The 60,948-nt window shown below is 39.2% G+C and overlaps 1 protein-coding gene and 2 pseudogenes across 1 annotated transcript; 1 reads left to right on the plus strand and 2 right to left on the minus strand.

The window, feature by feature from the left end:
- Positions 1-9,606: 9,606 nt before the first annotated feature.
- LOC101595684 lies at positions 9,607-12,738 on the minus strand (annotated as a pseudogene).
- Positions 12,739-15,882: 3,144 nt separating this feature from the next.
- On the plus strand, positions 15,883-52,138 carry LOC123456483 (vomeronasal type-2 receptor 116-like). Its single transcript, XM_045139808.1, has 5 exons — positions 15,883-15,992; positions 45,574-45,736; positions 47,463-47,690; positions 48,041-48,164; positions 51,219-52,138. Exons 2-5 carry the CDS (start codon positions 45,725-45,727, stop codon positions 52,136-52,138), a joined length of 1,284 nt encoding a protein of 427 aa, XP_044995743.1. The 5' UTR covers positions 15,883-15,992; positions 45,574-45,724.
- Positions 52,139-54,259: 2,121 nt separating this feature from the next.
- On the minus strand, positions 54,260-55,142 carry LOC101596177 (annotated as a pseudogene).
- Between the last annotated feature and the right edge of the window lie 5,806 nt (positions 55,143-60,948).

Here is a 60,948-nt window from a genome sequence, read left to right on the forward strand (position 1 = left end):
AATACTAAGTAGAGAAAAACTTGAAGCTTTTCCACTAAATCAGGAATAAGACAAGGGTTCCACTGTCTGTACTTTTATTTACTATATTTCTGAAAGTCTTAGCATAGCAATAAGGCAAGAGACACACATAAAAGAGATACAAATTGGAAAGGAAGAGTTCAAGTTACCATTGTTGGCAAATGATATAAGTATATACATAAAGTACCCTAAAGACTCTTCCAGGGCTGGAGAGATGGCTTAGTGGTTAAGCGCTTGCCTGTGAAGCCTAAGGACCCTGGTTCGAGGCTCGGTTCCCCAGGCCCCACGTTAGCCAGATGCACAAGGGGGCGCATGTGTCTGGAGTTCGTTTGCAGAGGCTGGAAGTCCTGGCGCGCCCATTCTCTCTCCCTCTATCTGTCTTTCTCTCTGTGTCTGTCGCTCTCAAATAAATAAACTAAAAAAAAAATTTAAAAAAAGACTCTTCCAGCAGACTGTTAGGGCTGATAAATACTTATAGCAATGTAGCAGAATACAAAAATAAACACACAGAAATTAGTAGCCTTACTATATGCTGACAAAAACATGCAAAGGATGAAATCAGGAAATCACTCATATTCTAAGTGGAAATCACTCATATTCGCAATTTCATTAAAGAAAAAATAAAGTACCTTGGAGTAAACCTAACCAATGAAGTAAAGGATCTCTGCAATGAAAACTTTCAAAAACTCAAGACAGAAATTGCAGATGATGCAAAGAAATGGAAACACATCCCATATTCTTGGATTGGAAGAATCAATATTGTGAAAATGTCAATCATACCAACAGTAATCTACATATTTAATGCAATACCCATCAAAATTCCAATGTCATTCTTCACTGAACTAGAAAAAATAATCCTAAGGGCTAATCAAAATGTAAGATAATATAACTAAATCATGTGGAAACCTGTTTTCTTTGGCCAGTGCAACACCCAGAAACCATAGATAATTACTAGAAAAATTTCAGTGCCAGGGATGGGATACCTCCCAGTGAGTTGTTGGCCAGGGAGGTTCCTGATGCCCCCAAAACATTACAGACTATTGTGGAGGCTCTTGGTTTCCCACCAGGAATAGATGGTAAGACCCTATTACTAAAGACTCCTCATACTTGGGCTGCAAGATCACTGAGAAACCTGCTGGAGCTGAAAGCTGGAGAAAACTACACTGCATGCACTTCAATGGGAGAGAGAGAAGTTACCAGTAGAGATACTCAACAGTGGATACTGCAAGCCTTAAATTTGGCCAGCTAGGCCAAATAAGCAAATTGGGTGCAATAGTAACATGTCTGTTATGGGGGAAACCAATTGTTCTCTATTGAAATGGAGGCCTGCTCCACAGGAGGGAGTACATCCCTGATACTGAAAACCTACAGCTGGTGTAGTCATGAACCCTAGGGGAGTAATGTCTGCTGGTATCTGGCTAAATGTTTATACTGTGCTCACCAAACTGCCCAGCACTTCTGTTAATGTTCATACCCATATATTAATACTACTCTCACTTTTGGTTAGAAAAACTTCTCTTTTCAGATGGCGGTGATGTTGGGATGACTCAGAAGGCACCATGGTGCTAAGAAGTGATGAGGGAGTGCTTAGCCCTGAAACATCTCTATCACATTTTCCAAGGTCAGGGTCCATTGTGGAAGAGGTGGTAGAAAGAATGTAAGAGACAAAGGAAGGGTAGGACTCCTTACAACATGCTCTTCCAGACACAAAATGGCCTGGATATCCATGACCTCACAATGCCTGACACTACCTACACAAGACTATCATAATAGAAGGAAAAGGTGATGACATCGAAATAAAAGAGTCTGATTGAGAAGGGAAAGGAGTATGATGGAGAGAAGTGTTGAAAAGAGGAAAGTCAGGGGGGAATTACCATGGTTTATTGTCTATGATTATGGAAGTTGCCAAAAAAAGTTTTTTTAAAGTTTTTAACTGTTGAGTCATGCCCCAGCCCCTCTCTGGGAAATTCTAGACAAACACTCTACAGAAATATTAAGGTGTAAAAATCAGCCCAGCCAACCTAAGCTCATCCTGCAGCATATGGGAGGCCAGGTCTTGATCTCAGAGGCCAGTCAGTGACAGGCTGAGGGTGACCACACTACCTACCTCCCAGTATAGGCACAGTCCAGTATAGTCCTTTCTTTCAATCACAGAACTCTCAAACTTGGATATTACTATTCAGAGGATGCCCCAGAGTTAGGAGAGAAAGGGGACAGTGTTGGCCCCATCCTCTATCTCCAGACCAGATACTGAGTCCCAGGACAGTGTAGTGGCTCCATTCCAGTTCTTTTCCTGGGGCACCTTGAAACAAGTATCATAGCCTCTCTGACCATCCTGATTTTATGGGTGAACACAGCTCTCTGATCCTTTTCCTAGGACTGTGGTGACTTTGGAATTGGACAAGGAGAGTAACCTGTCTGGCAAAGAGTTTCAGAAACCCTTTCTTCCATAGCATTTCTCTGCCTATGAGTCACCATCAGCAGGGGGAGAAAAGCAAATGAAGCAAAAAGGGGGAAATGAGTCAGTCATGATGGCTCATATCTTTAATCCTAGCACTAGGAGGCAGAGGTCGGAGGATCACTGTGATTTCAAGGCCAGACTGAGACTACATAATGAATTCCAGGTCAGCCTGGGCTACAGTGAGACCTTACCTCAAAAAGGGGGGGGGGGAGATGGTAATAGGAGGGTAAAAGGTGCTATCTTGATTGTGGGCAATGAGCTTACAAACTAAGTGGCTTCCACTATGTTCACAGAGGTAGAAACTGAGGCAGGGTCTGGGATGGTGCATGCATCCAGAGCATGGTGTCTGTTGGGGACACCATGTTCTCAACTGTGGTTATGTAAACACTGGAGCCATGTAGGGACATGTGTCTACTCCCTAGCCCCTCTCCAGCCCCCTGAGAGACTCACTCACCCTTAAGTTTCTCCCTAAACATGGTCTGGAAGACTATAGTTGATGGGCCCTTGGTCCTTCTTCACCATGGCATCCAACTCCTCATTCTTGACACTGATTCAACCTGCAGGAGGGAAGTGGGGCAGGACTTAGCTCATAAGCCCATCAATCAATGCCCCTACTGGGTTCCTAATTGTAGGTGTAGACAACATTAATGTCATTTGTAACTTACAGGACAAACATGGGCAGCAAGTAGCAAAGTTGGAATATTTCTGAAGCTCTTTGAATTTGCACAGGTGAGATTGTGTGATATAAAGAGTTTAAATCCTGTCCCCTTTATTACCATTCTCGTGTGCTTAGGGGTATTTCAAGTAAGAGACTTGATTTTGTGCACGTATTGTCAAATGCATTTCAAAGAGATAATGATCAGTGGGGTATCAACACTTCATCTTGAAGAAATGACAGGAAGAAGTAGGAAACACAAACAGATTTCCTACAACACTTATATTGCTACAAAAATTTCCTGAAGCTTATGGATAGTGTAAAATGACTAATAACAGGGTGACAGTCATCCTTTCCACTGTTCTTCCTAATAATGAATACAATTCATATCTTAGATTGAGTTTTCTTCCAATTCCCTTCCTTGTGTTGATTTCTATGGTCTGTGTCCTTTAGATGCATTATGGCCCATTTTAATCTTTCCTGATTGACCTACAAGAACACAAGGCTGGATTTTGCCATAGTCTCCTTAATGCTTCATTTCAACTGGACCTGGGTGGATTTGGTCATCCCTAATGATGACCAAGGTATTCACGTTCTCTCAGACCTTAGAGAGAAGATGCAAGAAAGGTTTAGCTTTTGTGGATGTTATCTCATTAAACATGGAGTTATACATTAAAAGGACTGAGATATATTATAACCAAATTGTGACATCATTGGCAAATGTTGTAATCATTTATGATGAAATGAAATCTATATTAAAAGTGAGTTTTAGAAGATGGGCATATTTAGGCATCTGGAGGATCTGGGTCATTACTTTACAGTGGGATGTCATCTCAACTATGAGAAGAGACTTCATTCTTGCCTCATTCCATGGGACTTTCATTTTTTCTAACCACTATCACCAGATTCCCAATTTTAAAAAATTATTCAGACAATGAACACTTCCAAATATCCAATAGACATTTCTCTGATGAGGTCATAATGGATGTACTTTAACTGTTGAATCTAAATGTAGAACACAGAATAAGTGTTCACCCAACACCTCATTAGGATGGTATGCAGGTCAAGGATTTGATATGGCCATGAATGATAAGAATTGCAACCTATACAATGCTGTGTATGCTTTGGCATATGCCCACTATAATTCTTTTTTTGTAGTTAGATATTCAGCCAATGATATGTCAACACCTTGTTGACTGCACAAAGGTATGTAGTGTCATCAATGATAACTTCTAAGCTGTTCCAAGCATTTTAAAAATTTATTTATTTATTTATATATTTTTATTTATTTATTTGAGAGCGACAGACACAGAGAGAAAGACAGATAGAGGGAGAGAGAGAGTGGGTGCGCCAGGGCTTCCAGCCTCTGCAAACGAACTCCAGACGCGTGCGCCCCCTTGTGCATCTGGCTAACATGGATCCTGGGGAACCGAGCCTCGAACCGGGGTCCTTAGGCTTCACAGGCAAGCGCTTAACCGCTAAGCCATCTCTCCAGCCCTCAAGCATTTTTTTAAACCCTGGAGCTGAGGAGTACTTTTCTCAATTATGGATATGTCTATGTTGTTTCACTTCCTAGGAAGTAAATCTAGATGTGAGATTATTAGTTACTTTTTGGGGGAAAATTCCTGATAGAAGTAACTGAATGGGGAATGTTTTCATTCTAGTTCATAGGTCAAGGGTAGAGTCCATCGGGATGGTGACAATATGGAAGCAGGGGTATGACAAAAACTGTGTCCATTGCAGACACAGTCTGTAAGCATAGAGTGATGAATATATGAAGTCAGTTAGCTTTCCCTGGTTATAAACTCTTGACCCATGGAATAGTACCACATGTATGCAGTGTGGGTTGTCCCAGTTAAATTACTTAACCTAGAAATTCCTTAGAGTCATGTCCATAGATTTGTTTCCATGGTAATTCTAACTTGAGTCAAGAAGGCAACCATGACAGACCTGCATGTATACATGAAAAAGAAGGTAGTGAAATTAATGACATCAGTTTTGAGGGAGTGAATTATGTTTGATGTGACAGATCATCCTGATATTATTCCCAACTGTTTTAAGAATTTGATATATAATCTCAGATATTTTATCATGAAGTACTTGAATATCTAGATGTGATCTGGCTTTTCCCATGCCATAGTATCCTGATCAGTTTGATTTACAGGACATATAAGTTGTTAAAATAATTTTGCATCACTATAAGTACTGAAGATCTGAATATTTTAGTTAATTTTCTTTTGATTTTCATAAATACAATGGGTTTAAAGGCTAATCCCACTAGCCTTACATAATATTTGGTGATAATTTTAGCAGTTTCTCCAAAAAGAAACTTATAAAATATAGTAATTTTAATTTATCTGTAGAATCGCATTGATTTTGCACTACTGAGTACATACAATAAAGTTTTCTGCTGAGGGATGAATTGCAAAAGCAAGGTATAACCCACAACACATATTATGTCTTTATGCATTTACATACTTAATTGCAAAATGATGCATCTCTTTTAGTTTTACCACTCACTGAAGAACATGCAATTCATTAATCCTGTTGGGGACCTAGTAACTACTAATGAGAAAACAAAATTTGATGCAGACTATGATATTCTCCATGTTTGGAATTCTCCACAAGGTCTTGGAATAAAGGTGAAACAGGACAGTTTTCTCCATATCTGCCCCTTGGTCAGCAATTGTATTTGTCTGATGAGACCATAGAGTGGGCCACTGGGAATAGACAGGTACTGTGTACCAAACTGTAATGCTTTACTCTAGACATACAATGCAAAAATCATGTGGGGCCATGTGTGCCCCTCATTATTTGGTCAAGTGCAACATATTTATAGGATCCTTTTTCTAGAGTCCTGGATTTTCTTTCTGTTTTGAAAAATATTTGGAAACAATAAAATGTTTTACCAAAATCCCCGAATGTCTGACAACGTACAATGTACTAAATGGAGTGTGACCCTTCAATTATACTGTAGGTGTGGAAAATAAGTTTCTTAATGATGCATTATTTTAACATATACTTGTGAATGGAGTAGATAAAATCCCTACCAGTTAAAAGCACATTTCTGGTTTTTCTCAGATTCCCTCCTCTATGTGCAGTGAGACTTGCAGGCCTGGTTTCAGGAAGTTTAGACAGGAGTGAAAAACAGCCTGCTTCTTTGATTGTTCCCCTGCCCAGAAAATTAGATTGGTAACAAAACAGGTAAGTTGATGGTTAAGGTAGAAATTGCCCAGTTTGATTGTTTTCTACACTCATACTGGGAATTGGTATGGGCCTGGGGGGGACCTGAAGAGTCAGATAATATATCTTCCTTGCCTAATGTAATTACTTGGTTGAAATGATAAATACTCTTGACCATGAAAATAATACCCACTTTTCTCCATAAACCTCATTTTTATTACCTAGATACATTGTAGATACTAATTCCTCCACACGCACAAAAAAAACCTGTTTGAGATCTAATAATCAGTGAATATATTATCCCTTTCAGGGAATGTCACACCTGATATTTTCTTCACATACACATAATCTTCTTTTAATCTACAAAAGGTGAAGATTAGAAGGAGGAATCTTCTATATCCTTGTCTTCCCAGTACCTAGTAGGTTATTGACAGAGAAGATATGCTCATAAATGTCATGTTTTTTTTTTTTGCTTTTGACATATGAAATTTTGCAAATACTTTCAAGGTAAGAATAACATTTAGTGAGTATATACAAAATAATTCAGAAATAAAAGTTAATTTTAAGACTATAGACAATAGCATATCACAAACATGAAAAGCCTGTTTCAACAAACCTAAATATTCTGATTAAAATGTCACAGGTGTTGTTTCACATGTATACTTAAGCATTTAATGAGGTAACGGGAAGTGTTTAGAGATAAAAAATAAGAATAAAAATAAATATGTATTTCTGGGATGTCAATACTACTATGTTGAACATAGAATGGATGAGTGGGTGCTATTTTATGTTACCCTCTATTTCACAGGTGAGAAGGGAAAACAACATATGGAGGTGGGATGTTGGAGTAGTACCTAAAGGGTATAATAAATATAATTAAAGACATTTAAATAATAGTATAATTATTAATACCTTAATATTTTCATCTTAGAGCCTGCAACATGCTGTCATACCCAGAGCTCATATCAATATGTATTTTTAGGGGGAATGTTGCTACATGAAGTACAAAAGAAAAAGAATAAGACTGACACATTTTTAATGTGTACCCATTTGTTAATGTCATAAAAGGGAATTAAACTATTTTTGCTAGAAAGGAAATAAAAACTGTGTTTATTCAGATAATATCATAATATGCAATTCAAACTGATTATTTAAATACAAACTTTAGTAGTGATAGATAAATTTAGTATTAACACAGAATGTTTTTTTTTTTATGATTTTTTTTTTTTTTTTTTTAATTTGAGAGCGACAGACACAGAGAGAAAGACAGATAGAGGGAGAGAGAGAGAATGGGCGCGCCAGGGCTTCCAACCACTGCAAACGAACTCCAGACGCATGAGCCCCCTTGTGCATCTGGCTAACGTGGGACCTGGGGAACCGAGCCTCGAACTGGGGTCCTTAGGCTTCACAGGCAAGCGCTTAACCGCTAAGCCATCTCTCCAGCCCGGTTTTTTTTTTTCTTCACTTATGCATGCTAGCCATATGATGTGTTGCAAATAAAGTGGAATTTATGGCCTTGACATGCCTACACAGTTCCTAAAATTTATATGCACATAAATTTAGAAAACATGATTAGGAAAAGTAAGATAAGAGTTATAAATGGAAAAAAAAATCCACATTGATGGAAATACTCTTTATGATATGTCACATAATTCTATTTAATCCTATTTTATGATTCAGTGTCATCACAATCAAAATTATAAAATGCTATGTTGGAAAATACAACTTAAAGGTGGGATGAATTTTTCTGAGTTCACTACTATGTATCTGTTAATTATTTTCAAAGTTAAAAAATTATCATGTTCATAACCCTTTCTCAATAATTTCTTGACAAAATTCTGCTAAAACATAGGCCAAGGATTTTTTTTTTTTTTTTTTTTTTTGTTTTTCAAGGTAGGGTCTCACTCTGGCTCAGGCTGACCTGGAATTCACTATGTAGTCTCAGGGTGGCCTCGAACTCACGGCGATCCTCCTACCTCTGCCTCCCAAGTGCTGGGATTAAAGGCGTGCGCCACCACGCCCGGCTAGGCCAAGGATTATTGAGACATACTATGAAGATACAGGACAATGTTATGTCCTTTCAAAATCAGTACATTGATATGTACTCCAAGGAAATGGATTTAAGCAATAGTGATATTAGTGTTAATTATATCTAAGGGTCTCCAATTCCATTATTGTTTCTTAAAAATAAGTTTTGAAACAATTATATGAACCTACTTCCATCTAAGAACAAAGCCTTAGGGCATCAACTTCATATAGACAGATAGACTTCATAAGACAGAACTATAGTGTGAGGGAACCAACATACTTCATTGTTTAATATGGCCATTGTCAAAAATAGTTTTTTTGGTTGTTGTTCAGGTCTTTTTTGTTGTTCATTTTTATTTATTTAGTTGAGAGTGACAGAGAGAGAAAAAGGCAGATAGAAAGAGAAAGGAGCCATTGCAAATGAACTCCAGATGCGTGCACCCCCTTGTGCATGAGGCTAACGTGGGTCCTGGGGAATCGAGCCTTGAATGGGGTCCTTAGGCTTCACAGGCAAGTGCTTAACCGCTAAACCATCTCTCCAGCCCAAGGTCTTTTATTAAGTAGGCCATACTGTAGCTGGTTTCTAAGTTGCAAAACAACATCAATGTAACAATAACACAGCCAGTTAGATTGTGACAAGCTTTTCCTTTTCTTAAAGAAAAAGAAAAACAAATACTTAAAACATACAATGGAGGGTTAAATAAATAAGATAGAAGAAGAAAAGAAAAACCTATTAAAACATGCTCATGTTTACTTCTGGCAACTGTGTGCCAACAGGAAATGTGATTTTTTCCACATGATGAAGGCAAAATGACATGTCCCAGCAAGTCTCCTTCCCAAATAATACTGAGAAGAAAAAAATAAAATGTGGGCTGACCGCTCAGTGCTTGCTAAAAATCTCTTTGACTAGAGCATGGGACTGACTTCCTACTCAGCAAACCTGTGTGGCCCTAGAAAGCCAAAGACCCAGAATAATGTAAATATAGAAAACATTAGTTTAAAAACAATGTGGAATGGCCTCAGTGACATGATGGGGCAGGACGGGGGACAGGCTCAGTCTGGGAGGCCACAGGCTCCCAGCACATGGCCATGCGAGGGAGGCACAAGCTTCAAAATAAGCCCCCACTCTCTCTCCCATCACTTTCACATGGAAGTGTGTCAAAAGAAAATCAGCAAATAAACTCTAAAATAGATTATTTTTTTCTCCAAAAGCCCTCTCATTTTCCTTTTATAGTAAGTGTACAGACTTGCTGAGGTACCTTTAGGAGGCAGAGGCCGAGCTGAAGGCAGTCTTTCTGGCCTTGCTGCTGGTGGTACCGGGATGGCAGATGGCAGATGTCCCTCCCATAACCAGGGCAGTCTCCAGCGTGATGCTGAACTCCTGCAGCGTCTGCAGCACACAGACCAGAGAATTGACGAGTGTGTGGTCTTTGATCAGGGCCACATCCTTGTACACGTGAATGGTGGTGGGCAGTCAGCCAGCAGAGCACTCCAGTGGTGAGAATGTGTCTCTGGCTTCCAAGCATACCAGCATCGGAAACTTGCTATCCTTGCTGATGCTGCGGGGATTGTTGTTGATTACAGTGACAAACCAATAGAAATTCTGGGCCCTCATATGCCAGTTTTCCTCGGGGACTACATGGTTCTGCTCAATGTCTCATAGTAGGTTTGTGCTTTTTCCAGGACATCCCAGAGGAAGACATTTTTGAAGAGTCAGGTTGATTTAAACCCATGCTGGAAAGCTTGTTCCAGGGCTCAGATTAGACCACACTGTCCACAAAGCAACAGGGTCAGACTGCCCCGGTCTTTCTCAGCTTGTGGAAGTGCTTCACAATGCCATTTGCTGCCTCCCCATGGACTCCTGATCTGCCCGGTGTTCAGACTGGGCTTATGTTGGGTGAGATGGTTGGATGGCACTGGGGACTGCTGCAGTGACGGGTCCGGCATGGCCTCTCGTCTACCTCAGGTAGGGATGTGAGCAGCTCTCCAACAAGAACCCACTCGAGACTTTCATCGTCCATGCCTGTCCCCAGCCATCAGCCACACAGGAGCTTGTAGGTGTGTCCTGTGCTCTCATTTCTGACCATCACATACTCCACCAGCCAGTTGGCATACAGCCCAGAATTATCATGGCCCATCTGAACAGTGGTGAGCTTCCCCAGGTTCTGGCACTCAGAGGTCATCTCTAGCACATTTCTGGAGATCTGCAGGATCTGTGTTTCCTCAGTTCTCTTGAGGTACAGATCCATGGGTTGGCAGTGAATATGGAGTCCCCCACCTTCTTGCTCAAGACAAACAAAATGTGGTAGGGGATCAGGATTGTTGTGAGGACACTGGTGAAGCAGTATTCGACAGCATTGAAGGAGAGCAGGTGGCAGGCGCACTGCTCCTTCTCGTCATCGCAGCAGGAAGGCATCACACTTGTACAACTTTCTGGTGAGCTCAGGGCCTGAAATTGCTTCAGATGTCTGGAGAGTAACCTTTTTTTTTAATTTTTTTTGTTTGTTTTTATTTATTTATTTGAGAGTGACAGACACAGAGAGGAAGAGGCAGATAGAGACAGAGAGAATGGGCGCACCAGGGCTTCCAGCCACTGCAAACGAACTCCAGATGCGTGTGCCCCCTTGTGCATCTGCCTAATGTGGGTCCTGGGGAATCGAGCCTCAAACCAGGGTCCTTAGGTTTCACAGGCAAGTGCTTAACCGCTAAGCCATCTCTCCAGCCCAGGAGAGTAACCTTTTATCCACGGACAGCCATACACATGCTCTGGTTTTTCCCACATTGGTCTTGGTTTCCCTGATATTCTAGATGTGCATCATGCCCTGAATCAGGGAGATCCTCAGAGGAGACATGACTGCACTGGCATCAGATTCAGGAAGTATTCCTGAGGTACTGAGGCTCCCTGATGTGAGCTTTCTCTGCCGGTTTTCCTGATAATGTAACAGATGAGACCCAAGGCTGATTTCCCCTGTTTGGCTTGGAGCCCATGGCTCCAGATCTTTTCCAGGACGTCACAGAGTGTTATCTTCCACACCAGTGATGTTCACCTTCCCGTGCCCAAGCCCCATGGCCTTGCAGCCCACTTTGTCACCAGCATCCTCTTGGGTCTTGCTGTGGCATTCCTTTAGCCGGCCCTTGACAAACTTCCAGTTCATTTGGGCAATGACTGAGGAGAGAGGCTGGGCAGTCTGGGCTGGGGATGGCGCTGCCCATATTGCTAGCTTCTCAGGTGTACTTCTGTCTCTGGTCATCATGTACGTGCAGGTGTTCCATGTGCCGCTTCTGCCAATCCTTCCACTTCCATGGGCAGGGGCGCTCCCTTTTGTCCACTTGCTGCTGGCTGGTCCAGTGGAAAGTACATCAGATTGCAGCTTAGGGAAAAAGCCCGGCTCATACTTCCCTTGCCCAATCTTCATGTCAAGTAAGTGTGGGTGAACTGCAGTATGGTCAATTAAAATTATTTATTTATTTATTTGAGAGCAACTGACAGAGAAAGAGGCAGATAGATCGAGAATGGGTGTGCTAGGACCCCCAGCCACTGCAAATGAACTCCAGATGCATGCACCCCCTTGTGCATCTGGTTTATGTGGGACCTGGAGAATCGAGCCTCGAACCATAGTCCTTAGACTTCACAGGCAAGCACTTAACTGCTAAGCCATCTCTCCAGCCCCAGTATCATCAGGTTTTGCCAGACGCAGTTTAATTGTTTTCTCTGCTTCACCCACCATGGCGCACTTCTGGTACATGGATGTGGAGAGCAGGAGTCGGAATGTTCAACAACCTGCTCTTGTCTACCTGGGTCTTTGTTGTCCTCATCATGGCACATGATTTTGTTGCCAATGAAAGAAGCCAACATCTGTGTCTCCGGGAATCATGAGAGAAGGGCAGGTAGGGCACAGGCTGATGTGACAGGAAGGATGCCTTATCAAGGTTTTGCATCTGCTCTCTGTTGGTAAACCAGGATTCCTTATCCTGGCTGGGCTGAATGACAAACACGTCACAATCTGCAAATGTCTGAGTAAAGCGACTGGAAAAAACTTCCCCGATCTGAATGTTTAGCTGGTAAATCCTGAGTTCGTCATCACACTGAACTTTGAGATCTTTATTGCTGCTGGGGTCCTCATGCACTTCCAGTTCTTCCAAACTCACTCCAGTCCAACTGGACAATGGTTTCATTCTCTTTGAGGAGATTGTAGGAGTGCAAAGGGGCACCAGCAATGGAGCCTCTCCGCTTGGAGGCACTCTCGCTGCAGTGCTGGGCAGTGCAGGTTTCCTTCCCGGGAAATGCCAATGCCATGAGGCTCTCAGAGACTTCCTGGACAAACTCCAGCTTGTTGGGAAATTGAGGCAAGCCCTCTGGCAGCTCAACGAAGTGGTTGTCAATGTCCACAAAGCAGAAGTTAGTTTATTTCCTGAGCAGTTGGGGTTATATTCAGAAAGTCTTTGCCAAGACCAATATGTTGAAGGGCTTCCCCTACTTTTTCCTCTAAAAGTTTCAGTTTCAGGTCTGATAGTATGGTCTTTAAACCATTTGGACCTAATTCTTGTGCATGGAGAGAGATAAGGACATATTTTCATACTTCTACAGATGCATATCCAGTTTTCCCAGCACCATTTGCTGAAGAGGCTGTCTTTTCTCCAATGAGTATTTTTGGATTTGTTGTTGTTGTTGTTGTTGTTGAAGATCAGGTGGCTATAGCTACCCGGACTTACATCTGGGTCCTCTATTCTGTTCCATTGATCTACATGTCTGTTTTTGTGCCAATACTGTGCTGTTTTTGTTACTATGACTCTGTAATATATGTTAAAATCACCACCAGCCTTATTTTTGTTGCTCAAAATTTTTTTAGATATTTGAGACTTTTTGTGCTTCCATTCCAAATAAATTTTTGGATTTTTTTTCTATTTCTGTGAAGAATGTCATTGGAATTTTTTTTTAATTTTATTTATTTATTTGAGAGTGACAGACAGAGAGAGAAAGAGGCAGATAGATAGATAGATAGATAGATAGATAGATAGATAGATAGATAGATAGAGAATGGGCCTCCAGCCACTGCAAATGAACTCCAGATGTGTGCACCCCCTTGTGCATCTGGCTAATGTGGGTCCTGGGGAATCAAGCCTCGAACCGGGGTCCTTAGCTTCATAGGCAAGTGCTTAACCGCTAAGCCATCTCTCCAGCCCGTCATTGGAATTTTGATGGGGATTGCATTAAATGTGTAGATTGCTTTCAGTAAGATTGCCATTTTCACAATATTGATTCTTCAAATCTAAGAACAAAGGATGTCTTTCCATTTCCTAGTGTCTTCTGCAATTTCTTGCTTGAGTGTTTTAAAGTTTTTATTGTAGAGATCCTTCTCTTCCTTGGTTAGGTTTATTCCAAGGTAATTTATTTATGAATTGAGAGTGATTCTCTGATTTTATCCTCTGTGTGTTTGTTGTTAGCATATAAGAAGGCTACTGATTTCTGTGTATTTATTTTGTATCCTGGTACACACATATGATCATGCACAGTGGAATTTTATTAAGACATAAAAAACAATCTTGACATTAGAGAAGTAGATGAAGCAGAGGGTTGTCATGTTAAGGAAAATAAATTAGATTCAGAACAAAATATATTTTCTCTCATATTTATATTTTAAATTTTATGTATATACTAATGATAATAAAAACATAGCTATTTGGGGGAAGGAATTAGTCTAAAAGGAGCTGGGAGAGGGAAAATATCATGGAAATGAGTGAATAAAAACAAAATGGCAAATATATTTACTCTCATATGCAAAATCATGTGTGAGCTGAAACACAAAGGGAATATTTGGGGTAAGGAAGGGATAAGGTGAGAATTGGGTGAGGGACCAACAAAGGTGATGGAAGAGCACTATGCTCAAAATTCAATGCCATACATTAATATTCCATATAGAAGTGCATCATGTTGCATGTTAACTAAAAATAAAAGAAAGAAATACTGATATTAAAAAATAATGACAACATACTCAACGCTGTACACAGATATTTTATTTTCCTTTCTCAATGATGCATTTTCTCCGGCTTCCAAGGATGATTCTCCATATTGTCTCTGCATCTTCCAGGAGCACTATTCCCACATTTAGCATAAGTGAATAATGATATTAAATATTTATCAGATTTGAAATAAGGAAATAAATCAGTATCTCTGAGCCTTATTTCAAGCCCCAACCTCTATCTTACCTCAGATAAAATGTTACCCTAAATTTGTGTAACTTTCTATGCCGTCCATATTAACACATGCAGACTCTTCATCTGACACTCATTTATTAACTTTCCAACTGGCAAGGCATAATGTGAAAGCAACAATAAATTAATTCCTTATTCAGGTGATGGAAGTGCCGAGTTTACACATAAGATATAAGGTTAAATACCAAGTAATAATAGCAAAATGGACAAAACTGGAATGTTGTAATAAGAAAATAATAAACAATGGGAAAAATAACGTTAAAGATAAAAAAAGCCGGGCTGAAGAGATGGATTAGTGGTTAAGGAGTTTGTCTGTGAACCCTAAGAATGCTTGTTCAGATCTTCGGGTGCCCCTGTAGCCAGATGTAATAGTGACACAAGCGTGCAATGTTGCGTATGGACACAAGCAGGTGCACATGTCTGGAGTTCGTTCACAGCATCTGAAAGGCACTGTTGGGCCCTTCCCCTCTCTTTCTCTAAAAACAAACAAGCAAACACCAACAACAAAAAAAACCTTAGGTCCTCACAGGGTATTGGTCTATGGGAGCTGAGGAACATATAGAACAAATGTATGAAGCTTAGTGTCTTAGAGACTGACTGTGAATTGCTGGACGTGCCATGATTATTTTCCCTATTGTTTACTCGGACAATGAGAAACATGGAGTTGTGGCATATTACAGGAATGAAACTGCTATTGAGTAGTGCATGGACCACACAGTAAATGCTAAGATGCTGGTGGCAGTGAGGTATGTGAGGATTCTCTCCCCTGCTTGAACAATGGAGGAAATAATGGTGCACATTTCTGGATGGGCAGGAAACCTTTCTGATCTTTTCACCTCACATCTGGTTTTAGGTATGCTAAAGAATTCCACTTACATAGTTTCAGGTGCTTTGCATCCAAATGACTTGTTGACATTAGTCTGGAACCAAATATCCTAGTGGGATTCATTCCTGTATGAACTCAGCATTTGAAACAACAGATGATCCTCACAACATATTTTGCAAGTTGTGTTTTTGACCTTATTGTAGACCTCAGATGTAGAGCCCCAGGACTTTGTTCTATACAACTCAAGGGAGAGTGATGCAAGGTGGAAAGAAATAAATTAGGTATATAAATATTCCCTCTAGTTAGCAATAATAGGATAGTTACACACACAAGCATGCACGTATAATGTGTGTATCTACTGGATGCTACACATTACATCTGAGCTCAGACTGAGAGTTTCGAAACATGGGGAAGCTGTTTAGTTTTATTTTTGTCTTATTTCTTGTGATGCTTTCTGTCCTCTTCTGCAGTTTGACAGAAACAAGCTGCTTTTGGAGAAGAAAGCAAAACACAGACAATGCTGGAAATATGTGGAAGGATTGCATGTTTGACATTATGATAACAAGGAATTCTAGAAGAGAAGAATATTTAAGGAGCAAGCTTCATCAGTAAGTGTCAGTTTGATTCTTAGTTTTCTATTTCACAGTCATGAATAATGTGTAAGAAATCTGTAGATGGGTATAATAACACTTGGTGGACCCCTGCACTTTTGTTCCCAATCATTCTACTTTTGAATGAAACAAATTTTTTTTTCTGTTACTGAACAGTATTTTCCCACAATCAAGTGCATCTGATTTTTTATACTCTAATGCACAAATCTAGAATTTGGGGGATGCAGTGCTTTATACCTTGCTGCATACTAGATTCTCCTTGTCCTGACAATAACCACCACTGGCATTTGTTCAGTAAGTATTAAGTGGCCGAAACAAAGTGTCCCTTAAAGTATCTGCCCATCTTTCATCTATGAGCATGTAATTCTTCAAGTACAAAAAGGGACCAATTTTCTTTGTCTGCCTAACCTTGCACAGACTTTTCATATATACACTAGTCTCTCAAATAATGTGTATTTTCTTCCTTTTGAAATTGGGTATAGGAAGAAGAAAGGTGCCAGCTATAGATTGTTTTCCTATTTTATTGTATTTTATTTGGACAGATGAATAGCAAGGGTTTGTACTGTAATCAGTCAGGTACTTGGTCAGTATTCCAGCTACACATGTATGAAGCACCTAGTTATTAAAGTACTGTAGGATATATGTACTATTGGTAGAGTAGGAGATGTCACTCTAAGTAGTGATTGTCTACATCCCTTCTGAGATCCTAAACTGACCAGTGTTACAAGTGGTAGCTGCTACTGTTTAATAAACGGAATTTTCTCCCCCCGCCTCTCTTTAATAATTTTTTATTAAGTTGAATATTTCTGTGGCTACCTCAAGTGTTGGTATCAGCATTCCATCCTCCCTGCTCCCACTCCACTGAAGAACCTCCATAGTTGGATTGCTGACATGGAGTTGTGGGTAATGAGTTGTAAGAGAAGCAGTCTGTCATTGTGGAGTGGAGTCAGTGCTTCTGGATATTCCCTGCCACCCATGGCTCTTATATTCTTTCTGTCCTCTCTTCCACAAAATTGCCTGAGCCTCCATGGGTGTGCTTTAAGTCTACTTTAGTGTTGAGCTCTCAGCAGTTTCTGTATTTCTGCTTTGGTGCATTTTGAGGGTCCTCAGTGTCTGTCTCCATCACCCTGGCTCAGGTTGTCAGGCTCACCATGGAATCAGCATTCTTGCTCATCTCGTCAATTCCTTTGTGTTTTCATTTGGACCCTGGCCTCTGTGATAGGGGTGATTCACCTGCTGTCATGGAGTTAGAAAAGCTTTTCCTGTTGATAGATTTTGGTTGTCCTTTTTCTCATTGCTTTCTGTAAAACAAAAAACAAAATTTCTAATGGAGAGTGAGATCCAGATAGGTTAAAGTGCATAACTGTTTTGAATTTTGAGAGCTTTTGATGGGTGTAGCCTCAATTTTTGTCAAAGTCTAGTTGACACTTCTCAAAGGAGTCCATGATCTTGATCTCCATAGGATTCTGAATTGGTTCCTAGTTCCACCTATGTTTTTCTTTCCACTGAGTGGATCAGGAAGCCTTTGTTTAATAACTAGGGTGGTGCCACTATTGCACAGGTGTGTATATCTGTGCAAAAGGTTGATTGCATATGCGAGGGTCCCCTGATTGCTCACAGTATTGTCTGCTTTCCCTCACCCTCTCATGGCTGTTTTCTATATTATGTAAGGGCTAAACATCTGGGAGCTGACTTCCCTCCAGACTCAGCAGATCCCGTGATGTTCTGCAGTATTGTGCAGTGGCAGCCTTGGTTTCTTCAGATACAGTGTCTCACCTTCCCCCTGTGGGGGTAATCATGTGCTTTGACAGAAGCTTGTCTTGTTTCCGGGAGCTCATACATCTCGTGGATCAACAGCTCTGTGTGGGTTGTAACCAATTGTTGGTACTTGGATTTACCAGTCAAGGCCAAATATTTAAAAGGAAGGCTTCACTGCACTCTCTCTATGGCCCACCTTATTAGACAATCACTCCATGATCTTATTGAAGGTTGTAACCTTTAGTCTGCTATCCAGGAGAAAGTTTTCTATGATACCAATATGTAGCAGATAGCTTCAGGGTTGCTGACATGAACTTCCAGACCGGGCACAGTTATGGAGGAAGGGATATTTATTGATGTTTTCAGACCCAAGAGAAGTTCCATAATGGCAGAAGAAGCTGGCCTGCCTTCACAGGACCAAGCACACACAGAGAGACACAAGTCTGAAAGCCAAAAGCCACACAGCACAGTATACTTCACAAACTCCAGCTAGGCACGCTTTGCATATCTTTAGATTAAAATCTCAAACCCACTACCATACCTTAAGATTCCCCCAGTGACACCGCCTCCAGCCAGGTGGCTACAGATGCAAACTACAAACTAATAAAACACTGAGCATATTGGGGGTCATCTATTCAAATTACCACAGAATACATTTTGTATTTGGTTTTAGTTATGCCTCCATCCCCACTGAGCCTTCCTGGTCCCCTTCCTCAAACCCTTCTTCCCTCTTATCTGCCCCCCCCCCCCAGTTGCTTATTGGATATGACAGCAATTCAAGCTCTTCCACTTTAGGAACCACAAATGAGGGAGACCACATTGCATTTCCCTTTCTATATTTGTATGAACTTGCTTAATATGGTCTATTCCAAATCTGTCCATTTTTCCTACAAATTTCCGTGTATCATTTTTCCTTATGGCTGAGTAGAACTTCATTGTATATGTGTATCACATCTTCATTATCCATTTGTCAAGTTATCAGCATCTTGATTCCAGTTCTTAGCCATTGTAAATTGAGCAAGTACAAACATAGCTGAGCAAATGTCTCTGTGGTGAAGACTGGGGCCATTAAGGTAGATGTCCCATAGAAGAATGGTTGGGTAAGTTGGTTGCTCTATGTTCATCTTTTTCAGGAATCTGCATATTGATGTCTACAGTGGTTATACAAGTTTGCATTCCCAACAGCAGTGGTGAGGTTTCCTCTTTCCAGGAATCTTGCCAACATTCACTGTCATTTGTTTTTTTAATGTCTGCCATCCTTTCTGGAATAAGGTGGAATCTCATAATAGTTTTAATTTGCATTTCCCTGATGGTTAAGGATGTTGAACATTTTCTTAGATGAGTATTATCCATTTGTTTTTCTTCTTCTGAGAATTTCCTATTAATTTCTGTATTCTATCTTTTGAGTGGATTGTTTGATTTTGGTTTTTCGAGGTAATGTCTCACACGTGATTGTTTGCTTTTTAATTGCATAAATTTTAGTTCTTTGTAGATTCTGGATATTAGGTCTCTGTCTGTGATATAGCTGGTGAAGATTTTCTCCCATCTTGTAGGTAGTCTGTTGACCCTATTTATGGATGTTGTCTTCAAAAAAAATGTTTTCATCTTCATGAGATTCCACTGGTTGAGTGGTTGTTTAATTTCCTGAGCTACTGGGATATTTTTCAAGAATCCTTTCCCCATGCCTATGTGGTGGAAAGTTCTCATTTTTTATCCAGTAGTTTCAGATTTTCAGATCTTATTTTGAAGACTTTTATCCATTTGGAGTTAATTTTTTTCATAGTGAGAGGAGTGGGTCTAGTTTCATTTTTGTGCCTGTGGTTATCCAATTTGTCCAGCACCATTTGTTGAAGATGCTGTTTTCTCCAATATATATTGTTGGCTCCTTTGTCAATGATCAAGTAGCTATAATTACTTGAACTAAGAGCTGGGTATATATTTTTGTTCCATTGTGTCTTTTTTGTGCCAGTACCTTTTTTTTTTTTTTTTGTTACTATGGCTTTAGAATGGGTAAGTTGATACCTGTAGATGTGTTTATTTTGCTGAGGATAGTTTTGGATATTCAAGTGCTTCTACCATACCATATAAATTTGAGATTATTTTTTCTATCTCTGCGAATAATGATGCTGGGATTTTTATTGGTATTGGGTTGAGTCTCTATATTGCTTTTGCTAGAAGTGACATTTTCACATTATTAATTCTATCTATTGAGGAGCATTGAAGGTCCTTTCATCTTCTCATGTCTTCTTCCATTTTTTCTTTAATCTTTCTTTGTTTTCATTATATAGACTTTCATTTCCTTGGTTAGTGTTACTCTAAGGTATTTGATGTTTTTTGACTAATGAAAGTGGTATAGCCATACTCACTTATTTTTTGTGTATTTGTCATTTGTGTATTGGAGAAAGTCCATTGGGTACTGGTCTTTTCTTTTCTTTTCTTTTTCTTTTTTCTGAAGTAGGGTCTCACTGTATCACAGGCTGACCTGGAATTCACTCTGTAGTCTCAGGGTGGCCTCGAACTCACAGCAATCCTCCTACCTCTGCCTCCCGAGTGCTGGGATTAAAGGCATGTGCCACCACGCCCGGCTCTGGTCTTTTCTTTTTGGGAATGTTTTTGGTTACATTTGCAGTTTCTTTTTTCTTTTTTTGGTTTTTCGAGGTAGGGACTCACTCTAGCCCAGGCTGACCTGGAATTCACTATAGTGTCTCAGGGTGGCCTCAAACTCACGGCGATCCTCCTACCTCTGCCTCCCAAGTGCTGGGATTAAAGGCGTGCACCACCACGCCCAGCTTACATTTTCAGTTTCAATGGATGTAATAGGTTTGTTTACAAAATTTATCTCATCTGGTTTGAGTTTTGATAGGTGGTATGTTTATAGGAATTCATCAATTTCCTCCAGCTTATTCTATTTTGTGGAGGAGAGGTTTGGGAAATATGTGCTGATGATTCTTCAAATTTCATTGATGTCTGTGGTGACCTTTTCCTTTTCTTTTCTAATGTTGTTGATACTTCTTATTTCATTTGACCAGTTTGACTATGGGTTTATCAATCTCATTTATTTTTTCAAAGAATCAACTCTTCATTTCATCAGTTTTCTTAGTTTCCATTTCGTTGATTTCTGCTCTGATCTTATTTCTTTCCATCAGAACTCTTCACATTGGATTGTTCTTCTTTATCCAATACTTTTAGGCAGTTGGTTAGGATTTAAGTTGTGACCTCTCTAACTTTGTTAGGAAGGATTTTAGTGCTATGAATTTTCCCTTTAAGACTGCCTTCATTGTTTCCCATAAGTTTTGGTATTTTTTATTTTCATTATGAAATAATGAAATTTTTAAATATCCTTTTTTCTTTTTCTACAACCCACTCATTATTTATAAGTTTGTCAACCAGTCTCCAGGAGTTGGTGTATTTCCTGTTGTTTCTTGCTGTTATTTTTTGTTTGTTTGTTTATTTTAATTTATTTATTTGAGAGCGACAGACACAGAGAAAGAGGCAGAGAGAGAGAGAGAATGGGTACATCAGAGTCTCCAGCCAATGCAAACAAACTCCAGACACATGTGCCCCTTGTGCATCTGGCTAACGTGGGTCCTGGGGAATTGAGCCTAGAACTGGGGTCCTTAGGCTTCATAGGCAAGCGCTTAACCACTAAGCCATCTCTCCAGCCCTCTTGCTGTTAATTTGTTACTTTAATGCACTGTTGTCCATTTTGATGGAGGAAGTTTTGCCAATTTTCCTAAATTTATGGGGGCATTCTTTATCACCTAATATGTGATCTATTTTGGAGAATGTTCTATGAGCTACTGAGAATAATGTTTACTCTGTAGAATTGGAGTAGAATGTACTGTAGATGTCAGTTAGGTCTAGTGCATCTGTGGTGTTGTTAAGCTCTATTATTTCCCTGTTGATTTTCTGCTTGAGTGATCTGTGTATTAATAATAGTGGGGTATTACAGTTACCTTCTGTGATACTATTGGTGCTTATTTCTGTATTGTCGTGCAGTAGGTTTTATTATAAACTCTGGTACACCTGTGTTTATTTCAGATAGATTTATGGATTTGATGTCTGCATGTTTGATTGTTCCCTTAATTAATAAAAAGTGTCCTTCCTTGTCCTTTTGGTTACTTTTGATTCCAAGTCTATTTTCTCAGCTGTTAATATAGCCACACCCACTTGTTTCTGATTTCCAATTACTTAGAAAATCATTTTCCTGCCTTTCACTCTTACCAAGTGTCTATACTTAATGGTCAGGTGGCTTTCTCGAAAACAGCAGATAGCAGGGTCCATTTTTCTGCTACACCCTGTTAACATGTGTCTTTTGATAGGTGAGTAAAGATCATTAATATTTAAGGTTGTAACTGTGAGGTTCAATGTAATGCCTGCCATTTTATTTTTTATTTTATTTTATTTATTTATTTTTTAAATTTTTATTTATTTATTTGAGAGCGACAGACACAGAGAGAAAGACAGATAGAGGGGGAGAGAGAGAGAATGGGCACGCCAGGGCTTCCAGCTTCTGCAAACGAACTCCAGACACATGCGCCCCCTTGTGCATCTGGCTAATGTGGGTCCTGGGGAATCGAGCCTCGAACCGGGGTCCTTAGGCTTCACAGGCAAGCGCTTAACTGCTAAGCCATCTCTCCAGCCCAATGCCTGCCATTTTAGAGGCCTTGTGGGTTTTGGCACTTTTGTGTGCTTTTTACATTTTCAAGCCTGCTCTAGTTTTGGTTATTGTGATCTTTCTCTTGTGGGCATTTGGGATTGGTTGTTTGACTCTTCTGTGCATAGCACTCCCTACAGTATGCTCTGTAGGTTTGGATTTGTGTTCTTATAATCATAGAACTCTTTTTTCATGGAAAGCTTTCCTTTCTTTTTATTTTTTTAATATTTTATTTATTTGCAAAAAGAGAGACAAAATGAATGAATATGGGTGCAACAGAACCTTGAGCCACTGCAAACAAACTCCAGACACATGCACCACTTTGCATATCTTGCTTTACATGGGGAGAGGAGAATCGAACCTCGGTTGTTAGGAATTTCGGGCAAGTGCCTTATCCACTAAACCATCTCTCCATCCCCTATATTTGAAATTTTTGAAAGCTTTCCTTTCACAATCTGTTATGAAGGATACTTTCGTTGGGTACAGTTACTCGATTTAGAAACTGTATTTTGTACATTTTGATGTGTTCCATTCTAGGCCCCTCACCAGCATTTGTTTTCATTTGATTTTTAAATGTTTGCTATCCTTACTTGGGTAAGGTGGAATCTCATAGTTGTTTTAATTTGCATTTCCCTGGTGATTAGGGACGATGAACATGTTTTTAAGTGTGTGTTTGCCATTTGTGTTTCTTCCTCTATGAATTCCCTGTCCAGTTCTTTGCCCCATTCTGTGAGTGGGCTGTTTGACCTTTTATTATTTAGGTTTTTGAGTTCTCAATAGAAACTAGAAATTAGGCCTCTGTCAGATGTATAGTCAGTGAAAATTTTCTCCCATTCTGTGGGTAATCTACTGGTTCTGCTTATTGTATGTTTGTCTGCTTCATGAGGTCCCAATGGTTGAGTGATTGTTTAAGTTCCTGAGCTACTGCTGTTTTGTCCAGGAAGTCTTTTCCCATTGCTATATCATGGAAATTCCTCCTATTTTTTTCTTCTTACAGTAGTAGCTGAGTTTCCAGTCTTATATTGAGGTGTTTGAACTATCTGGACTTGAGTTTTGTACATGGAGAGATTTGTGGATAGAGTTTCATTTTCCTGCATATGGTTTTCCAGTTTGTCCAGCACCATTTTTTGAAGCTGCTGTCTTTTTTCCAGCCTACATTGTTGGTGCCTTTGTCAAATATTAAGTAGCCTTGGTTACTTGACCCAAAGTCCAGGTCCTTGATTCTGTTTTATTGGTATTTAATCCTGTTATTATGCCAACACCATGTTGTTTTTGCTATTATGGTTTTGCAATATAGCTTTAGTTCAGGTATGGTGATGCTTCCAGAGGTTTGGTTTTTTTTTTTTTTTTTTTTCCTTTTTCTGAGGATTTGTTTGGATATTTGAGGTCTTCTGACATTCCATATGAATTTTGCGATCATTTTTTCTTTACCTGTAAAGAACAATTGTTGGGACTTTATTGGTATTGCATTAAATCTGTATATTGCTTTTGGTAATATTGTCATTTTCACAATGTTAATTCTGCCTATCCAGGAGCATGGGAAGTCTTTCCATTTATTCAAGTCCTCCTCAATTTCTTTCTTGAGTGTTTTTATGTTTTCATAGTATAGGTCTTTCACATCTTTGGTTAATCTTATTCCAAGGTATTTTATTTTATCTTATTTTATTGTATTTTGTTGCTGTTGAAAATGGGACAATGTAGCTAATTTCTTTCTCTGTACATTTGTTTTTGCATATAGAAAGTCTACTGATTTTTGTACATTGATTTTGTATCCTGCTGCTTTGCTGAAGGAGCTAATCACCTTTAAGAGTATTGAAAAGTATTGAATAGCTTGACTTCTTCCTTTCTAATTTGAATCCCTTTTATTCCTTTCTCCTGTCTTATTGCTTGAGCTAGTTCTTCCTGTCTTGTTCCTGCTCTCAATGGGAATAACTTCAATCTCTCTCCATTAAGTATTATTTGAGCTTTAGGAGCTTTATATATAGCCTTTATTATGTTGAGATATAAACCTTCCATGCCTGTTCTCTCCAATGTTTTGATCATGAGGTGATGTTGTATTTTGTCAAAGGCCTTTTCTGTATCTATCAAAATGATCATGTGGTTTTTGTGTTTAAGTTTATTTATGTGGTGGATTATATTGACAGATTTCCATATGTTGAACCACCCTGCATTCCTGGGATGAAGTCTACTTGATCAGGGTGGATAATGCTTTTGATGTGTTGTTGGGTTTGTTTTGTAAAGATTTTGTTCAAGATCTTTGTGTCTAAGTTAATCAGGAAAAGAGGCCTATGGTTTTCTTGTGGCATCTTCCTTGTTTTGGTATTCGATGATAATAGCTTCATAGTAGGTATTGGGGAGCATTCTCTGTTCTCTGATTGTGCAGCAAAGTTTGAGAAAAATTGGTTTCCACTCTTCCATGAAGATTTGATAGAATTCAGCTGAGAAGCCATCTGGTCCTAGACTCTTCTTTTTGGAAAGGTTTGTTATTACCTTTTCAATCTCAACTGGTGTGATAGGTTTGTTTAGATTAATCTGCTCTGAGTTTAGCTTTGGTAGGTAGTATGTGTCCAGGAATTCATCCATATTATTGTGGTGTAGAGGCTTTTGAAATAAGTTGTGATGATTCTCCCAATTTCATTTATGTCTGTTGTGATCTTTTTCATTTATTTTTTTAAAGTTTTTTAAATTTTAATTTATTTATGTGACAGCAACAGAGAGAGAAAGAGGCAGATAGATAGAGAGAGAATGGGTGCACCAGGGCCTCCAACCACTGCAAACGAATTCCAGATGCATGTGCCACCTTGTGCATCTGGCTTACATGGGTCCTGGGGAATCGAGCCTTGAACTGAGATCCTTAGGCTTCACAGGCAAGCACTTAAACACTAAGCCATCTCTACAACCCCTCCTTTTTCATTTCCAATCTTGTTAATTTGAAGTGTCTCTCTTTTTTTTTTCTTGATCAAATTGTTCAGGTGCTTATCAATCTTGTTTGTTTCATCAATTTTCTTAATTGTTTTCTTAGTTTCTATTTCATTAATTTCTGCTCTGATCTTAATTATTAATTTCCCTATGGAGTTTTTGGGTTGGATTCTTCTTGCTATTTCAGTGCCTTTAGGCCAATGGTTATGTTATTGATTTGGGATCTCTCTGTCTTTGTTATGAAGTCATTTAGTGCTATGAATTTTCCTCAGAAGACTATCTTCATTGTGTCCCATAAGTTTGGCGTGATGTGTTCTTATCATCATTCATTTCTAGAAATTTTGCAATTTCATTTTCATTTTTTTATTATATACACTACACATTTATTATTAAGAGTGTGTTGTTCAGTTTCCAGGGCCTGATGGGATTCCTGGTGCATCTTTTGTTCTTAATTTCTAGCAATACAGCATTGTGATCTGATATCATGCAGGAAATTGTGTCAATCTTCATAAATATATGGAGGCAGTTTTTAAAATTTATTTATTTATTTATTTATTTATTTGAGAGCGACAGACACACAGAGAAAGACAGATAGAGGGAGAGAGACAGAATGGGCGCGCCAGGGCTTCCAGCCTCTGCAAACGAACTCCAGACGCATGCGCCCCCTTGTGCATCTGGCTAACGTGGGACCTGGGGAACCGAGCCTTGAACCGGGGTCCTTAGGCTTCACAGGCAAGCACTTAACCACTAAGCCATCTCTCCAGCCCGAGGCAGATTTCATAACATAATATAAGATCTATTTTAGAGAAGGTTTGATGGGCTGCTGAGAAGAATGTATAGTCTGTGGATTTGGGGTAGAATGTTCTGTAGATGTCTGTTAGGTCTAATTGATCTATTATTTTGGTGACCTCTCTCACTTCCTTGTTAATTTTTGTTTGGATGATCTATCTATTGCTGATAGGGGAGTATTGAGTCCCCAAATATGATGGTGTTGGTGGTTATTTCTGTTTAGTTGTCAAGTAGGTTTTGTTTTATGAATTGTGGTGCACCTGTATTTGGTGCATAAAGATTGATGATTGTGATATCCTCTTGTTGTATTGTTCCCTTGATAAGTAGTATGTGGCCTTCTTTTTTTTTTTTTTTTTTTTTTTCACTAGGGTTTCACTATAGCTCAGACTGACCTGGAATTCACTATGCAGTCTTAGGGTGGCCTTAAACTCACAGCAATCCTTCTATCTCTGCCTCCCAAGTGCTGGGATTAAAGACATGTGCCACCATGTCCAGCTGTTTTTTTTAAAATTACTTTTGGTTTGCAATTTATTTTATCTGATATTAGTATAGCTATGCCTGCTTGTTTCTTATTTCCATTCTCTTGGAATATCATAGTCCGTCCATTCACCCTGAGGAGGTGTCTGTCTTTAGTGGTGAGGTGGGTTTCTTGGAGACAACAGATGGAGGGGTCTAATTTTCTGGTCCACCCTGTTGGCTTATGCCTCTTAATGGGTGAATTAAGGCCATTAATATTTAGACTGCGAGGTTTGATTTAACCCCTGCCATATTGTGGTGGTTTATGTGGTTTGGTATTTTCTGTAGTGTTTTGTGCCTTTTCTGACTTAGGATATTGTGATCTGCTTCTTGTAAGCACTTGAGGTTGGTTATTTGATTCTTCTGTGTGGAGAATTCCCTGAAGTACACTCTGCAGGTTTGGGTTTATGCTCATATAGTTGTAAAGCTGATTTTTATTGTGGGAAATTTTTCTTTCACCATCTATTATGAGGGATACTTTTGCTGTGTTGAGTAGTTTGGGTTGGAAGCCATAGGTTCTTAGACTTTACAATGTTCCATTCCAGGCCCTCCTGGCTTTCAGAGTTTCCATTGAGAAGTCTGAGTTAATTCTAATGGGGTTACCTTTCTATGCAATATGTTGTTTCTCCCTAGCTGCTTTTAGGACTTTCTCTTTGGTATCGGTGTTTAACATCTTTTTTTTTTTTTTTTTTAATTTATTGATTTATTTGAGAGCGACAGACACAGAGAGAAAGACAGATAGAGGGAGAGAGAGAGAATGGGCGCACCAGGGCCTCCAGCCCCTGCAAATAAACTCCAGACGCGTGCGCCCCCTTGTGCATCTGGCTAACGTGGGACCTGGGGAACCGAGCCTCAAACCAGGGTTCTTAGGCTTCACAGGCAAGCGCTTAACCGCTAAACCATCTCTCCAGCCCTAACATCTTAATGATAATATGTCTTGGATAATTTCTCCTTTGGTGCAGTGTTCAGAGTTCTGTTAGCTTCTTGTAACTTGACGGGACTTACTTTGAGGACATGGGAAGGTTTTCCATAATTTTGTTGAGTAAGTTCACCATACCTTTGGTATGAATTTCTTCTCTTTCTGGTATTCCCATGATCTGAATGTTGGGATGTTTAAGGGTATCACATAGTTCCCTCATGTTCAGTTCACAAAAATTTTTGAACTTCTTGAAACTTTTGAACTCACAAACTGTTTCTTTTGTTCATTTTTATTTATTTATTTGAGAGTGACAGAGAGAGAAGGAGGCAGATATAGAGAGAGAGTGAGTGAGAATGGGCGCGCCAGGGCTTCCAGCCGCTGCAAATGAACTCCAGACGCGTGTACCCCCTTGTGCATCTGGCTAACATGGGTCCTGGAGAATCAAGCCTCGAACCTGGGTCCTTAGGCTTCATAGGCAAGCGCTTAACCACTAGGCCATATCTCCAGCCCACAAACTGTTTCTTTTGTTTTGTCTTCCAGTTCTAAGTCTATCCTCCACATGGCTAACTCTATTCTTGAGAACTTCTGTAGAGTTTTGGGCTTGTTGACTTTGGTTTGTATTTTCTACTACTTTTTTATGTATAGTTTCCATCCATCTGTCAAGTTCCCTTTTCACATTGTTTTTCTGATTTTCTTAATGCTTCTTGGAATTCATCCTTGCATTTCTTTTTTTTTTTTTTTTCAGTCCAATTGTTTATTTGAGCAATTTTGTGTTAGGTACTGAGATAAGTTGTTTTTGTTGTTGTTGTTTTTGGTTTTTTGAGATAGGGTCCCACTCTGTCCCAGGCTGACCTGGAATTCACTATGTAGTCTCAAGGTGGCCTTGAACTCACAACGATCCTCCTATCTCTGCTTCCCGAGTACTGGGATTAAAGGCATGTGCCACCATGCCCAGCTTTAAGTAAGTTTTGTGCATGCTTCATTTCATAAAATTCTCAATGTAACATTATGACAGGTCTAGGTAATTATCGATATTTTGGACTTTGGAAAACTGAAGAATAAGTGATTTGCCTAAAAAAAAAAATCACACAGATGGTGTATAATGGACCCAATGTTTTTTACGAAGGCTGAATGGTTGCAAATAATAGTCCGAATTCTTATGCCATGTTGCCTCTCCAAATACTTTCCATAAGGATGGCAGACATTTGAATGTCTGATGTGGGCCATGTGCTCTGTTGAGCCATCTCCAAGGGTTAGATTTCATGTACCCTAAGAAATAGATGGTGAGCAGGAAGCAAGTCAGGCCCATGGGCAGGAGGAAAGGGCTGGATTCCAGAACCAGGCAGAATCAGGGCAATGATAACGTGTTTCCTTTGGGAGAGTGGAGAGCCTATAGCTGTTTATGTGCGAGTGAGAGAATTGACATGCCAGGGCCTCTAGCCTCTGCAAACAAACTCCAGAATCATGTCACTTTGTGCATCTGGCTTCATGTGGGAACTGGGGGATTGAACCTAGGTTGTTAGGCCTCACTGACAAGTGCCTTGACCACTGAGATATCTCTCAGCCCCCAGGGTCAGCTGTTCTTGAGCCCCATCACCAGCTGCCTGTTATTTTCCACATTTGCTCCTGTACCTGCTGTCTGTGAGACTCAGAAATTACGACTTGACTGCTTTCCTCTGAGGCAGCTTCTGGCTTCTTCTTTTTTTAAATTTTTATTTCTTTTTTTAATTTATTTTTTATTTTCACAATTTTTATTAACATTTTCCATAATTATAAAAAATATCCCATGGTAATACCTCCCTCCCCCACACTTTCCCCTTTGAAAGTCCATTCTTCTTCATATTACCTCCCCATCTCAATCATTGTACTTACATATATACAATACCAACCTATTAAGTACCCTCCTCCCTTCCTTTCTCTTCCCTTTACGTCTCCTTTTTAACTTACTGGCCTCTGCTACTAAGTATTTTCCTTCTCATGCAGAGGCCCAATCATCTGTAGCAAGGATCAACATATGAGGGAGAACATGTGGTGCTTGGCTTTCTGGGCCTGGGTTACCTCACTTAGTATAATCCTTTCCAGATCCATCCATTTTTCTGCAAACTTCATAACTTCATTTTTCTTTACTGCTAAGTAGAACTCCATTGTATAAATGTGCCACATCTTCATTATCCACTCATCAGTTGAGGGACATCTAGGCTGGTTCCATTTCCCAGCTATTATAAATTGAGTAGCAATAAACATGCTTGAGCACATGCTTCTAAGGAAATGAGATGATTCCTTCGGATATATGCCTAGGAGTGCTATAGCTGGGTCATATGGAAGATCAATCTTTAGCTGTTTTAGGAACCTCCACAATGATTTCCACAATGGCTGGATCAGATTGCATCCCCACCAGCAGTGTAGAAGGGTTCCTCTTTTTCCACATCCCTGCCAGCATTTATGATCATTTGTTTTCATGATGGCGGCCAATCTGACAGGAGTGAGATGGAATCTCAATGTAGTTTTAATCTGCATTTCCCTGATGACTAGTGACATAGAACATCTTTTTAGATGCTTATATGCCATTCGTATTTCTTCCTTTGAGAATGCTCTATTTAGCTCCATAGCCCATTTTCTGACTGGCTTGTATGATTCCTTATTAGTTAACTTTTTAAGTTCTTTGTATATCCTAGATATTAATCCTCTATCAGATATATAGCGGTGAAGATTTTTTCCCATTCTGTAGGTTGCCTCTTGCTTTTTTCACTGTGTCCTTTGCAGTGCAAAATCTTTGTAATTTCATGAGGTCCCAGTGATTAATCTGTGGTTTTATTGCCTGAGCAATTGGGGTTGTATTCAGAAAGTCTTTTCCAAGACCAATATGTTGATGGGTTTCTCCTACTTTTTCCTCTAACAGTTTCAGAGTTTCAGGTCTGATGTTAAGGTCTTTAATCCATTTGGACTTAATTCTTGTGCATGGTGAGAGAGAAGAATCTGTTTTCATCCTTCTGCAGATATATATCCAGTTTTCCCAACACCATTTGCTGAAGAGGCTGTCTTTTCTCCAATGAGTAGTTTTGGCACTTTTATTGAATATGAGGTGGCTCTAGCTACCTGGACTTACATCTGGGTCCTCTATTCTGTTCCATTGATCTACATGTCTGTTTTTGTGCCAGTACCATGCTGTTTTTGTTACTATGGCTCTGTAGCACAGGTTAAAATCAGGTATGGTGATACCACCAGCCTTACTTTTGTTGCTCAGTATTATTTTAGATATTCGAGGTTTTTGTGATTCCAAATGAATTTTTGGATTGTTTTTTCTATTTCCATGAAGAATGCTTTTGGAATTTTGATAGGGATTGCATTAAATGTGTAGATTGCTTTAGGTAAGATTGCCATTTTCACAATATTGATTCTTCCAATCCAGGAACAAGGGATGTTTCTCCACTTTCTAGCGTCTTCTGCAATTTCTCGCTTGAGTGTTTCAAAGTTCTCATTGTAGAGATTCTTTACTTCCTTGGTTAGGTTTATTCCAAGGTATTTTTTTTTTTTTTTGATGCAATTGTGTATGGGAGTGATTCTCTGATTTCATCCTCTGTGTGTTTGTTGTTAGCATATATGAAGGCTGATTTCTGTGTATTTATTTTGTATCCTGCTACATGGCTGTAGCTTTTGATCAGCTCTAACAGTTTGCTAGTAGAGTCTTTAGGATCCTTTATGTATAGAATCATGTCATCTGCAAATAATGATAACTTGATCTCTTCCTTTCCAATTTGTATCCCTTTTATGTGTGTCTCTTGCCTTATTGCTGTGGCTAAGACTTCCAGAACTATATTAAATAAAAGTGGGGACAGTGGACACCCTTGTCTTGTTCCTGATTTTAGTGGAAAAGCTTCCAGTTTTTCCCCATTTATTAATATGTTGGCTGTAGGCTTGTCATAAGTAGCCTTTATTATATTTAGATATGGTCCTTCTATTCCCAGTCTCTGTAGGACTTTTTATCATAAAGGGATGTTGGATTTTGTCAAACGTTTTCTCTGCGTCTAATGAGATGATCATGTGACTTTTGTCCTTCAACCCATTTATATAATGTATTACATTTATAGATTTGTGTATATTGAACCATCCCTGTATCTCTGGGATAAAGCCTACTTGGTCAGGGTGAATGATCTTTTTGATATATTCTTGTATTCTGTTTGCCAATATTTTGTTGAGAATTTTTGCATCTATGTTCATGAGGGAGATTGGGCTGGAATTTTTTTTGTTGTTGTTGTTCTATTTTTGCCTGGCTTTGGTATCAGGGAGATGCTGGCTTCATAGAAGGAGTTTGGTAGAATTCCTTCTTTTTCTATTTCCTGGAAAAGCTTAAGAAACAATGGTGTTAGCTCTTCCTTGAAGGTTTGGTAAAATTCAGCAGTGAATCCTTCCGGGCCTTTGCTTTTTTTTAGTTGGGAGATTATTAATAACTGTTCGGATATCCATGCTTGTTATAGGTCTATTTAAGTTATTAATCTCCTCTTGATTTAATTTAGGTAGGTCATATAAATCAAGGAAATCATCCATTTCTTTCAGATTTTCATACTTTGTGGAGTATATGCTTTTATAGTAGGTCCCTATGATTTTTGAATTTCTCTAGAATCTGTTGTGATGTTACTTTTTTCATCTCTGATTTTATTAATTTGTGTCTCTTCTCTCTTTCTTTTGGTCAGATTTGCTAAGGGCTTATCAATCTTGTTTATTCTTTCAAAGAACCAACTCTTTGTTTCATTAATTCTTTGGATTTTTTTTTGTTTCTATTTCATTAATCTCTGCCCTAATCTTTATTATTTCCTCCCGTCTACTAAGTTTTGGTTTGCCTTGTTCTTCTTTTTCCAAGTCTTTAACGTGAAGCATTAGGTAGTTTACTTGTCATCTTTCTAGTTTCTTAATATAGGCACTTAAGGCTATACATTCACCTCTTAGAACCACCTTCATTGTGTCCCAGAGATTCTGATATGTTGTGTTCTCATTATCGTTTGACTCTATAAATTTTTTGATTTCCTTCTTGATTTCTTCATTGACCCATTCATCATTTAGTAGTGTATTGTTTAGTTTCCATGATTTTATGTGTGCTCTATAGTCTTTCTTGCTACTGATTTTTAGTTTAATTCCATTGTGGTCAGATAGAATGCAAGGAATTATTTCAATTTTCCTGAATTTGTTAAGATTTGCTTTGTGTCCTAATATATGATCTATTTTAGAGAATGTTCCATGTGCTGCTGAAAAGAATGTATATTCTGCACCATCTGGATGAAATGTCCTGTATATATCTGTTAGGTCCAATCCTTCTATGACCTCATTTTGTCCATTGCCTCTCCGTTTATTTTTTCTTGAGATAACCTGTCAATTGATGAGAGTGGGGTGTTAAAGTCACCCACTACCACTGTGTTTGGTGTTATCTGTGACCTTAGTTCTAATAGTGTTTGTTTAATGAATTTGGGAGCCCCCATGTTAGGTGCATATATGTTTAGGATTGTAATGTCCTCCTGTTGGAGTGTGCCCTTAATCAATATAAAGTGACCTTCCTTATCTTTTTTGACTAACATTGGACTGAAGTCTACCTTGTCAGATATTAGGATAGCAACCCCTGCTTGTTTTCTAGGCCCATTTGCTTGAAACACCTTTTTCCAACTTTTCACCCTAAGATAATGTCCATCCTTTGTAGAAAGGTGAGTTTCTTGGAGACAACAAATTGTAGGATCCTGCTTTTTAACCCAGTCTGCAAACCTATGTCTTTTGGTTGGGGCATTGAGGCCATTGATATTAAGAGATATTATTGAAAGGTGTGTATTTATATTTGCCTTTTTTTTTTTTGTGGTTCTGGTTCTACCTTTGTTCTCTTGTGTTAACTAGTATTTGAGTATTGCTTGTTTTTTCCAGGTTCCTTATATGTGTGCTTTTCCTTTTCTTCAGCATGGAGGATTCTATCAAGTATTTTCTGCAGAGCTGGTTTTGTCTTCAAATACTCCTTTAACCTGCTTTTGTCATGGAATGACCTTTTTTCTCCATCTATTTGAATGGATAGCTTTGCAGGATAAAGTAATATTGGTTGACAGTTGTTATCTTTCAGAACTTGGAATACATCACTCCAAGCCCTTCTGGCTTTTAAAGTTTGTGTTGAATAATGTGCTGTAATCCTGATGGGCTTGCCTTTGTAGGTAACTTGATTTTTTCCTCTCTAACTGCTTTCAATATTTTTTATTTGGTTTGTGTGTTTGGTAGTTTGATTATAATATGGCAAGTAGAGGTTCTTTCCAGGTTTTGTCTGGCTGGAGTTCTAAAGGCTTCCTGTATCTGCACTGGCACCTCTTTCCCAATTTGGGGGAAGTTTTCTTCTATGATTTTGTTGACGACGCCTACTATACCTTTGGAGTGGAATTCTTCTCCTTCTACTGTGCCCTGAATTCTTATATTTGATCTTTTCATAGTGTCCCGAATATCTTGAAATTCCCACTCCTACTTTTCTATGTTTGTCTTTCTCTTTGTTGGCCTGTATTAGATCTGCCACCTGGTCTTCTAGCTTAGATATTCTGTCCTCTCCTTCATCCATTCTACTGGTTAGATTTTCTACAGAGTTTTTTATTTCATTAACTCTTTTCTTCATTGCTAGTAGTTCTGACTGGTTTTTCTTTATTATTTCTACTTCCTTATTTATGTCTTGTATTGCCTTCTTTATTTCATGAAATTGGTGTCCTACATCTTCTTTGATTCCTTTGATTTCCTCTTTGACTCCTTTGATTTCTTCTCTGCCTTCTTTGAACATATTTACAATCAATCTTTTGAAATCTTTCTCAGGCATTTCCTCTAACTCGTTCTCACTGGAGGTCATTTTGATGCATTAATACTGTTAGGTGGATTTATATTGTCTTGCTTTTTAGTGTTTCTTGTGTTATAATGTATATATTTTTGCATCATGGATTAAGTTAATGCTTGGATTTTCTAGCTAGCTAGGTATTCTAAGCTGTATCAATTGATGTGATGTTATATATCTTCAGGATAGGAGCTTAAGGCATTAGCTGTGGCTGTTAAGGCTCTCAGAGTATCTACAAAGGTTTTCTTAGGGGTTGAGTTTCCCTGCTATGGAAGTATTCAAGTAGGCTGAATGGATTAAAATACAGGTAGATTCTAAAATTGAACTAAACACTGTACACATTCAATCAAAATCAGCACCGAATATTTATGTAAGAGTACTTATTATAACAACTAGATTGTCTATCAACAAAGAGGTTAAGATTTCTGGTCTGTTGAGGGATCCAAGTCATCTTGTGACTAAGTGAGACCCTTCTCTGGTGCAATCAATCCCAGTTACCTTTTTGGATGATTTTGGTCTCAGTCAAGTTGCTGGCTGGGTTGTTGGTCTGCTGTCCTGATTTCTGGAGCTGGGCACTGGCTTTTCCTGTGGGGCAAACTGAGGCTGGCAACTGTGGCCCTGCAGATTGGCACTCCCACTGCTGGAACTGCTACTGCTGCTGCTGAAGCTGCTGCTGGTGGATCTGTCGCCGCTGCTGCTAAAGCTGCTGCTGCTGGATCTGTTGCCACTGCTGCTGAATTTTCTGCTGCTGCTGCTGCTGTAGCTGCTACTGCTGGTTCTGCTACTGCTGCCTCTGAAGCTGCCGCTGCTGGATCTGCTGCTGCTGCCTCTGAAGCTGTTGCTACTGGATCTGCCACTGTCTGGGCCGCTGTTCCCAGTCCTGGCGCTGCTGATGTTGCTGCTGGACTCTGCTCCTGCTTTGGTCCCGCTGTCAGCTCAAGTTGGTGTGGCCGGGTCCTGGGACCACTGCTCTGTTCAGTGGAGCTGGGCTTAGGCAGTGGGAGGGTGCCACAGCTGCTCTAGTTCTCTCGCTGTTCCACATGTTCTTCTACCTCGTGGTCTGCTCCTCCGTGTTTACTGCTGCTCTCCCTTCACGGTTCTTGAATTGCGGAGAGCACCAGTGTGAGTGGAAGCTTCCCTCACCTGGCTTTTCCTGTGTCTCGAGCCGAGCCTGGTGACTTTCTGGTGCGCCTGTGCCGCTGCAGTTGGCAGACCTGTTGGGGCCACTTTTACCAGCCTGTGCGGGCTCTGGATGCTCTGGATCTCTTCTACTTCTCCCCTGCCATTTCAATTTCCTATACACCTCACTTTTTAGTAAAAGTGTGTATTTTGCTGTGTTTTTTTGATCTTTTGCCCCCCTAGGCTGCTTTGGCATGGTACCTACACTGCCATCATAACCAGAAGTCCCATCCTTGTATTTCTTTATGTCTTCATTGAGCTTAGCCAGCTTCTTCTTGAGGTCCTCTTTATTTTTCTACTCCCCTTCAGATCATTTAAATATCTTTGGAACCCTTCCTGGTTCTTACCTATTAGGTCTAATCTAGGGAGGACAGCATTCTAATGGTTATTGGCCCCTTGTTGCTTTTCTACAGGTTCTGCTATTTGCTTGGTTAGGGTTTGCATAGCTTGTATCTTCATTTTGGGGTTCTGATCCTATTATGATCTTCAGTGGTTCTATTTTGGACTACACCCAATTTGGAATGTCATGGCATTTTATCCATAGATAATCAGTTGTTCAGGTTCCAAATGTGTCCCCTGCTTTGGGATGGTTGTTGATAGGAGAGCTGTGGTTGGAATTCTAGCCTCTGTTCATCTCCAGATCACAGGCATGTCTTGCCTGTGGGGTCTTGGGGCCTTAGTATTTCTCCCTACTCCCCTACTACTCAGCTAAGCAGGTCATAGAAGACTTACTAGTACATGCTGATGCATGGTTGCCAGATATTCTTGTTTTCCCTATGTGTAGCACGACAGATGTGTAAAGGTAGCATGGGCAAGCAGATTCCAGCAGTGTGGGGAAGAGCAGCATGGGAGAGGGGGATGTAGGATACCAGGATCTAGGGACCAGGCTGGAGCTCAGGTCTGAAGATTTGACACCAGTTGGGTGCATAAGCCCCAGACACATAGAGCCCTACAACATCCCAAAGTGCATAGGTAGGTGCCATACACACCAAGCCCCTCACTAGGTTGGAGCGCAAAGGCACTACACAAGCAGTTGCTTAGATGTCACATACTCCAGACAAGCTGCTCCCCTTGCTAGACATGAATGCACCACCCCTGGATATAATGAGACCCTCCTCAGCCCAGAGCTCCTTCATCCCTAACATGATCATGCCCCAGAATTTTCTTACTCAGTATCACAATGGTAGATTTTCAGGCACTAGTCATGAGCCCAGATTGCACAGGCTGCACACTTGTAGTCACCACTCCCCAGACATTTTGGCCTCTCAGCAGCCTAGCACTCACAGGGCCTAAACACACTGGTGCTACAGGATTTATTTAAATGCTTCTCAATATCTCTATGTTATATTTTCAGGTAGAAAATTTTGTTGTACTTCATATTGTCTTTCACTTGTACCACATTTATCTCTACCTTCTTTATTTTATAACTTATGAAATGCACTTGCAAAGTTTTATTAGTATGTGCACTATACACATTTAACACTAATGGTTGAAGCCAGTCATCCTTAATATCAAATGTACATGGTTTGGCCTTTGAGTTGAACAACTTCTGGCTTCAGTCTCCTGATGGGTGTCACAGAATTTCTCATTAATGATACTATACGTAGCCATAAAGACTATTTATGAGTGATACCTCTGTAGTACAATTCTCCCGTGTGAAAGAGATTATGTTCAACTTTCAACACACTGTGTTCAAAGGCAAAGTTAGAGAAAAAAAATAGGCCCTGTGTTTCTAATTCAGATAGTTGATAAATATCATGAGGAAACAGAAACAGAAGGCACGGGAGACTTGATGGTACTGAATAGCAGGTTTTCTGTGAAAGACAATCTGTTTTATCAGACGTCACTTAGACAATGGGGAGAGTTGAGACCAACCAGTTATTTCTGTTGGATGTATAGATATAGCACCCTGAATGCACTGCTGGTGGGTGTCACAGAATTTCTCATTAATGACACTATAGATATCCACAATGATTATTCATGAGTGGTATAGGAACCCCTGTAGCTGAGTTTTTCTGTGGGAAAGAGAGATTATGTTCAACTCTGAATACACTACGTGTAAAGGCAAAATTAGAGAAAAGAATTATGCCTCCTGATTCTGAAGCAGATACTTGAGGAAACAGAAACAGAGAAGTCAAGAGAGACTTGGTGAGTCTTAAGAGCAGGTTTCCTGCTAAAGAAAGTCTGCTTGATCAGATATCACTTAAACAATGGGAAGAGTTGAGACTGACCTGTTATCTCTATTAGGTGTATGGAGCTAGTATCCTGAATATACTTGATTTTATATGATCTGGGAAGCTAAGCAGGAACAGGCAGTTAGGACTTTGATGGGAGATAGACTTAATAAAGTTACTTGGCAAAATCCATACTAATTTTTAAAGGGGACAGTAGAACACAAAAGTCTGTAGCATGATTTGGAGTTGAATTTGAAGAATGTGTTGATCCTTGTTTGGAGTAAGAAAGTATTCAGTAATTTCAGCAATGACTCAGATGCCTGTGGAATTGTGGATGCTGCTTGGACACGTTTTATCTCTTCATAGGAGGTGCGAAGAGGCCACTTGCACTTCCAATTCACTTCAGCTCTCCACATTCATTATATCAGCAGACAATGCTTCTCAATATTAGATTCTTTCTAGTGATGTGCAATGGAAAATCTACCTATAGCTAAAAAGAAAATAGATACACTTATATGAACTTTGCATATCCAGACCAATACCTATTTATGTCTTTATGGTCTGATAACCAGTTATGCCTAAATTCATGAGTGACAAAATAAACAGAAAACAAAGAAAATATTTCTACATGCTAATTATACCACATTGCTTTCTATAAGTGAAAAATGCCAAATAGAACTTTTTGTAATCCTTTTTAGTAAAATAAAGGAAGTTAATATAAACATAAAATACTCAGATTGATGATGCTTATTATATAGCATTTTTATACTCATAATATCTACACATAAATTTCTCTGTCTCAATACATCTCTTAATTATTTTATTGTAATGCGTATTGTCATATGTCACAAATATTTAAGATTTATCTTTTTATATTTTGTTTATAAAAAGTTATATTTCATGTAAGTAGCAAAATATTCTTTCACAAATTTTATGAGAGACTGAATACTTTAATGTCACCAGACATAGTGTCGTATGCCTGTTATCCTAGCATTTGGGAGAAAGATGTAAGCATATCAACTTGAGTTCAAACTCTGGTTGAGGTTCAGAGAGTTTGAGATCAGTCTGGGCTATTATGACACCATGCCTCAACTAAATAACTAAATAAAAGTCCATAAACTCCAAATCTTTTATCAAAAAAAAATGGCATGTGGGTTTAGGAAATAGCTCAAGGGTTAAAGGTACTTGCTTGCAAAGCCTACTGGCCCAGGCTAAATTCCTCAGAATCAATGAAAAGCCAGATTAAAAGGTGACACAGTTGTCTGGGTTTGATTGCAATGACAGAGAATCTGTGAGGTCATATATGTGCAAAAATAAGCAAATTTAAGTAAGTAAATAAATAAATCTAAACTATTGTTTGAATACTATAGTGCTTCTACTGTCTATATATCTATTATATATTCAGTTTCGTAACTTTTTTTAAAGTAAGGTCCCACTTTAGTTAATGCTGACCTGAAATTCACCCTGTAGTCTCAGGGTGGTCTCACACTCATGACAATCCTCCTACCTCTTGCTCTTAAGTACTGGGATTAAAGCATGTGCCATCAAGCTCTGGTTGAGAGATTTTTTTATTGCAGCTTTCACATATGAAGGAAACCATGTATTGTACGTTTGGTCTGGCTTACTTATTTAGCATATGAAGAGCTATGAGTTTCTTTCAAATGATGGGATTTTATCCATTTTAATGACTGAAAAATAATCTGTGCATACACATTATATTTATTTATCCATTCATCAGTTAGATGCTAAGGTATATTTTATAACCTGGCCATTGTGAAAAATAAAACATTTAAAATGGTAATACAAGTGTTATATCTCCTGACAACACTTCCTCTAAGTGGGGTTCATTTCCTTTCATACCCTTATTTAATGCATTGAACAATCTTCTGTTGAGGTTTTGCCTTATAATTTTTCTATTTATTTCCTGGGTTATGTGACTTGTTTTTAACTATTATCCTTTCTATTTTCTGAACTATTATCCTCTACCAGATCAATGATAACCCAAAAGATTTTTTATTAGGTGTTCTCTATTTTATACTGTCCAATGTTTTCTTTTTGTGCAATGAATTATTAAAGTGATCTCACATGACCCTTCTTGTTTAATACCGTCAAACACCAGGTTTTGGAGTCACAATCAGGAAATGTTACCTATTTCAAAATGCTGCTTTATTTATGACTGCCTCTAATGCATACACAGATTAGGAGTACATTTATTGTTGATTTGTGTTTGAGGAGAGAGTCATTACTGTAGATGCATTCCTCTTTGAGTAGTTACCAATTTTTTAAGTTATGTACAGAGTGTGTACAGTCATATTGGTATCATTGTTACCCTCCTCTTTGTCCTCCCCACTCTACAGGGACCCTCCTCGTTGGGAAATATGGTTCTTGCATTGTGCGGTTAGCCATCAGTTATGGGTAAGAGGCAATGTCTGCATATAATGACCCAACATGTAACTCTAACATTCTTTCCTTCCCCTCTCCTGCAAATTTCCCTGAGCCATGTTGGGTTGTTTTAGATCTACTTCAGTGATGAGGTCTTGGGAGCCTCTGTGTCTCTGGATATCTGGTTGGTAAGAGCTGAGTGTTCTCTGTGTGTAGTTCCTTCACCCTTGATCTGGTACCACGTTCACCAAGAAAGCAGTACCCTTGCTCATTTCTCCAGTTACTCTTGGTTTCAGTTGGGGTCCTGTTGAGGTGCAATGGGCTGATTCTCTTGTCATGATCTGCATCCATCTGAAAAAGAGAAGCAAATTCTCCAACAGAGAGTGAAGTCAGCACCAGATAAATGGGATAGTCATTATTATTTTAGAGAGAATTTAATAGGTGTAGGCCTTTTTGTAGCCCATGATTGGTGGGAGCTTGATACTGAAGAGCAGGCTCATGTTTTGGATATGGTTCTGACTTGTTTCCCAGCTCCAGCTATGTATTCTGTTCCACTGAGCATATCAGTCAGCCAAATCAAGAGCAGTTGGTAACCCACCAAGGCTGTGTGACACTGTTTTACTTGTGTGAGCATCACATCAGGTTGTTTGCTGCTGAGTAGCTTAGACCACGAGTTGCTTGGGCAGATGTTGGTCATTTTCCCCCAGTCGCTCATATAGCACCTTCTGACACTAGACAAGCTAACTGTCTGGGAATGACGCTCTTCCAGATTCCAGCCAGGTCACTCCAATAGCATATTACTAATTTTTCATAGCATCAATTATGGAAAAAGAGGTCTCTTCTTCAAAGTATGTTTTGGCACATGATTAAATACTTCACATTATGAATTTAGTCTTTCAGTGTATTTCTTGTCTTACTATGTGAGAGGAGAACTCTCTCCAACTTTTTTCAGTGAAGCTAAAAAATTATATATTATCTACTTGATGAATTTTAAAGTAAAAATGTGAATTCCTCATAATCTGAAGCCTTGTAAATTGACTCATGAATGATTATGCTCCTTTAAGTATATATTTTACCTTGGTATAAATATCAAATGATTTTTTTTGTCCCTCCCCCATAACAATTCCTTTTGTTCAAAATTGCAAATATTTTTCTCAATCCCCAAGATCAGCTTTGGCAATTTGCTTCTGGCTACAAATCAAATGTTTGAATGTGAAGATTGTTTGTTTCTTTCTGTGAAAATACCCTACACAACAGGAGAATATTTATATTTGAGAGGTATTTAGCATCTTCTCTGGTGGTGTCTGCCATTTACTCTGCCAACCTGGGGACAATCATTGTGCCTATCCAGGTTGTTACCTTGAGGAAGTCAAAGTGCCTTCATATAAATTCTATTACTTCAGTTTTATGATTTTTAAAATTCATTTCCTATAACATACTATATCAGGATCAAAACATTCAAATACACCAAAGTAAAATAGTCCTTTTGTCAGAAGAATTGAATTCATAATCACCAACAGTACAATAGATTTGCATTGATAAACAATGATTGTGGATTGCACTACCCATATTCCCTCCAGTGTAACCCAGTACTCAGATCCCAAATGTTATCTTCATGCCCCTGTTAGCATGTTCTTGGATCTGACTCATGAATGTAAGCACAGCCACAGAGTCACCACACCACTTTCTCCTGCCTATCTCACCTGTGTCTAGGATCTCACACAGGGATCTGGAGAATCACACATGCTAGTTTGGGCATGATTAACCAGTCTCCATGTCCCCCTTCCACACACACTGTCTACTGCCAAATTACAGTGAGGGTCTGGGAGCAACTGCTCCATCTCCATGTAACCTCCTACACCATCACTTCTAGGATCCCAAATGTGAATCTAAGTGCAGAGACAGTCTCTGTGCCCTCCCTACTGCCTGTGCCACCTACTGCTGGGAAGCTACACATTAGGGGATGCTCTACAACTTGCCTCCTCTAAACATTACCAATTACATTGTGGCCCAAAATGAGAAATATGTAGAGGAATTCCCGACAATGAATTCAACTTTATAAATATATACAATGAATGAAAGAAGACAGGAATATGTGCCCAAATGAAATCAAAGAGGACACAAACCAACAAGAGAATGAATTCTAAGAGGACATAAATAAGTGCTGATTGAATTTCCAGAAGAAATAAACAAGCAACAATTAAATAGAAATTTCAAAAAAGTGTATTATAGTAGAATTCTATAAGTGGTTAGCATACCAGTGAAAACCAAGCTGAAATGATTGTGGAAATGAAAAACCTAGCAAGTAAAATATGAAGCTCTGTGGAAATCTTCCCCAATCCACTAAATCCTATAGAGGACAAAATATCAGGACTTAAAGACAAGGTAAGAGAACTGGTAAGGTTAAAAATTAATAAAGTCTTTGGAAGGCAGAGGTAGGAGGCTTGCCATGTGTTCAAGGCCACCCTGAGACTGCATAGTGAATCCCAGGTCAACCTGGACTAGAGTGAGACCCTCCCTCAAAAAAAAAAATTAATGAGGTCAAATGTATGAAGAAAACAAGGGATATCTGCAAACCTACAGAGGGCCAACTTCACAAATTATAGGCATAGAAAGAAAAATCTTGACTGTTGGTATTGTTTATTGAAAAATAATTGTAGAAGATAATTGTAGAAAAGATGCTCTCCAGTTATAAGAGGCATAGAAAACAACAAACAGGCCCCCAAAAGAAACAACCCAGGTCACATTATCATAAAAACTGTAAATATACAGAACTAAGAAAGGGTACTGAGAGCTCATGACAGAAACATTCAGTAATGTATAAAAGTTAGCCCATCAAAATGGTGATTTTTTAAGAGACCCTAAAAACAATAGTCTTGGCATGATGAACTTCAACTATTTTATAACCACAAGCTGCAAAACCAAAGTGTTATAATCCCAAGCTATCACCTGTAATAGAGGAAGAAAAACATTCCATGATAAAAGAAGGCTAAAGGAAATTTTGGACACTATGATAGCCCTACAGAGGATACAAGGAAGACTTCAAATCGATCAAAAGAGAAAACATATTCTAAAAGCTACAGGCAAACCACCAATAGTAATATAATAATTAAGCAAATTATGACTAAGTAAACATCACTTCAGCCATTAGTGGTGACTGGAAGGGGATGAAAACAGGGGAGAGGACTTAAGGAAACATGGGGTATGAAAGAAGAAAAGACACCATAATAAAACAAATCTCTGAAACTCAATAAAAAATAAATTCATATGAGAACAATCACTCTGAATATTTATGGTATTAATTTCTCAATCAAAAAACTCAAATAAGAAGATTGGACCAGAAAAATCAACCATTTCTTTTCTCAAAAAAATTACCTTACCACTAAAGAGTTGCTTATTTTTGAGGGAACAGATAGGAAGTAGGTTTCTGACTATAACATTTTAGTTTATCACCTTGACAATACTTAGACTCATTTGACCATTGTTATCTGGATTAGGTTTTCCCTGGGCATTATCTGTGAGAGATTATCTTGACTAGGTAATTGAGGTGGGAACAGCCAACTTAATTGTGGGCAGCACCATACCAGGGCAGAGATCCTGTACTGTATGAAAGAGAGAGCTGGCTGGGCATGCACAACCTTCACTAGGCTCTGCTGCCTTCTTGTTGGCCTACAAGAGACCAGTGCTAGCTGCCATGCCTTCCCTGCCAAAAATTTCCATTTCAGTTGTCACTGTTGCTTAAGATGACCTAGAAGGTTAATCTGAAATAAATGCTTCCACAGTTAGCCTGATTTTTGTCGGTCATTTTGCTTCATCAAAAAGAAATTATCTACAAGAAGAAGCAAATGGACCTGCAAAAGTGATTGGCCACTGATCTAATTCCTGATCAAATAAAATCCACACCACAACTAGAAGAGACACCCCTGTCTTCAAAGGCATTATAAAATCCAATTTTTCCATTAAAATAAGATTGACTGTATGTTCAGCATAAATTAGGGCATGGCCTTAGTTACTGCAGTATGGAATGTAAGAATGTACCATAAAATAGGAGCTTGTAAAGGGATTTCTGCATAAAAATTAGGTCCTAAATTCAAATCGGCAGCCCTCACATAAAATGTTGGCATGCTGATATGCATCTATAATCCCAACACTAGGAGATTTTGAAACAGCAAGATCCCTACAGATTGCTTGCTTTCAAGTCTTGCCAAACTATTGACCTCCAAGTCATCAAATGATAACATGTAATGTTGTTGAGGGGAAACAACTGATATTGATTTATGTTATACACTCAAACCAGCATGTGCCCTCTTTCACACACATACAAATACAATGTGGTCTCCCCCAAACACGAAGTTGGATATTACACCCATATATAAACTAAATCACTGCTGCATTTGTTTTTCATTTCGTACAATTGGGAATTCCAGGATCAAGATATGAGCAGATTTATTGTGTGGTACAGGTCTATTTTCAAGTTCATGGAAGACCTACAGCCTTTCACCAGATCTCCATGTAGTAAAGATAAAACCAGATCTTCAGATATTTTTAGAACAATATAAATACACTTTTGAATGATCTGCCATTACAAAATTTAGAAATATCGAGTTGGTTGTTATGACATGTACTTTTATATCTTCACATCAAGGTGAATGACTACATGAGAAATTCAGGAGACAGCATCATTTATTGCATGTATTACATGTGCACACTATTTACTTTGAAGATTATCCTGTCTGAAGTATCATCCATAATTATCACAGTTTGTTGTTTCTTTTTTTTTTTCAGTTTGCCAGTCAAAAAATATCAATATATTCTAACACTGATTTTTGCAACTGAGGAGATCAACAGGAATCCCAATCTTTTACCCAATGTCTCTGTGGGATTTGATTTCCAAGATTCCATGTGTAATGATTCATTTAAAGTTATCTCTCGTCTATGGATGACAGCAAAAATACATCATTGGGTTCCTAATTATAGATGCCGACGACATTTATGTTTTGTACTACTTACAGGACCAACATGGGCAGCAAGTAGAAAAATTGGGATATTTTTGAAGCTCTTTGATTTTGCACAGGTGAGATTTTGTGATATACAGAGTAAAAATCCTATCCTCTTTATTATAATTTCCCTGTGCTTAGCAGTATTTCAAGTAAGAGACTTGGCTTATGCATGGATTGTCACATGCAGTTCAAAGATATAATAATCAGTGATTTGGTGTGGGATCAACACTTAGGTTAAAAATTGATAACAGGAACTAGGGAAACATACAAAAGGATTTCTTACAATCCTTAAACTGCTCAGTGATTTTCCAGAGGCTTATGGATAGTGAAATATGACCAATAATGGGGTGATAGTCATCCTTCCCAAGTGGTGATGAACACAATTCAGATCTTAGATTGAGTTTTCTTCCAGTTCCCTTCCTCATGTTTATTTCTCTCTTCTTTGTCCTTTAGATTCACTATGGACAATTTCATTCTATTCTGGATGACCATTCTCAGTATTCTCAACTGTACCAGATTGCCCCCAAGGACACAAGGCTGACTTTTGCCATAGTCTCCTTAATGCTTCATTTCAACTGGACCTGGGTGGGGCTGGTCATCTCTGATGATGACCAAGGTATTGAATTTCTCTCAGACTTGAGAGAAAACTTACAACAAAATGAAGTCTGTTTAGCCTTTGTGAATGTGATCCCATTAAACATGGAGTTAAGCACTAAAATGGTTGAGATACATTATAAACAAATTGCGACATCATTGGCAAAGGTTGTGATCATTTATGGTCAAATGGATTCTACACTAGAAATAAACTTTAAATTATGGGCATATTTAGGCATCTGGAGGATCTGGGTCACCACCTCACAGTGGGATGTTATCACAAATACCAGAGAAGAATTCATTTTTTACTCATTCCGTGGGGCTTTCACTTTTTCTAACCACCATCATCAGATTCCCAATTTTAAAACAATGATTCAGACAATAAACATTTCTAAATATCCAATAGACCTCTCTCTGATGAGATCAGAATGGATGTACTTTAATTGCTCAGACATTGAATCTAAATGTAGAACACAGAGTAAGTGTTCACCCAGTACCTCGTTAGAGTGGTATGCAGGTCAAGGATTTGACATGGCCATGAATGATGAGAATTACAATCTGTATAATGCTGTGTATGCTTTTGCATATGCCCAACATGAAATATATTTTCACCAGGTAGATGTTCAGCCAATGACACACCAATCCCTAGTTGACTGCCCAAAGGTATGTAATGTCATCAGTGTTCCCTTCTAAGCAGTTTCACACATGTTCAAACCCTGTTGCTGAAGGGTATTTCTCTCAATTATGGATATTTCTATATTGATTAATTTCTTAGGAAGTAAATCTTGATTAAGTTTATTAGCTACTTTTTTTTTTCAGGAGAAATGCCTAATAAAAGCAACTTAGTGGAGAATGGTTTCATTCTGTTCACACTTCAAGAGTTCAGTCCATCATGATGGCAACAACATGCGAGCTGTAGTATGCAAAAGCTGTGTCCATGGTAAACACAGACTGTAAGCAGAGAGTGATTAGTATATGTGGTCAGCTAGCTTTCCTTAATTATAGACCCTTGTCCATGGAATATTGCCACATGCATTCATTGTGAATTTTCCCCATTTAGTCACCTAACCTAGAAATTCCTTGCAAATAGATTTGTGTCTATGAAAATTCTAACTCCAGTCAGGAAGACAACCATGACAAACCATTACTGCGTGTGTTCATGAGCAAGAAGACAGTGAAATTGATGATTTCAGCTTTCAGTGATTTAGCTTTTATTTGACACATGATCCTGACATCATACCCAACTGTTTTTCCATTGGAAAATGTAATCATATTTTTATCATGAAGTGCTTGAATATCTAGATGTGATCTTGCTTTTCCCATGCCAAAGTATCCTAATTATTGTGATTGACAAGTCTTTCAAGTTGTTAAAATTACTCTCTATCACTGCAATTATTGAAGACCTTAATGCTTTAGTTAATTGTCTTTGGATTTTCATAAATATAATGGGTTTAAAGGCTTATATTTCTAGCCTTATCTTATATGTGTTGGTCATTTTTAGCAGTTTCTCCAGAAAGAAGCTTATAGAAATATAGTAATATTTTATATACATATATATTTTTTATATATTTATATTTTAAATATAGTAATATAGTTTATCTTTGGGATTTCATTTATTCCACACTAATGGGAACCTGCAATAAAGTTTCCTTTTGAGGGAAGGGTTGCATAAAAGATTATTACCCAAATCACACATTATGTCTCTATGTCTATACCTTCATAATTGCAAAATGTTATATCTATTTTAGTTCTACTACACTCTGAAGAACATGCAATTTATTAACTCTGTTGGAGATATAGTGACTATTAATGAGAAAAAAAAATTTGATGCAGACTATGATATTTTCCACATTTGGAATTTTCCACAACATCTTGGAATAAGGGTGAAAATAGGACAGTTTTCTTCATATCTGCCCCATGGTCAGCAGTTGAGTTTGTCTGATGAGGCAATAGAGTGGATCAAAGGGAGTATGAAGGTACGTTTTACTTAACTGCAGTGCTTTACTCAAGTCAAATATAATGAAAATTATTCAGGGCCACGTGTGACCCCTCGTGATTTGGTCAAGTACAATCTGTTGTTTAGGGTTCTCTTTCCAGTGTCCTAGATTTCCTTTCTATCTTTGAAAAATATCTGGAAACAATAAAATATTTAACCCAAATTTCCATATATATGACAACATACAGTGCACCACATGGAATGTGAACTTTCAACTATATTGTAGGTATGGAAAATAAGTTTATTAATGGTGTATTGTTTTAACATATGCTTATGAATAGAGTAGAAGAAATTCCTACCTGTTACAAGCACATTTCTGGTTTTCCTCAGATTCCTTCCTCTGTATGCAGTGTGCCTTGCAGGCCTGGTTTGAGGAAGTCCCAACAGGAGGGAAAGGCAGTGTGTTGTTTTGATTGCGCCCCCTGCCCAGAAAATGAAGTTTCTAATAAAACAGGTAAGCTGATGGGATGATAAGTAATTCTCCAGCTTGATTGTTTTCTCCACCCATACTGGGAACTTGTAGGGGCTGGAAGGGAACTGAGGAGACAGTAATATCTCTTCTTTGCTTAGTGTAATTATGTCATTGGAATGACAAATATTCTTGACCATGAAAATAACACTCACTTTTCTCCATGAACCACAGTTTTAGTACCCAGATCCATTGTAGATACTAATTCTCCACAACAAAAATTCTGTTTGACACCCATAATTAGTGAATATATTATCCCTATCAGAGAATATCACACAGGATACTGTTGTTACATACATATAATCTTTTTTGAATCTATATAAAATGAATATTAAAAGGAGGAATCTTCCAATCCTTATCTTCCCAGTACCAATAAGTTACTGACAAAGAAGAAATGCTCAAAGATGGTGCTTTTTGGCTTCAAAAATATGTAATTTTGTACATACTTTCAATGTAAGCATAGTATCTAGTGAGTATATACATACTAATTCAGAAAGAAAAGATAGTTTTAGTCTTTAGACAACAGCATATCATGAACATTAAAAAAAACTGTTTGAAGAAACATACATATTTGATTAAAATGTCACAAGTATTGTTTCAGAGGTATATTTTAATATTTGAGGAGGTAATGAAAAGTGTTCAGAGATCAAAAGTAATAGTAAAAAAAAATTTCTGGGTTGTCAAGTCTCCTAGGTTCAGCATAGAATGGATGACTAGGTATTATTTTACGTTGCCCTCTCTTACAGGTGAGAAGGGAAGATGACATATGGAGGTAGGATGTTAGAGTAGAACATAAAGGCTGCAATAAATAAGAACAAAGGGACTTAAATAATGATATAAATATTAATTCCCCAATATGTTCACATATTAGAGCCTGCAAAGTACTCTCATACTCAGAGCAATTTTCCAGTGTACCAGAAGTCAAGGGGGGTGCTAATACATGTAGTATAAAAAGGGATAAGACTAATATTAATTTTTTTATGTATGCCCATCATATAATGTCCTGAAACTGAATTAAAATATTATTAAAAAGGAAATAAAAAGTATGGCTGTTAAGGTAATATCATAATATAATTACACTATTCAAATTTGTTAAATGCAAACTTTAATGGTGACGGATAAGTTCAATATTAATACAAAAGTTTTTTATTTGTATATGCTAGCTATGTTCTCTGTAGCAAATAAAGTAGAATTTATGGCCTTGTAATATAGAATAATTATGACATTCCTCGACAATTTATAAAAATGTATACTCATAAATTTAGAAAACATGATTTGAAAAAGAAAAATTTAAGTTATAAATAGAAAATAAGTTTTCCTTGATGGAAATACTTAATATGAGATACCATATAGTTTTTTTAATCCTATTTTATGATTAAATGTAGTCACAATCAAAATTGTATAACATCATGATGAAAACTACAAGTTATAGCTGGGATGAATTTCTCCCCAGTTCACAAATTAGGTATCATGTTCATTTTTTTCAAAGTTGGCAAAATATCTTGTTTATAATCCTTTCTCAATAACTTCTTGACCAAATTCTGATAAAACATAGGCCAAGGATTATTGAGATAGAATTTGGAGAAATAGGTAAATGCTATGTTTTCTTGAAATTAGTATATTAATACCTACTCCAAGGAAATGGATTCAGCAATAGTTATATTAGTGTTAATTATATCTAGGAGTCTCTAATTTTATTTGTGTTTCTTAAAAATAAGTTTTGAAACCATTATATGTACCTACTGCCATGTAGGGACAAAGCCATAGGGCATCACCCTTAATACAGACAGTTAAATTTCATAAGATATGGAACCATAGTGTGAAGGAACAATCATAATTTATTGTCTAAATTTATGTACATTGTCAAAAAAGGGTTTTTTAAAGGACATGTACCTCTCTGATCTTGGACTGCACTGTTTACAGAACTATGATCTAGAAATTTTGTTTGTTTGTTTATTTTTTTGTTTTTTCGAGGTAGGGTTTCACTGTAGCTCAGGCTGACTTGGAATTCACTATGTACTCTCAGGGTGGCCTCAAACTCACGTGATCCTCCTACCTCTGCCTCTTGAGCGCTGGGATTAAAGGCATGCGCCACCATGCCCAGCTAGAAAATATTTTTGAGGTAAGCCCAACAGACTGACTTTTTTGTGTGTGAAAGAGAGCAAAAGTGAGAGAGAGGTTGAGAGAGAAACATGTGCCACCTTTTGCATGTGTGAACTTGTACATGTGTCATGTTGTGCACCTGTTTATTGTGGGATCTGGTGAGTCAAATATGCATTTTCGACCTCATAGGCAAGTGCCTTAACTTGTATTCTATCTCTCCAGCCCTAGAAATTTCACAAAACACTTCACCTAAGCGATGTTGTTATATAATTCTAGTACACTACAACAAAATTATTTTATTCTTTTTTTTTTTTTTTTTTTGAGGCAGGGTCTCGCTCTAGCTCAGGCTGACCTGGAATTCACTTGTAGTCTCAGGGTGGCCTCGAATGCATGGCGATCCTCCTACCTCTGCCTCCCAAGTGCTGGGATCAAAGGCATGCACCACCATGCCTGGCTATTTTATTCTTTTAAGATAAATAAAGGATAAGGAGGATATGTGAGGTAAATTAAATGAGTAACATACAGCTTTGTTGGGCTGGGGAGATGGCTCAGCAGTTAAGGTGCATGCCTGAAAAAAAAAAAAAAAGCCACTCTAGCTCATTTCCCCAGTACCCATATAAAGCCATATACACAAAGTGGCACAAGCATCTGGAGTTTGTTTGCAGAGGCTAGAGGTTCAGGTACACCCACTTCCCTCTCTCTCCCTCTCTCTGCTTGTATACAAATAAATAAAAAATATTTTTAAAAACAGCTTTCTTTAGCTATGATATCCTTTATTAATTGGGAATCATGGCTATAGTGCAATCTACCTTAATTGTTGTCAATAGGAACAAGGAATAAAAACATGGTTCATGTCTAAAGCACTTGTTCACAGTGTGCTTTGACAATGAAGGAAATACTGCCATTGTCCTGATGATACTTTGCTTTGTCTGTCAGATATGGATCAATGTGTGAAGTGCCCAATCGACCAGTATGCCAACATAGAGCAAATTCACTGTCTCCAAAAACGTGTGACGTTTCTGTCTTATGAAGACCCCTTGGGGATGGCTCTGGCTTTCTTGGCCCTGTGCTTCTCTGCACTCACTGCTCTTGTTCTTGGGGTTTTTGTGAAGTACCAAGACACACCAATTGTGAAGGCCAATAATCGAACAAACAGCTACATCCTGCTCATCTCCCTCAAGTTTTGTTTTCTCTGTCCATTACTCTTTATTGGATATCCCAACACAGCCAAATGCATCCTGCAGCAGATCACATTTGCAGTTCTGTTCACTGTGGCTGTGTCCACTATCTTGGCCAAAACAATTACTGTGGTTCTGGCCTTCAAGGTCACTGCTCCAGGAAGAAAGATGAGGGGGCTGCTGGTATCAGGAGCACCTAATTTCATCATTCCTATCTGTACCTTGATCCAACTTGTTCTCTGTGGAATCTGGCTGGGAATATACCCACCTTTTGTTGACACTGATGCCCACTCAGAACATGGGCACATCATCATTGTGTGCAAGAAAGGCTCAGTCACTGCTTTCTACTATGTCCTGGGATACCTGGTATCTCTGGCTGTAGGGAGCTTCACTGTGGCTTTTCTGGCCAGAAACCTGCCTGACACATTCAATGAAGCCAAGTTCCTGACCTTCAGCATGCTGGTGTTCTGCAGTGTGTGGGTCACCTTCCTTCATGTCTACCACAGCACCAAGGGGAAGGCTATGGTGATGGTGGAGGTCTTCTCCATCTTGGCCTCCAGTGCTGGGATGCTAGGTTGCATCTTTTTCCCCAAGTGCTACATCATTTTATTAAGACCTACTAGAAATTCTCTTCAGAGGATCAAGAAAAAAGATGTTGTTCCACCAGCTGATTTTTAAATTTTAACTCATATGTATTAATGTACATCCCATAGCAACCCTTGCACTATTTTTTTTAATTAATCTTGTATTCAGTGAATACAGTCAAGTGGGTACCATTGTTAGCCTCCTCCTCTTCCTTCCCCCTCCACAGGAACCCTCCTTGTTGGGGTATATGGGTCGTGCATTGTGGAGTTAGCCATCAGTTATAGGTAGGAGAAAATGTCTCTGTGTATCATGATCCAATGTATGGCTCTAACATTCTTTCTGCCCTCTCTTCTGCAAATTTCCCTGAGCCATGTTGGATTCATTTTAGGTCTTCTTCAGTGATGAGGTCATGGGAGCCTCTGTATCTCTGGCTATTTGGTTTGGTAGGAGTTGATTGTTCTCTGTGTCTGTCTCCTTTACCCTTGTGCTGGTATCAGGTTCACAAAGAAAACAGCCCTCTTGCTTGTTTCCCATAATTATTCTTAGTTTCAGCTGGGGCTCTTTTGAGGTATGATGGGGTGGTTCTCTCCTTAGGATCGGCATGTATCTGAAAAAGAGAAGTAGATTCTCTGACAGAAAGTAAAGTTAGCACAAAATAAATGGGATAACCATTATTTTTTAGAGAGAATTTAGTAGGTGTAAGCTCTCTTCTAGCCCTCAATTGGTGGAAGCTGGGATAATGGAGAGGGGGCTCATTTTTGGGTCTGGTTCTGATTTGTTTCTCAGCTCTGGCTATGGGTTCTGTTCCACTGAGCAGATCAGTTAGCCAAATCAAGAGCAGTTGGTTTCCCACCCTGGCTGTGCACCACTATTGCACTTGTGTGAACATCATGTCAAGTTGTGTGTTGTTTGTTGCTAAGTAGGTTATACCACGAGTTGCTTGGACAGATACTGGTCATTTTGCCCCAGTGGCTCATGTTGCACCTTCTGGCACTAGATGTGCTGTCTGGGGACTGACTCTCTTCCAGCTTCCAGCCATGTCACTCCTTGTGACAAGCCAACAGCATATGGTGTCTTCAGCAGTAGGGTCTTACCACTAACCTTTGCTGGGGTCATCAAATACTCTGAGAGAAATCTGTCTTCTTTTGGGAAACCTTGTAGGTCTCTATGAGCAAGAGCTCATTGTGGATGATAGCCAACTGCTGGTACTGGGAGTTACAGGTCAGTACCTAAGAAGAGGGGGAAGACAAAGGTAAGTATTATAAATGAGATAGAGAGGTGGCAGAGAAGAGGGGGGGGGAGAGAGAGAGAGAGAGAGAGAGAGAAAGAAGGAAAGAGGAGAAGATTAAGGTCAGTCTTCAGTCTTCATCATACCCTCTCCAGGGCCTTGTGACTCTAAGGGCCTGGTAAAGGTTCATGGAAAGTTTTTCTTTCACCATCTATTATGAGGGATACTTTTGCTGGGTAAAGTAGTTTGGGTTGGAAGCCATAGGTTCTTAGACTTTGCAGTGTCCATTCCAGGCCCTTTTGGATTTCAGGGTTTCCATTGAGAAGTCTTAAGTAATTCTGATGGGGTTACCTTTAAAGTGATGTGCTATTTTTCTCTAGCTGCTTTTAGGATTTTCTCTTTGGTGTCAATGTTTAGAGTCTTAATGACAATATATCTTGGAGAGTTTCTGCTTTGGTCCAATCTGTTTGGAATTCTATTAGCTTCTTATATCTTGATGGACCTTTCTTTTGAGAGAGTGGGAAAGTTTTCTTTGATTATTTTGTTGAATAAGTTCTCATGCCTTTGGTCTGAATTTCTTCCCTTCTGGTAATCCCACGATCCAGATGTTAGGACATTTAAGGATATTCCACAATCCCCTCATGTTCTGTTCACAGAAATTTTTGAACTTATTGAAACTTTTGAACTCTCAAAGTGTTTCTTCTGTCTTGTCTTCCAGGTCAAAGTTTCTATCCTCCACATGGATGACTATATTCTTGAGAGCTTCTAAAGAGTTTTGGGCTTGTTCAGTTAGGTTTGTGTTTTCTACTACTTTTCTTTTCTTTTTTTTAAGCTTGGCAAAAGTAGTGACTTTTATTTACAATGACAGGTATCAAGGTTAAACGGGAGCTGGAGACAGAAGCAGTGATGACTGATGAGGGCATGAGTGAGTCAGTTTCTGGAGTCGAGCACTTGTCCAGGAGCTGCAGCCTGATGCAGCGTCTTCCAGTGTCCTGTACCTTAGTGGCTTTCTCCTTTCTTGCCAGCTACTCGTTTGAAGTCATTCATGTTTGTGGCCTGGACTGGGGTACCAATGAAAGTAAAATAGGAAATTCTTTTTGTTTCTTCTTCACCTTGATTAGACTGAACAAATATTGTTACACTGTTAACATTCTGAAACTTGACGTAGCGCAGCGGAACAATGCTCTCTTCTTTAATTTCATCTTCTGTCAATTCCAGAGCCTGAGTTGGTTCACTTCTTTCTGCCTCTTCAAAATCCACAGACCGGGGCAGGTTGATGAAAATTTTTACATATTTAGGACGCTGACCATTACCTGGCCCTTGAAATTTCATGGAATAAAGCTTCACAGGCTGATTGAATGCCACAGCAATGAGCAGCTGTTTATCACAGTCAGATTCCAGGAAGCTCATGACTTTTTGTAAACAGTTATCAAAGCCATGTTCATCACTTTCATTAAGACATTCACAACCAGCTTTGTTAATAAAAGGCATTAAATCCATATATCCTTTGGGGATGTCTGTGTTCTCACCACTTCCAGGGTCATTTTCTAAGTGCTGCTTGATCTTCTCTTCTAACCCCACAGCATCTGCTCCTTGGTACTAATCAATTCTCACTTTGTTTTGAAGAAACAAAAATGTAGGTGTTGCTGATATATTGTTGGTGGCAGCTGTTCCCTGACATTGATGCACATCTACTTCAAAGAAAACAGCCTGGGGATACTTATTACTCATGGAGCTGAATGGTGGGGCGATCCTCAAACATGGTCCACACCCTTTCATGGTGAACTTGACCATGGCGAGTCCAGAGTCCGCCCCACTCAGCTCCGGCTGGAAATCCGGGTCGCTCCCCACCAGCTTCACCTCCACCATCCTTGGTGGAGCTACTTTTCTATGTCTAGTTTACATTCCTCTGTCAAGCTACCTTTTCACATCATTTTCTGATTTTCTTGATGCTTCTTGGAATTCCTCCTTGCATTTCTTTATGTCTTCATTTAGCATTGCCAGTTGATTTTTGAGGTCCTCTTTTTTTTTTCACTTTCCTTCATATCTCTTAACTGTCTTTGAACCCCTTCCATTTTCTTATCTATTAGGTCTAGTCTAGTGATGGGAACATCCACACGGTTACCAGTCCTTTGTTGCTTTTTTGAAAGTTCTACCAGTAGCTTGGTCAGGGTTGCATTGCTCATAGCTTCATTTTGGTGTTCTGATCCTAATGACTCTTCTGTGTTTTGATTAGAGATGTTCATTGTAGGACTGGGGCATCTAACTGGATTTGCTTGCATTTGATTTTTCATATTATTTCTTTTGCACTGTGGTCTGCCCATCAGAGTGTATGGACAGGGAGAGTAGGACTGTGGTCTTGATGGGCAGGGAAAGTGGTGCCTCTTGGGGGAGCTGGCCTGAGCTACCAGGCAGGCAAGCAGATGGGCAGAGTGGTCCTGAGCTAACTTGTAGGTGGGTGGATCAGCCTGAGCTTGTGCATAGCAGGAAGCAGAAGCAGCCTGAGGCTGGACGCAGAAGCAGCCTGGCCTGTCACTCGAGGGTGGGGGGAGATGCCAAAGCAGCCTGAGCACTCACTCAGTGGGACATCAAAACAGCCTGAGCTCACACAATGGGAGACCGGCAACGGGCAGATGGGTGGGCAGCTGGCATGGCAGATGGGGGATTGGGTCTGAGCAGGTGTGGGCAGACAGGCAGAGTGAGCCTGAGCTCACGTGGACAGGTGGAATGGGCCTGAGATCGTGTGTGAATGGGCTGGCGGCTGGAACAGTACGCGGGCAACTGGGCAGAGCAGGCTAAGCTTGCATGGTGGATGGGTGGTGCACGTGTGGTGGGCAGATGGATGGAGCGAGCCTGAGCTTGTGCGGGCCAGTGGGCGGAGCTCATGCATGGGCAGGGGTAGTGGGGCAATTGCCCCTGCACAGTGAAGCAAGTGGAACTGTGCTGGCCTGGGTCTCTTTTCCTACAGTAAGTGCGGGAGTGTCCTGAGGCTGGGACTGTGGCTATAGCAGCTGCTTGGGGGGTTGAGGGACTGGTGGGCTACCTGCAAGCGAGGGAATCAGCACTTCCCTTTCCCCCCCCCCTGCGCCCTCCCACTTGCAATCTATTAGAGATTTCTCTCCCCTAAAAGACCCAGTGAATCCTTAATGCCTTGCCTTTCATTCTTGGGGAGGTGTGGAGCAGTTAGGCAGTTGCCATCTTGACCAGAAGTCCCCCATTTTTACTTCTAAATATTACTCCTAACATCCCACCCCCTGATGCTCCAAGCCTAGGAGATGAAGGGCATCACAAGCCTCAAAAAGTTAAGGCATAACATACTGCAAATCCATAGCAAAATTGAAAAACACAGCAAACAATCATATTACAACACTAATTTCAAACAACTCAATGTATCACATTACAAGAGTGTTTCAACAGTCTATATTCAATAAAGGAATGTTGATACAATTTCCAAGTCAAATAAGCAGAAAGTTGAAACTAACAAAACTTAGCAAAAGGTCGTATCAGCTCCCTCAAGCAATATTTCTCCAAAGACCAAAGTGGTGGGTTCTTATCAGTAGACTCCATAGAACACCAAGAAAAATTAAGCATGATGGAAACAGAGTTAGAATCATGTCTAATCATCTGCTGGATCATGGCAGGGTACATGTAATGTCTATTAAAGACATACAAGGCTGCCAAAAATATGACCATTACCACAGGCACTTGCTGACATTATTGGCTAATATGTATTGCCAAATTGTGGTGAAGAATATGGCCCAAAAATGTAGTAAAGAGGGAATTATTCTGCTCATAACTGATATCAATAATTACTGACCATCTCCATTTACAAAAGTAGCAAGTAGATGGTGGGGTGTATCCTATTAGCCAATGCAATATACATCTAGTCTCATAGTCCAAGCAGTGTTTCCAACATTGCTTAAAAAAGTCTATCCCCCAAACATACAGGGCAAAACCTGCATTTGGAAAGATATTTCACATTAGACATGTTCCAATGGTGTTTCTAAGGTCATCTTATGAAGGATGTTGTGCAATCCCTGTCTTCAAAGGAAAACAATATTCTCAAACTAACAATTGGTATAAAAATGTCAGCACATGCATAAAGGAGTTGTTTAAACCAATGAAGCAAGTTCTAATTCCAAATACATGTTATATCCAGGAATGCCAATCTTCCATGTGTATCCAAAAAGATTCCACATCCAACATCTCAAACCTGAGAGTCTCAGCCAGAGTGTCAGTCTGTAAAACATGCACTATGTGAGACACATTATCAACCTGTTTATCATATTTTTGGAAATATTGTTTGACAGTATTGTCCATATTGGTAAATTGTCTCTGATTATGCTGTAGGATGTCTGTTAAATTTTGTATAGAGGCTCTTGCCTCCATATAATACCTGACATCATTGAATTGGTCAGCTTCGTACATCGTGGAATCAGACGTGAGATTGTGGTACCATGATTGTGGAGATATGAGTCATAGACTTGGTTGACAAGTTGGCAGTCACTTTATACGTGTTAGAAGCCAAATGGCATCCTTCTGGTAACTGCCACAAGGATGATGAGTATTCCCAAGATGTAATGTTGAAAAAGTAAATGGTGAGGTTAAATGGCATAGTTCCACAAATTGAGAATACAAAGTTACCTCGATCATCCACTATGTCATAAAAGGTGGTCAACGAGACTTCTGAAATCTGCAAGTCAGTAACCAGAAGTCTGGTGGCTATGTAGGTATTAGCCCCAAGATGCTAAGTGTCATCCAAAGGATAGTACTGGGGTTTGTTAGCAATGTTCGCCCAGATGTATGACTGTATAGATTGGACAAACATGTTGCCCAGCTTCTGTAGTAATGGCACAGTTGGGTATGCTGGTTCTGCTCTTTCCAGAAAAACCTGTAGGTAATTGATTACTCACATACCATTTTCACAACATGAAGTTTTGTGGCTGTCCAAAATAGATTTAAATGTCAGGGTTTCCACACCCATGTCAGTAGTGAAAAGTTATCCAATTCCATTTCTAGCTTATTCATAAGTAATCAAAATCGCATTCATCGTTGTGTGGATCTAGTGTCTTTAACAAGTGTCAATAAATCATACAGGAAATCATGAGCAGATTTTACATGTGACTCACAGATTCCTGAGATACTTGTACTTTGCCCTGCATTTGAGAGACTGAAGTATGAGTAGTCTACAGAGCATCTGACAATGCTGTAGGTGCTTGTGACCGCTCCTGTGTCAGCTGTTTAATATCTTTGATATCTGCATGTATGGGTGCCATCATGGCTGACACAATGCTAGCACCTAAAGCTGCACCTGCTGTGAATGTGTCAACTGCCAAGAATTGAAGTGACTTTCTTACTGACTGTCTACTAGTAGAGGAGTAGGGAAATACTGGAAGAGACTGTTCTGGGCACAGCCCCTTAGGTGGTGCCCAGTCCTTCAAATTAAAAGTCATGATAATGGGTGTATATGAGGTTGAACTACAAGTCTTACCAGAGTCAATAGGTCAGGAGCCAACATCAGTGCCTCTGTGACTTTAGGTGGATTTAGTAAGTCCACTGCTCACAAAATTGCTAGCTTGTAATGGGCTGTAAATAATTTATGTGACTGGTTGGTGCAAGGAATGTCACTATCATCTTTTATGTCACAAGTTTTAAATGATATTGGGAAAGTCCATATCCAGTCAAACTCATACCTTGTGTCTCTCATCACCAATGGGAAGGAAGTTTGATGAAAGGTGAATGAGTCACAAAATCCATGATTCCCCATTTTCACACCCTAGGTAGAAACAAAACCATATAGAAATACTACGGGAGGTGATGGTGATGTTTGAAGGACATGAGTCGAGATCCAAACTGCATTCCAGCCAAGTTCCACCAGTTTTCTGGTCAGCTTGATTAATGCAGTACCTCACTTGTAGTCTGCCCAACAGGTCAAATCTTTGGAAAGGCCATGGGTGACATACAGTCTGGGAAAGATGTATTCAATCCTAGACATATTGTAATTCTTGCTACTGCAACTCTTGTATGATTTATAATGTATTATCTGATTGTTCATATGCACATCCAAAGGTACAGGGTAAGGTGCAGATGAATTTTCTGCTGTAATGTGGATGGTACCACATAAAGTTCTAACTATTTGCTGGAAGAAACATGCATGTGTGATGTCTCCAGTTGGTCATGTGTGAGCCAGATCAGAGAAAAACATGGAGGACTCATAAAGGGAGGGAGCAGGGTTTTCAGCCTTATACAGCATTACAAGTTGTGTTGATTCTGTTGTGAAAAATACTGGTACAGTCAGGTTGCAAAGTATAACCACTTCTGTTGTTTGCCATTGTGTCCAAACATGTAGGTGGCATTATATGTCATGTTGACATAATGTCATAGGTGTGGTTGGGTCGCTGTGAACATGTAATTGACTGCTGTCCCATTCAAATGAAACTGATTGGGGCTGATAAAAGTAGCTGTCATATTGTTTGGAAATAAGGAGTAATAATTGCCCCTGGACATCGTCCTCACATTATGTGTAATCCACACATATTTTTGGTAAAAGGTAAAGTCTCTGGATGCTGCACACATAGGGCTGCAGGGCACACCTGGATTTTAGTAGACTTATATAACTCAGAGGCTTCCAAAGCCATGATACTTAAGGTATCATATTCAAGGCATTTATAATTTATCTGGGGATTAACATCATAAGTGGCATAAGGTTGTGGTATTGGATCAGTAAGGATAACTGGGAATTTATAATGTAAGGTATCCAAGGTCAGTGTCTTATGCCAATCTGGTACTGGTAAGTAACTGTGATTAGTGACATCCATGTCTACTGCCTGTGAATTCTATCATGCTAATTTGCTATAATATGGCAAACTGGGAAAGCCAGATACATGTAAAATAGTTTATCCTAGGAGTTGGGCATAGTGGTGCACAACTTTAATCCCAGCACTTGGGAGGCAGAGGTAGGAGGATCGCCATGAGTTCGAGGCCACCCTGAGACTACATAGTGAATTTCAGGTCAATCTGGGCCAGAGTGAGACCTTACCTTGAAAAACTAAAAAAATAAAAATAAGAGTTTAACCTAGGGTATAATCCAATCAGCTCCTTGGGGCAAGGAGCCCAATATGGCGACGGGATTGGTGCCCACTTAAAGCTGTCAACCAGTTGTTTAGCCTCCCAATGGGAAAGCCAGGCATAAGCAGTGGAGTCAGCCGGTGGATCATCAGCTGTCATCTTGTCTGTGCTGTCGTCATAACCATAAGAAACCTCAGCAGGGTCAAGCATCTGTTTTGTCCATGTCACAAAGAAAGCTGACAAAAATTTTGTCTCTGCTCCATATTTGCATGTGAAGGTTGAATCTGTATCTTCATTGTCCCATTAAAAAGTGTATCTGGAGGCTCCCCCACTGTGGTGGACTTCCATGATCCATCTGGTGCGGACATCAATCTTTGCATGTGCATAACATAAATTGCAGAAGCTGCTGTGACCTGGTGCCAGAGTTCAGTACCATGGCAATGTAATGGGTTTTCATCATGAATATTTGTTTGATCTATATCTGTTATAGAAGCTCTGACTATTGGGCTGTTCTGGGCAGTTTCCTTTCTGTATTGTTCACAGTAAGAATAGTACCTGTGGCAGCCCACATCTTGGCACCAGGCATATTTATCCCAAAAGCAGCATC

Source organism: Jaculus jaculus, chromosome 23 (assembly GCF_020740685.1).
Source record: "Jaculus jaculus isolate mJacJac1 chromosome 23, mJacJac1.mat.Y.cur, whole genome shotgun sequence".
Taxonomy (NCBI): Eukaryota; Metazoa; Chordata; class Mammalia; order Rodentia; family Dipodidae; genus Jaculus; species Jaculus jaculus.

Coding starts and splice junctions, on each gene's coding strand:
- LOC123456483 (XM_045139808.1), top strand. Junction 47,691..48,040: donor GGATCAAAGGGAGTATGAAG/GTACGTTTTACT, acceptor GGTTTTCCTCAG/ATTCCTTCCTCTGTATGCAG. Junction 48,165..51,218: donor TGAAGTTTCTAATAAAACAG/GTAAGCTGATGG, acceptor TTTGTCTGTCAG/ATATGGATCAATGTGTGAAG.